This window comes from Lucilia sericata, unplaced genomic scaffold, assembly GCF_015586225.1.
Source record: "Lucilia sericata isolate MDLA Ls3-8-SP2 unplaced genomic scaffold, ASM1558622v1 Contig000792F_arrow, whole genome shotgun sequence".
NCBI classification, from domain to species: Eukaryota; Metazoa; Arthropoda; class Insecta; order Diptera; family Calliphoridae; genus Lucilia; species Lucilia sericata.
The window spans coordinates 1-67,500 of NW_023994785.1; the positions used below are offsets into that span (position 1 = coordinate 1).

At 31.5% G+C, this 67,500-nt stretch overlaps 5 protein-coding genes across 10 annotated transcripts in view; 4 read left to right on the forward strand and 1 right to left on the reverse strand.

Annotated features, from left to right (window-relative positions):
- Window positions 1-9: 9 nt before the first annotated feature.
- Window positions 10-1,202, reverse strand: LOC119608106 (40S ribosomal protein S14a). Its single transcript, XM_037962382.1, has 3 exons — window positions 1,063-1,202; window positions 467-713; window positions 10-394 (listed from the first exon to the last, which is right to left on the reverse strand). Exons 2-3 carry the CDS (start codon window positions 701-703, stop codon window positions 176-178), a joined length of 456 nt encoding a protein of 151 aa, XP_037818310.1. The 5' UTR covers window positions 704-713; window positions 1,063-1,202; the 3' UTR covers window positions 10-175.
- A 3,384-nt stretch (window positions 1,203-4,586) lies between these two features.
- On the forward strand, window positions 4,587-32,510 carry LOC119608104 (zinc finger SWIM domain-containing protein 8). 6 transcript variants are annotated; one of them, XM_037962376.1, is made up of 8 exons: window positions 4,588-5,462; window positions 6,237-7,074; window positions 25,890-26,132; window positions 26,248-26,411; window positions 26,555-31,488; window positions 31,548-31,886; window positions 31,954-32,103; window positions 32,377-32,510. In XM_037962376.1, exons 2-8 carry the CDS (start codon window positions 6,726-6,728, stop codon window positions 32,441-32,443), a joined length of 6,246 nt encoding a protein of 2,081 aa, XP_037818304.1. In that variant the 5' UTR covers window positions 4,588-5,462; window positions 6,237-6,725; the 3' UTR covers window positions 32,444-32,510. The 6 variants fall into 6 exon arrangements, with proteins under 6 accessions (XP_037818307.1, XP_037818304.1, XP_037818303.1 ...); XM_037962375.1 differs by having other exon boundaries at window positions 4,588-4,905; window positions 5,074-7,074; XM_037962377.1 differs by having other exon boundaries at window positions 4,588-4,905.
- Window positions 32,465-34,054, forward strand: LOC119608103 (probable serine/threonine-protein kinase DDB_G0280133). Its single transcript, XM_037962373.1, has one exon. The coding sequence runs from the start codon at window positions 32,465-32,467 to the stop codon at window positions 34,052-34,054; it is 1,590 nt and encodes a 529-aa protein (XP_037818301.1).
- Window positions 34,055-47,301: 13,247 nt separating this feature from the next.
- The window catches only part of LOC119608100 (alanine--glyoxylate aminotransferase 2-like), a 21,758-nt gene continuing 1,559 nt past the window's right edge, over window positions 47,302-67,500 (forward strand). The window contains exons 1-3 of the mRNA XM_037962368.1: window positions 47,302-47,631; window positions 54,036-54,154; window positions 67,322-67,500. The exon at window positions 67,322-67,500 is cut by the window's right edge and continues 56 nt beyond it. Of these exons, the coding sequence (XP_037818296.1) occupies window positions 47,543-47,631; window positions 54,036-54,154; window positions 67,322-67,500 (387 nt within the window). The 5' untranslated portion in view covers window positions 47,302-47,542. The remainder of the gene's footprint in view (window positions 47,632-54,035; window positions 54,155-67,321) is intronic.
- On the forward strand, window positions 60,724-62,582 carry LOC119608099 (catalase-like). Its single transcript, XM_037962367.1, has one exon. It carries the CDS (start codon window positions 60,937-60,939, stop codon window positions 62,461-62,463), a length of 1,527 nt encoding a protein of 508 aa, XP_037818295.1. The 5' UTR covers window positions 60,724-60,936; the 3' UTR covers window positions 62,464-62,582.

Consider the following 67,500-nt stretch of genomic DNA (forward strand, 5'->3'; position numbering starts at 1 on the left):
TTGTTCATCTTTTGTTGTTTTTTTTTAGGATTTATAATTTTATTCACGTTCACTTATTAAAAAAATATTAATAAAACTTGTTTGTCTCCATTGCTCCCAAGAGAACAATATAAAACAAAACACATCCACATTCCATATAAACAAAACTTTTTCGATAAATGAAAAAGTAAAATGTTTACAAACGGCGACCACGACGACCACCCTTTCTGCGGGTAGAATCGGAGGGAATGGGAGTAACATCTTCAATGCGGCCAATCTTCATGGAAGAACGGGCCAAAGCACGGAGAGCAGATTGGGCACCGGGTCCAGGGGTCTTAGTCTTGTTACCACCGGTAGCACGCAATTTGATGTGCAAGGCAGTGATGCCCAAAGTTTTGCACTTTTCAGCAACATCCTAAAAAACAAAAACAAGAGTTAGTAAAATCTTTTTTTTTTTCTAATAATTCATGAAATAAGTCAGACTTACTTGAGCAGCCAACATAGCGGCGTAGGGAGAAGCTTCATCACGATCGGCCTTTACCTTCATGCCACCAGTGACACGGGCAATGGTTTCACGGCCAGACAAATCGGTAACATGGACGAAGGTATCGTTGAAACTGGCATAGATGTGAGCAACACCGAAAACGAATTCACCATCACGTACTTGGGGGCCCAAAGAAACTTGGACTTCTTCTTTTTGAGCTTTAGCCTTTCTGGGAGCCATTGTGTTTTAACTGCAGGGGAGGAACAAAACAACAACAACAATAAATAAACAATCTTTCATTAACACATTTCGCTTGTTTCTTTAAGCATACACATTTTTAATGATTAAATTTGTGAATTTTGTTTCTTTTTATGTTTTGCACACATTTTTTATCTAATGTTTACATCCTCTTGTAAACTTCACAACTTGTCATTTTTTTCCAACACTTTCATATCTTCCTTCGACATCTTTGTTTTTTAGCTTAAATTTTTTACACTTTTTATTTTCTCATTTAGTTTAATCGATTCTTTACACAATTTCATTACACTTTTTTAACAAAATTCACAAATTTTCTATAAAAATTAAAAAAATTTCAAGACCTTTATTAAAATACAATCCAATTGCGTGAACCGGATATTGAAAAAGAAAGTCTAGCAGTTTTCGGCTGTCAAAAGTGTCAAAACTGCTAGAATGTCATTTTTGCAGCACATGTCAAATGTACTTGAATGGCCGTGTTTACACGCTGCTAGTCTGCTGTAATTAGAGCAGAGTTGTATTGTAAGAAACGAATGTTTTCGATTGTACAAGAAAATTATTTAGAAAATTAATTTAATTCAAAAAAGAATTATTATTAATAATAAAAGAGTATAATAAATATTAGTTTAATAATTTAATATATTTAAAATTTGTATTAAAAATAATAAATTAAAATACATAAAAAATAACAAAAAAATTAAATAGTTATAAAATGCTAAAAAATTAATTGTTTTCCTTTTCTGTATTTAGACAACTAACTGCCGGTCCACACTAGGAAACTTTTTTTGAGAAACTTTTGATTTTGCGTGAGAGAGAAAGAGAATGAATATCATTCATCTCTCTCGCGGTACGGAGTTTCCCGTCAGTGTTGCCAACATTGGTCAAGCAAAACGCGAGCAAAAAAATTAAAAAGGAGTAAAAAAGCGTAATTTTCTAACTGAAAATGGGTAAAAAAGCACTAGCGTTTTTTTAGTCAAATATTGTTTATTTTAATAAAAATTGCACATTATTTCGCTCATTTCCTACAAGACTCCAAAATTCGTTTTTTAGAACATTGGGCTACAAAACAAAACATGCGTCATACTGAAGTCTTTCATCTGTGTGAGTTAGATTTTTAGTAACGTAAGAACTAAAACTAATGTTTGACGAATATTAGATAAATAAGATGAGAATTTTTCAAATTCCTTAATTTGTTTAAAAGTTATTTTAAAAATAGTAAAATGTCATTAAACATTCAAACTGACAGGCACACTACCAACTGGCCAACCGATGTACCCACACCCAAATTGTAAAATTGTACAAAACTTATGAAATATATATTTTTTTTTTTGCAAAATCTATATATATTATTTTTAATTTCACTGATAGTGAATAACATAACTTATTTTAACGTATTTTGAATATCTTTTGTTTTTTGTTTTTGAAGAATATTTGCTTTTTAAACTTAACACAAATAAAAAAAACTTTGGAGTACCCGTGTAAAAAAAATTAAAACAGTTTTTAAGAAAAATTTAGTCCTTAGTGTAAACTATTAAACTGATCGTATTCTAATAAACAACAAAAAGTGGTATAAATAGAAAGATCAAAGAATGATCCCTCAGTTTTCTTAACATTATAGAGAAAATGTTTAATATTAATTAAATAAATTACCTCCTGAAATTCACAAATATTTTAAAATATTTTAACAAATAAGAGTGTTATATTCGGCTGTGCCGAATCTTATATACCCACCATCAAATCTTATGCCGTAAAGGGAATGCTCCTCTGTAAACATCAGGGAGATAGGGCTTAATTCAATTATGTACGTGATCTTCGAATTAACAAAATATTAATTTTTAAAAACAATTTTTTAACAATGAACATATATCAGAGGTAGTGTCAATTATGAACTGTTTGTCGTAAAATTTGGTAGAAAGATTTCGTATAACACTTATTCGTTTCGAATTTCATTGCTGTTCTCGAATTTTTAATTCAGTCATAAGCGTAAAAGTTATTATCTAAAGAGGAACTTATATGGGGTTGCGACAATTATATATCGATACCCATAAAATTTTGTACATAGATTTTGTTTTGTTGGTCAGTTATAGACCAATCGTTATAAAATTCTGAATAAAGAATTATAATAAAAATCTTTTTATTGCGAGTACAACGATGAAGGCTTTATATATGAGGGATAGGTTCAATTGTGTAAAAAAATTGTATAAAACTTATTTTTTGTCAATTTTCATCGCTGTACTCATATTTTTAAGGGGACCTTAATAGGGGGTAGGATAGGTTACAGACAAATCCGAATTAAATTCGGTAGGAAGATTACGTTTGTACATAAGTTGTTTATTTCGTATTTCATCGCTATACTCGTATTTTTAAGTCAGTAATGACCGTTTAAATCATTTTCTGAAGGAGACCTTATATGGGGGGTAGGATCAATTATAGACGAATTTCTATAAAATTTAGTAGAGATTTTGGCTTATATAAAACTTACTTATGTTGAATTTCATTGCTATACTCGTATGGGGGGTAGCGTCAATTTTGGACCGATTCCCATAAAATTTGGTACAGAGATTTTGACGCATATAAAACTTATTTATGCCAAATTTTATCGCTATACTCGTTTGTTTAAAACAGTTGTGACTGTTAAAGCTTGTGAAATATTTGTGGAAAAATTTAACTCGCTTGCTCTTTCCGTTCTAACCCTATCGTGCTTTCAACAGACAGACGGATGGACATGGTTAGATCGCCTTAGAATTTAATAAGGACCCAAAATATATATACTTTTGTGGGTCTACGACCAATATTTCGATGTGTTACAAACGGAGTGACAAAATTAATATACCCCACTCATCTTTTTTGATGGTGGGTATAAAAAGCACTAAATGCACTGTCATAAAATTAGAAAGCACCACTGTAGTGCCTTTTTGAAAAAAGGCACCATGAGCAAAATTTTCCGCGTTTGGCACACCAAAAAGCACCGCAAATAGTGCTAAAAGCACTAAGTTGGCAACACTGTTTCCCGTACTCGGAAACTTGTTTTGTTATTCTTCTCCTTCGTACAACAACAAGAGTTTCCTAGTGTGGACCAGGTCTAACCTGCTATTGTAATATTAGTTGATTTTATTCAAAAGTTTTCGAAAATGAAAAAAAAAAAAATTTGTAAATTTATTTAATTGAAAAATAATGCAATTAAAAAAAAAACTTATTAAAAACTTCATAAAAGTTTAAAATATTTTTATATTATTGTATAAAATTTATTTTGTCAATTTAAAACAATTTTGTTTAATATAATAAAATTCTTCATATATTTTTTTCAAAAAAAAAAAAATATATATATTAAAATCATTAGAATTTAAATGTATCCACAATTTTTCCATCCGAAAAGTCTTGCTTTTGCAAATTTCAAATTTAGCGACAAAATTTCTAAAATTTTTAGATAATTGCTATTAATTATCTTTTTATTATTTTCATACATTCTAATTGAAACTTTCTAAAATTCTCCTACAAATGGAAATAGTAACAATATTTTAGTAAATATTTTTAATGTTTTGTCAACACTCTTAAATTTCAGCATCAAGTAACGGGTTAATTTAAAATTTCGCCGTATAGGTAAATACATTTTCATAACACCCGGTAGCAAAAATTTTAAAAAACAAACAATTTTTCATATTAAAAAATAAAAAACCTTATAAAATTAAGTTTTATTACAATACTTTATTAACTTTCATCATTCATTATCTAAACACTAAACAAATTCTTCGAAAAAAAATCATCAAAACAACAACAGGAAAACACAACCCTCCCTCAAAACTAATAACATTATAAAACACCCTGTCATATTTTTATTTTATTCGCTTTCAAGGCGAAAAGACACAAAAGAAGAAAATAATTTTCGCTGATGTGTGAGTGAATAAATCGACAAAGAAAAATTTTTATAAGCTCCCTACGACGCGACGGAAAATTTGCAATTTTTATAGGAAATTTCAAAAATTATTAATTAAAACTATATTAACCATCTACCAGACAATAGTGTTTATTAGAATTGAATGAAATTTAAACGAGAAAATGTGAATTTTAAGAAAATATACAGTTATGAAAAATTTGGTCTTTAAGGTCGTTGAATTTTTTTAACCAAAAACGACCAGGTATAAGAAAAATAATAAAGATCAAATACAAGAATTACAGTAAAAATTAATGTAAATTTCGTTAATTAAGATGTTATATATACAAAATCTCATTTCTTTTAAGAGTTCATATAAATTTTTCATTATTTTGGTGTGAAAAATAGGAAGAAAAATTTTTTCTTTAATACAAAAAAAAAAAAATCAAGTGAAAAAAGAAGAGCAAAAAATATTTTTTTCAAGGCGAATCTAAATTGTCAAGGCGAATTGAAGAGCTGAAAAAAAAATAAAAAAAATTGTAAGGCGAATTTCGCATATTAAAAACAGATGAGAAATAATAACAATAACAACGAAAATCATGAACAAAACGTAACAAAGAAAAATATAAATAAAACCAGAGAAGAAAAGGGAATTCAAGAAAAAACACTTGGTGCGTGCGATTGTGTGTGAAGAATACTTGAAGTTGAAGAAAAGCAGCTGTTCTTTTGAAAGTAAAAAGAAAATCAAACAACTGCTGCTGCTGCTGGCAGAGAAATTTTGTAAAAAAGAAGCTGGTGTTAGAACAGCCATGTTGTAAACTCCCTGCTAAAATTTCTAATAATACTTACTGCTACCGACAGTGTACAAGAGTTGTAAGTGCGTAAAGAAAAAGTAAAGTAATTCGTATTACAAAAACAAAAATGAGCATTTTGTATAATTTTCAACATCTTTGACTTTAATCGTCTGTAAAAACAAAAAGTCATTGCACTATAAAGAACAAAAAGTTAAAACAACACTTGATAAATTTAACTAAACACCGATCGTCTGATTCTAAATAAATGCAAATATTCTTGTAAATTTTTACAAAATTTCCTTTGTTTTTGTTACTGGTGTATATTCATCCAGTATTCTCTATATCTGTGCAAAAAACTAATGTCTTACAAATAAACCATGTTAAAATTTATAAATTTTCGTTTTATTTGCTTCGTTTCGTTTTTCTGTAATTGTTTGTAAACTCAATTTTTTCTTCTCTGACTTTGCCATACGCATTGTTTATTTATAAAAAAGAGCAAAAAAAAAACAAATTCATTCGGTTTGTTGGCTGTCAGCGTTCATTCGCCTTTATGTTGTTGACTTGTTATTTGTATACAAAGAAAGAAAGAAACTTGTATTAAATTTATGACTGTGCAAACTTCAAATACACAACAACAAAAACAACCATAAAAAGTGACAAAATAAAACAGAGAGTGAATTAAATATTGTGTTTTTTTTTGGGAAATGTATTCTCGTTGATTTTTTTTGCTTAAAATTTTGTCTTTTGTTTTAACAACTTTGCTGCTAAAGTCTGCGTCGCTGTAAACGTTAAATTATTTTTGTTTTTCAACGTCTGTTTCTCAATCTTTCATCAAAAAACAATACAAAAACAGCTGTGGGGGGTAACATAACAACAACTGCAAACTATTAAGGAAAGAAGGAGGAAAAAAATAAAAGAAAACTAAAAAAACAAGAACACAAAGTAAAATAAGAAAAAAAGAAGAAGACATTCGATTCCCCCATTTAACAAAAAAAATAAGAAACAGGCACTCACTCCGCTCATTACTTTACATTTATCCGGTTTAAAACAACCTAAAATACAACAACACAAAAAGGACGGTAATATTACAACAACAAGAACAGAAAAAGAATAAAAATAAAATCTTGTAAGTAAAAAAAAAAAAAATCATACAAAAGTAACAAGTCGCGTTGTACGGGAGTGTTAAAAATTTACAACAAATTTTAAAGAATATTAAACAAAGAAAACAAAAATCCCTTCAATGTCCAAAAATAAATAAATAAATTGTATATAATAAAAAAATACCAGACATATTAAAACCCTTACGGTCCTCTGCAACTAAATTACTATCGAACAACATAAAATGGTTAATAATCGTAATAACAACAATAATCAACAACAGGCTGCAGCCGGAGCTGCCGGGGGTGCTGGCGCTGGTGATCATGTACAAAATCGCCGTAATGCCGCAAATCCACCCGATGGTGGTGCAGCCGTTGATTGGGTTCAAGAGGATTTAGAACGTTTTAGTTTCGATGACTCTGATCGTTTTGAAGAGGATTCCTTATGCAGTTGGAGTTCAGAACCTGAATCTTTGTATAATAATTGGCGTGGTTGGAAAAAACCATCAAATTTTGGTCTTGGGAATAATGCTGCGTCGTCAGCTGGTGCATCGGGTGATAATCCCACCGATGCAAGAGGGAATAATGGTTCGGGTAAGTTATTGAATGTTTTTTTTTCTTTGAAATAAGTCAAAATTTTAAGTCATAAGTTCTTCGTCATCAAAAGAAAAGTGTTCTGAAACACTCATCAATTATATGGCACTAATTCCGAAAGGATTATAAAAAACATTGTGCTTTTACTAAAAATTTATTCGATTATAATTTATTTTCTAATTATTGTTGTTGTAACGACTGGCCGATAGTTTGATCCATCTGCCTCTAAGTTAACTAACAATCTTTGCCCGAGTATGACTTCGGTCTTTTCGCAGCGAAGTTCTAATTGTAGCTTTTCGTAATATATAGACTTTTAAAGCAACTTTCAATAAAATTTCTAAGACCATCAACTATCGTAATATCTGGAATTGTAAGCTAAACTTCGCATTAAAGTAGAAATTAAGAGTACATTTTTTAAAATTTCTTACTTTTATTATTGCATGGTGATCTGGTGCCAAAAGTTCATGATATTTGAAAGTATCTAGAGGGGATTTTGCATTTCATTTTGTTCCTGGTAAAGATCAGAAGTTTTTTAGGATTTTGGAAATCAACTTTTGATAAATGGTTTGAAACACATCCTCTTAAGAAAGTTTCAGTTGTCAATTTTTTGAAATTTTTAAGACCGTTAAACTTCCTTATAACAAATTAAAAACCTAGACATTAAGCTGGCACCGAACTATCTTAAGATTTTATATCGTGTTATTGGAGTGTATAAAGAAAATTTGGTATTGCAAAATTCTTTTAAATATATACATCGAAACGTCAATCAGAAGCCGTAGAATGTCCATTAGTGCTTCAGTTAGATCTCGATTGAACATTTTATACTTTAATCAATATAAAGAGATCCAAAAGAATTAAATGAAGGCAACATCAAGTTTGTTTAGTTAGTTTTAAAGAATAATGTATGTCTCCATCGGACCTGTTGTGCGCTCATTTACCAGTGTCTCTTTCATGCAGGTGACAATTTTTATTCATGGTTCCGCCGGTCTATGTACAAGCACTTTGCTCAGATACTCCAGCTATTAAATCTTTCGACATTGCTGCCCCGTTGCACAACTTTCGAGATGAAGAAACATCACACCCGTTTACAACCACGCAGATGGACTGGCCTCTTTTGATTCCGCAATAGCACTTATATATGTAATCGTATTGAAGAAAATACTATAGTGTCATCCGAACCATATACCTTATGTCAACGCAGCATACTTCTCTTTTATCAGAAACATTTAAGAGAAAACATTCGAAACATTCATACGAGTATATGGGTAGGACTAGATTCATTGACTTAACACAAACCCATTTCCAACTTCAGTCTCACAGTCACTCCTCTGTTGGTATCCGAATACTTCATCGTCCACCACCCTTTAACCAGTGCAACCTGAAGAGACATCTCCAATAACCTGGACAAGTCAAAGTCCGATACTCTGCAATGTGGGCTTCCGATTCCCCTCATACCAGATAATATGGCTCTACGGTTTACTCCAGGTCAAGTTAATAAAAGGAAAGGACGGGGATACATTTGACACCACCAGTTTTTAGTCGAGACAGAATTCCATGAAATTTTGGTCGAAATTCCAAATCATCAAAATAGGTTTGAAAGACTTTTTTCAAATGGTTACTCTAACATTCTATTAATTCTTTTGCATACTATTAAAACATAAAATTAAAATTTAAAAAAATTCACATTTAATTGATTTCAAAACAAAAATTAACAATTTACAACAAAAACCATTATATCAACAAAAAGCAAGGTTATATACAGTAGGACATTTCGAAATTATTACAGTAATATGTATAAAAATTCAAACTAACATTTCAACTTTGATGAAATATAAATTTTTCTATAATGCAACTTTCAAAGACATGTTGTACAAAACATTCTTACATTCACTGTAGTAGAACTAAATATATTGCAATGGCATTCTTCAACATGTATTTGTTGTATGATTGCATCGTAAATTATGCATTAAATCTCAAATCAATGTCAATTTACGAATTCATCTTTTGGATACAGAAATGAAATCAAAATGAACAAAATATAAAACAAAAATGAAACAAAATCGTCCGAAAAACAAAACCAATGAAGAGTATTGAATCAAAATGTCTGTTTTTATACTTAAAACTGAAACAACATCAGTAAAAAGAAGACACAAACAGCAACAAAAAAGAACAATAACAGCAGGACAGGACGTTTAAGGCAACATTATACCACTCTACTGCTCTATTATGAAGGCACAAACGAAATGAATTCGAGTGAATTGAACATCAGAGGATTTGCTCTAAAAGATAAATTGTTTTGCAGAACACACATACAACGAGTACAAACAATAGCTGCAACAGGAAAAAGAACACAAGAACATTGGACACTATTTTGTACCCTGTGCAATATTATCTCTACAAATGGGCTTTATTTCAATTCAATCCCAACCCAATTCACTGTAATGTAATGCCATCCCATACAATACTGATGGTTATTCCATGCACTTATGTTGCTGCTTATAACGCTGCTCCTCTATGCTTTACTGTCAATTACCTCAAAATTATAGTCGCTTAAGTTGTTATTTATTCGTGATTTAAAAGTTAAACGCGCGCGACTACACAATCACAAACCAACAAACTAAACGGAATAACAAAAAAAGAGTAATGCTGCCATGATTCTAAATTTAAACTGAATAATTTAAAAATTGTATAAATATAAAAGAAAATATTATAAAAAAATACCATAAAAATTGGAATTGCTATTATTTCTGTTTTTAAGTAATTCATATATGCCAGAATAGTCAGATACATATTTTAAAATAATTATGTATTTATTTCTTAATTAGAATTGAAGAGGGAATTTCAAAGTCATCAAGAAACGGAGAATTCATCAATTGTCACTTTTATATAGTGACACTTACAATTGTCTCTCTTACAGTGACACTTACATTAGCACAACTCTTACAATGTCACTTTGATTAATAGGATTTTTGGCATATAATTCTTAATCGATCCTTTTAGAATTGGTTTGTATTTACAAATTTCTTGAGATGCTTTCTTCGCTGTACAATTTGTTAGTTCTTTGATTTTTGTATATCAACCGACCATCCTATAATGATCTATAGTTTTTTCGATCTCTTCCTACAATACCTTAATCTCATCTAAGGGGGGTGTGATGTTTGTATGTATGTATATAGTTGAAGTTTATGACAAAGTAAATGTTGCAATCTGATCTTGTAGATTGTTATTCTGTTCGTGGTTGCGAGGACAGAACCCGATTTCATGAGAAAAGCTATTTTCCTATTCTTTTTTGTCAAACTGTCGACTATGATCGTCAGATTAGCAAATGGAACACTGATGGGCCTCGATCATTAACTGCCATTCGCAAAGAATAGCCTCTCGCAGTTTAAAAACAGGTAAGAAAGAATAGTCGGGCGTGACCGACCATATGATACCCTACACCAGTTATTAATATTAAATGTGATTTATTTTTCATAATAAAGCATTTATCTTCTATTACCATGTTCCGATACATTTAAGCAATTTATGGATGAAAAACTAATTTTCTGAAAGAGGCTTTATATGGGGGCTAGGGTCAAATATGGACCAAGCCTGATCAAATTTTGTGAATATATTTATATTTACAAAATATTTTATTGTGCTTAATTTCATCGCTATATTTGTGTTTATAAGTTAATTTTGGACATTCAAGTATTTTTCTGAAGGGGACTTTGTATAGGCCCGATCTCTATGAAATTTGGCAAGGTCATCAAGGCTTGTATAAAACATAGTTGTGCCGCTTTTTATCAATATACAGGTATATTTAACATAATTATGAGCTCAGAAGCCCTTTTCGGGGGGTTCTGTTGTATGGGGGCTAGGTGAAATAATGGACCGATAGGCTTTCAATAGGCTTTGTCCTTGGGCCGAAAAAGGAGTGTGTGCCAAATTTAATCCAATTATCTTGAAAATTGCGACCTGTACCTTAATCGACTCAGAAAACGATTCTAAGCCGATTGGTATACTTTAAGGTGGGTATAAGACGATTATTTTTGTATGTTACAAACATCAGCACAAACCAAATATACCCTCCCCACTAAAGTGGTGTAGGGTATAATTAATTGAAATTTTGAAAGGCCTTGAGAATTTGGATTTGAAAAAATAGAATTGACATTTTCTTTAACAATATCATGATCATTAGTTTAATTGCCCAAAAGTTGTGAGATAATCAAATTTGACAATAAAATGGAATTGCCCAGTTACGATTTTCATTTAAATAACACTACTATAGAAACTTAACAACATAAAAACAACATTGCTCTGAAATTACAAGAAAACATAAAACTAAAACAAAAGCTACAAGTAAACAAATACAATTTACACGAAACACTTGAAGTTAATAACAACAAACTGCAATAAATACAATAATGTTCACGACAAGATTGTAGTAAATACTTTTATCTATAGAATGTATGTATGTAAAAAAAAGAGAGTAATTGTACTTAAACAGACATGAAAACATATGAACTTTGCATTTGTAACAATAAACATTACACAAAAAACGACAACAACAACAATAACAAAATATATGTATGTATAATAACAAAAACAAATTGTAAATGCATGAATTAAAAGTAAATGAAGGAGAATTACTACGAAATTGTTGTATGTAGATGTCGTCGTATTTTACGTACATATTTTTTACAATTACAACAATAACATCGCGTATGTATGCTGTTGTTTCGTGGTTGTAACTGATGTTAATTTCATTAAAAAGATATCAACAAAATGGATCCTTGAAGAGGTTCCTTGACACTAACTTTTACAAAAGACAACACAACCACCATTACCACTACTGCAACTCCATCATTTACTCACACAACAAACATAGTAATGTTTTTCGAAATAAATAAGAGGAAAAAACAAAGGAAAAACGAAAACAAAATTTTAAACGAAAGACAAAATAATAAAAAAGAGTAGATATTTTTGGAGAATATAACAAGTAAGAGTGTTATATTCGGCTATGCCGAATCTTATATACCCACCATCAAACCTCGTTTGACTCGAATGAAACTTACTTATGTCGAATTTCATCTATATATTCGTATTATTAGGCCAGTTATAAGCGTTAAAGGAATTTTCTGAAGGGGACCTTATATGGGGGGTAGGGTCAATCATGGACCGATCAACATAAAATTTTTTAGATAGATTTTGACTCGTATGAAAATTACTTATGACGAATTTCATCTATATACTAGAATTTTTAAGCCAGTAATGAGCGTTAAAGTCATTTTCTGAAGGGTACCTTATATGGGGATAGGGTCAATTATGGACCGATCCTCATAAAATTTTGCACAGTGATTTTGGATCACAAGAAACTTACTTATGTCGAATTTCATCGCTATATTCGTATTTTTAAACAAGTTATGGCTGTTAAAGCTGCTTTTCGAGGGCCACTTGTATGGGGGCTATCCGAAAACGTGGACCGATATTGCCCATTTTCAATACCAAACAAACCTTACCTATAAGAAATATTTATGTGAAATTTCAACCCTCTAGCTCTTTTCATTCGGACTCTATCGTGCTTTCAACAGACAGACAGACAGACAGACGGACGGACGGACGGACAGACGGACAGACGGACAGACATGGCTAGATCGTCTTAGAATTTAATGAGGACCCAGAATATATATACTTTTGTGGGTCTATGACCAATATTTCGATGTGTTACAAACGGAATGACAAAATCAATATACCCCCCATCTTTTTTGATGGTGGGTATAAAAATTGTTTACGTTGTAAAATGTTCAGGAATCTGAATAAACAAGGAAAAAAGGGGAAGGAACCAGAAGGAGCACAAAGTCAAATGAAAATGCTTATGGAAAAAATAACAACACCAAACCTTAAAGGGAAATTGATAAAACACACACGAAATGCAAACAAAGGAAAAACAAAACTGTTGGGTAAAACTGACGACAAGACGAATAAAAAAATGTAGAAAATAAAAATCCATATACAGCTGTAACGAATCTTATACTATGCTGATGTTTTTCCAAAGAAAATTGGAAACATGTTTGTGGACACCTTGAAATGTAAAACCTCTTTTTACAGGAATTATTAATAGGAGATTTAAATTTGTTTAATATTTATTTAAGAAATGAATTTCACTTACATAAAAATAAAAAGCTGTAGAGAAAATGTTGACTTGAAGTCTATTTAAAAGAACATTTTGATGTCGACAATGATTTCTTTTTATTCAAATGGATTTGATCAAAATCAAATCTGAAATCCGACCTATAAAAAGGACTTGCCATCAAATGATTTGATTCAATATGTCCAAACTTCTTTTAGGTCTTTTAAGTCAATATTTTATGCGATCAAGTCAAAGAATTGATTATAACATTCACAAAATTGGATTAATCTGCATGATGGAACTGATACTAACAGCTTTAGGTTACAACAATAAATAGAATATGTACAGTTGTTTTCATAATTGGACAGCGAATAATCGCATAAACCAGGTCCAAAGGGGCATATGGACAACTCTATTATGTTAGGAATTTCCAATACTCACGAAATTCAAGTTGAATTCACAAGCTGCGTAAAATATCGGATGTTTGAACGCATGCGAATCATGGAATTCAGCTCATAATGATCTCAAGTCCTCATAAAAACAGCTGGAAATTATATATAAATAATCTGCACGATCCTTTCTTTAGCAAAGTCATTTGCCTGATATAAGAAATTATATGCCAGAAAAAACTCTCCGAAAACTGGGTATTCAGAATAGTAATTCTAAACAAAACATTTAAAGTTTATTTAATTTCGAAAATTGAACTGACAATTATAGTTGGATATCGGAGTCCCAGCAAAAAAAGTGTGGAAAAAGATGTAGAATTTTCATCACAACTAGTAACCCGAAGTGCTTCAAATTCGGGTGTAAAACCTATGAATTTTACATTAGCGTGTCATTGGAGGGATGTTGTTCATTTTTTTCAACTTTGAACTACATCTGATCTTATTTTTAGAAGCAGTAAAAATCCGATATTTGGATTTCAAAAATAAAACACATTCTCTTAATGACACGCTTATGTAAATTTCACTACTCTTTCACCAAATTTTGATGTACTTCAAATATGTTATTTGTAATGACTTTTCCACATCTCTTTCCTCACTTTTAACTGGGTTTCATTTGTAAGGAAATATTTGGTTTATAAAAGTGAAAAATATGTAATCGCATTTTAAGATGTGATTAAGATCTAGTTTGTAAAGTATGACATCAATTATTTTTTGCTGGGGTGTTTATTTCATTTTCCAGAACGAGTTTGATTCCTCAACTTTGGGAACACATTTATCATCACAACTGATGCAATTATTCAATTGATAACTGTACCGCATTTATCGTATAAACTTTGGGTTCAGAAAGTTTCTGCGATCTATAACTACTTTCCTATCCAAATGTCCGTTTGATGTGATCTTAAGATTCTATTGATGGTAAATTTCGAAGTTTTCTGTATGAATTGGTCATTATCAAGCCTTATGATCTTGAATAATGGGGTCGATACAACTGAAGTTCTCTACAACTGTGAAAATTCGAGATGGACACTTAGCCACATAGTCCAAATATTTCTGTCTTTGCTGAACTATCTATATATTGATATTTCAATATTTTATAAAAGCGGGATTCATTAAAAAATACAGATATATATTATTCTGTGTTATTAACTTGTATATTAGGGTCGGGTAAACCGGACAAATGATGTATTCAGAATATCTGTGCGATTGAGATCTTCACTGAACAACATAGTCCATGAATAACTGTCGTCGACCAGCAACACTTACTAGCATTCTACATGATTGATTGTTTTCTCTTCTAAACTATACATTAAGATTCTATGCAAGAGTAAGTCTTTCTTTTTTGGATAATAACGTTGACCAATAGGTTGATGAACCGCATTCATCACCCCAAAACATCGGTTGCTTAGATCTCTATGATTATGCGAATGTCAAGGGCTAGAAGGCCCAAATATTACTGTTGAGAACAAAAATCAGTGATCAATATTAATTTACGTTCGAAATTCCTCATAATATACTCTCAATACCGTCGAATAGCGTACCACAACTCAACGTTGTTAATTTTCGACATTGGTAAAAATAAATCTTTACTTTACACTGACTGCCTCTCTACCATCACCACTATATTTGTCAGTGCATCATGGATTACATGCAGCAACTGAACTGAAAATAACAAGTACAAAAACTACAATAACATCGACAAAAAAAACAATTAAACGCATTACAAAACAACAATCATGATTTTTAAATACAGATAAAAAAGTTGAGCATCGACTCAAGACCACGACGGTCATGATGACGATGAAGACTACAAATCGAGGAGACTGAGTTAGCCAGCCACAAGCGTATAATATTAAAAAACAAAAATTATTGTTGTAGCAGTACACATTTATTAATCATTATTTTATTATTATATTTAATCATTATTTTATTATTTAAAACTATTTTTGAATCTAACGTTTAATTTAAAATACAATTCAGTATACATTATTGTTTGAACACGACTCTGTATTAATTTATATCCATATTTGAATTTAACGTAATGCTTAAAATGCACCTCTGTATGAGGACATATCATATTTGAATTTAACGCATTGATCGAAGTGCACCTCTGTATGAAAACATATTGATATTTGAACTTAACGTTTATTTCCACATACAACACTATGATTATTTTGTATACTATTTTAAAACAACTCTGTGCATTGATATTATTATTCTGAATACCATTACAACAACCATGCTTGAAAATGGTATAAAAGCAGCGACATTGCTGTGTAGAAGTTAAGTAGCATTCTGACTTTCAACAAGCAAAGAACATTGTCCAGACTTTATTGTACCGGACGTGTGCTTTCAATTGAAAAAAGATAAAACCTACTAGTTTATTTTTAAAGTGAATAAATATCGTTTTATTTTAAATCCGATTTGTGTTTTTTTGATGACAACATACAATCTTCGGAATAAGATTGTCTCATTGGCGCCCAACTTAGTGGCCTCGAAGACTTTAGCCGAGGAAGAAAAGAAGAAGGCCAACGCCGTGGCCGATAGCACCAACGCAGCGTCATCTACAGTAGCTGGAAGTGACTGCAAACTAGTTTTCGTAGAAAACGAAGCTAGTAACATAACAGCTGACGTCGAGACGGTTAGCAACAGAGAAGCGGTTTTCGGTGAAAACGAAGCCGGCAGAAGATCGTCTAGAAGTGGCAGTGAAGCGGTTTGCGTAATAAACGAAGCCGAAGACGACCATACAACAGGTGAAAACGTAAACGCAGTCAGCATGGCAACATTTTCTGCAGAACAATTTCAGCAAATACTAGCAGCTATGGGTGGTAACAGCAGAGGCGGTTCGTTTACCCAGTGTACAGCGCGCTATAAGGGGCAGCGAGACCCCGCTGCTGTAGAGGAATTTTTGGCTGCCATCAGCGTCTACAAGGACATTGAGAAAATTTCTGATAATGATGCAGTACGAGGAATGCCCCTACTGCTTGAAGATTATGCAGCTACATGGTGGATTGGTGTCAAGGACACCGTAGTCAACTTTGAGGATGCGAAGGCTCTCATCCGTACCACATTTTCGCCACCAATTCCAGACTGGCGTATTTTCACCGATATATTCGAGTTGAAACAGCAGAAAAAGGAGCCAACAGACAGCTTCATTTGTAAAAAGAGGCTACTGTTGTCACAACTCAAAGTGCCTATATCCGAGGAAGTGCAGCTGAATATGGTTTATGGTCTTCTTAATATTACAATCCGGGACCGTGTTCGCCGCGAAACCATAAGAACATTTAGCGAACTTATTTCTGCAAGCAGAGAGGCGGAAATGTTCGTGGCAGAATCTCGGCCAACAACAACCAATGCAGACATTAAGCAGGAAAATGTCCCTAGCAACCGCTGTGGGTTTTGCCGCCTAAAGGGCCACAGTATTGAACATTGCTTTAAGAAAAATAAACGTGATGAACAACAAGCCAAGCAACAAACATATGAACAACAAGCCATGCAAGAAGTAGAGGAGCAGCAACAAATAGAGCGACAAAGACAAGTAAGTCAACCGAACAACACTTTGCTAAGAAAACCAACGTTTTCTTGTTATGGATGTGGTGCTCCTGGAGTGTATCGGGCCAATTGTCCTACGTGCAGCAACCACTCAAAGGAAAGCCCACAATACTTGGCATTTAATTTGCTGTCATCTACCATTATTGGTCACGCATTGCCAACAACTCATATAGAAATTTTTGGTTTAAAAGGGGAAGCAGTTTTCGATTCTGGAGCAAAAACGAGCATAGCCAGCCTCAACCTAAAGAAGATCTTAACTAAAAACGGTTGTGTGTTCCAGGACGTTCGTGCGGAGGTTACGTTAGCCAACGGTTCCAGTACCACAGGAAAGGTTATGCACACCATTTGTGACGTGGTAATTGGCGATAGAATTCGTAAAATACGACTTGTCTATCTTCCAAACTCCGATAAAAGCCGAACCTTGCTTGGAGCGGACTTTTTGGAACAGGCTGGAATAGTCCTGAATATGGCGCAAAGATGCTGGTACTTTGAGGATGATCCAAAAGCCAAATTTTTGTTTAAAAATCCTATGGAAGTTGGTATTTTTAGCATGGACCTCAAGAGTGACGAGTGTTCTCCATGCAGTAAAGCTATGAACGAGGTTTCGAAGTTCATCAGTTTTGTTGAGGACAAGAAGAAAATTTCACCCTTATCGAACACACCTAAATGTTCGAATGATTATTCACCACACTCTATCCAGAGTATATTTCGGGACGCAATACCTGTTGGAGAGAGAACTCCAGGTGAGATATCTTCACTATTTGGTCCCCCAATTAAAGTCAGGAAATCCGAACAAGATGCATACTTGGCTGAAGTCTTTTTGCCCTTATACTCATTGGATATCCGCCTTTTAAAAGATTCCGATGATATAGGGCTGACAGACAAGAAACACGAGGACTTAGACAAACTTCTGATGTCCCACATTCCCAGTTGTAACGCTCTTGGGACAGTTTTGCTCCAGGGGGAGGGTACAGAGGATCACCAACATGTTTCACACCCACTGGAAATTGATTCCAAAGTTTTGGCTGCAAACTATGGGTTTAGCAACTACAAATACGTGCCAAAAATAGATAGTCCTTACATCGTAATGGACAGAATAGGAGCAACTACATCTATAATTACTCATGGAGACGACATAACTATACTATTGGATACTTATCACGCATCAGATGAAGCCATAACGCCAGTACAGATGAATAGACGAAGAGGACGCCCACCAAGAATCTAGCTGCTGCCTCACCGGGACGTTATCGGCATCAGAGGGGGAGTCTGTAGCAGTACACATTTATTAATCATTATTTTATTATTATATTTAATCATTATTTTATTATTTAAAACTATTTTTGAATCTAACGTTTAATTTAAAATACAATTCAGTATACATTATTGTTTGAACACGACTCTGTATTAATTTATATCCATATTTGAATTTAACGTAATGCTTAAAATGCACCTCTGTATGAGGACATATCATATTTGAATTTAACGCATTGATCGAAGTGCACCTCTGTATGAAAACATATTGATATTTGAACTTAACGTTTATTTCCACATACAACACTATGATTATTTTGTATACTATTTTAAAACAACTCTGTGCATTGATATTATTATTCTGAATACCATTACAACAACCATGCTTGAAAATGGTATAAAAGCAGCGACATTGCTGTGTAGAAGTTAAGTAGCATTCTGACTTTCAACAAGCAAAGAACATTGTCCAGACTTTATTGTACCGGACGTGTGCTTTCAATTGAAAAAAGATAAAACCTACTAGTTTATTTTTAAAGTGAATAAATATCGTTTTATTTTAAATCCGATTTGTGTTTTTTTGATGACAACATACAATCTTCGGAATAAGATTGTCTCATTGTAAGAAAAAAAATTACTGGAATTGTTGATTTTTAATCTTTAAAATTATTGACAATTTAAATGATTATCTCTAACTTTAAAAAACTATAAATTGATACAAAATTTTGAATTTAATGAAATAAAAAAAATTTAAGAAATTAATTGGTATGTCAGAAGCAAGGGCCACAGAATTTTGGATTCAACCGAGATATTCGTTCACCATTGAACAAGCTTTATGATATCGATATCGATCGTATTTCTTCACAGTTTAATAGTATAATTTCATGACAGAATAGAAATCTGCAAATGACTCTCAAATCAAAACATTTAGTACGATCAAACAATTCTCTAAAGGCGGACCAAATTAAAACTTAATAAAAATTTACATAATTCTACTTTCAAAATCTTATTTTACTGGTTCCTTATAATTAACAATAATAATTAACAATTCTCATTCCAAATGGAAATGAAGAAATATTTGATATTTCGGTATGCTTTACCATTTTCGATTTCACATACATATATAGTTTTAACGTATAACCGTTTTAATTATTAATTGACAACATCATTATTTGAGGCCAGCGCAATTTATTGTTCACCACTTTAATTTTTGTATGTTTTTTGTCAATTTTAATAAAAACTTTAATAAAGTTTTTTTTTAATATTATTCTGCATATATTTGCAAACAGTAAATTTAAGAGTGTGAGTGAATAAAAGCAAAAATTGAAAGAAGAAAAAATAGTAGAAAATAAAGAAAATAATAATGATATATTGTATTGGACAACAGGCACTTTATAAATGAATAAACATACTTCCGCATAATCATCATAAGTACTTTTGACTACCACTATATACGAGGCTTAGTCGGTGGGGTCGTTTGAAAACAAAATTTTAAATTTGTAAACAAATCTATAAAGATAGCATTCTAAACTTGAATAAAAACTTCCACAAAGGAACTAAAAGGTTCCGACTTCTTTATAGAATGATCAAAAACTCACAAAACAGATTGATGACATTTATTGGCTTTCCAACTACTATTGAGCCAGAAACCGAAGAAACTTCTGAAAACCTATAAAACATCGTTATCTTATTCTTGCTAATATGATTATTTTCAGTTTCGCAACTCATTTGAAATATATCTAATTATATTTTGATTTATTATGCCACTTAATTCTGGGTCCACATGGCTTCTTGTCTTAAAATGAACAACACCTCCGAACAAGATACTGAAATATGGATTAGTTGAAATATTATGGATACCTGAACGATCTCCTGAGTTAGTTGCTTTGCGAAATGATTTTGATATGTTTTGTTGACAACCGTACATTTTACACAAACTTACCCAAGGCTGTTTTAAAATCGGAATTTTAACATGAAGGAAATCGCTAAAAAACGGTGGTCTGGTAGCATACAACTAATCATGGCACTGGTTCTATGGTTTGAAAATTGCTACAGTTTATTAGACTAGTTCATTTAAATCAATTTATTCTCGAAGTGCCGAGACATTCCATAGTCACAGTAGTTTACGACTTGGTTTGTCATTCAGATTCATGCAATTATAGATTAAGACTGACAGAGACAAGGACAATCAGTGATTGCAGTAATGGGGAAGCATATAAATAATTCAAGTTTTCTTGACCCCAAAAAAGAAGCTCTTAAGAATAAGAAGTTCTCAATAATAAGAAGATGTTTAGAATAAGAAGTTCTTAATACTCTGGCCATCGAATTACAGAGACGCTCGTTAGTCGAGTCACATTAATTAATATTCTTGTTATTAATTGTATTATTTTTCGAATAACACTCATAGATTTTGTTAAAAGAGAGTTTGTTTGTTCCGAAGTTTCCTTCATCAGGATATTGATATTTCGGAAAAATGATTCCCCTAGAATACACCAATTCAAGTAAAAGGAAGAATAACTTTGTTTTTACAATTTTAGAGGGCTATCAAAACTAAATCCATAATGGAGAAGTTATTAACACAAAACTTGTCCTTAATTTATTCTTGGGTATGGAGAACCGCTAAAGGCTTTATGTATATGAAGGAAACTTCTAGCCGCTTCTTGATTGGAGACATGCCCATTAAAACTAAAATTTTGCAAGTACTTTTGAAGCTGGACTCCTATCTCTCACCATACATATACCAATCAACCAAACACTTGCAAATTTTGCTGGCAACAGTAACAGCAACATCAACCATCAACTACAAAATAAGTGTATCACACACTCTTCCACACACACATACTTTTATACAAGTGACCCTTTTCAGTTGATTGCAATCATTGTTGTTAGCAGTAGTTGTTGTTTTTTTGTTGCTGATATTGTATTGCAATTTGCATTGTTGTCATTATTTATCAAACAGGTAGTAAGTAGTAGAGTAAGTAGTGTGTGCGTGTTTCTTTTTTTTGTGTGTTGGTGTATATTAAAAATGTATGAATGGTTGAATGACAACAACATGAGGTTTATTGTTGTCGTTGGCTTTTTTCTTTTGTTGTATAAAAATTAGCGAAACATGCATATCGGACGAACATGGAATACAGAAATCTATAGGAGAAACACACGCATTCTCTATATATGCCGATAAACCCTTTATTAAAAAAAAAAAATTAAAAGAAGAAGAATAATGATGATATCAATATTAATATCATGTGGTATCATACAAGTATCTTTTGCTGTCATTGTTGTTGTTCATAACCCACATATTTAGAAAATGTGTGTCTATTTGTATTTTTTTTAATTCAGAATATCAGTTTTACCCTGTTTAATTTCGCATTTATTTTAGAGTACTAAAATTATATTTGGAATATTTGAAACAAACTTTAAGGTATTTACCAATGTGACCAATAAGAGTCTGTTTCTATATGTTTTTTGAAAAATATAAGAAAGATCTCGAGAATAAGTTCCATTATGCAAGATTAGTGATCAATGGCTTAGGTGATCTAAAATAACTACTCTAACTAAGGTTTCAGGTCGAATTTGTATAGTGTTAAGAAGTTCCCTTCGTATGTTAGTAATCTGACTTGGATGATCTAAAAGATCATTGCTAAAGTTCAAATTGAGTGGACTTACATTTTAACTTTATGATGTTCCAATACGTGATTCATTGATCTGTATTCGAATATCATAAATATTATTTTGACAGGTCAGGACAGAACATTTTGATAGGCGATCCATTGAGTCATTCTGAGGTGAAATAATGATCATAATTCTATTGAGAAGTTTCCTTGAGTTATGTTAGAGGTCTAAAAGATCACTACAGGTGAAATGAAGCCGACTTTTACTTTTAATTGATGACGACCAATATATAATAAATTAAGACCTTTGAAACATTCTGTGGTTTCAGAACGATTTTATTAAAGACGACGTAAATGGATGAAGACTTGCTCTAACGTTAGGTTATCACTTAGAGGATCTAAAAAATTGCGAATTGTAAAATGAATGAGAATATTTACTAAATATGATGATAAATCATCGCCTTTAATGCATTCTGAGTTTTTAAAACGATTTTTTTTAAATATCCTAAATTGTTTAAGATAATCTCTCATGTTAGGTCATGACAAGAGAATCACTACGTCAGGACACTTTCATAACACCAAGACACTTGTTCTGAGTTATAATTTATTTTGTACATCTGAGGACAGATAAATCACACAAACCTCAAAACGTTATAACTCCGTCAGATTGGGTAGAGCCTCCGATAACATCACAGGAGGAACTGCTTTACAAACATAATGATGTTTTAGTCAATCGTAAGTATCGATGTCTCGATGTTTTGGTTGAAATCACTGGTTAATAACTCCATGAAATTATTTAATTTGTTGCATCATTTGGACAGTTCATAAGACCACTTCATTTAAATCAATTTAAATCTCTCAGACAGATGTTGTTACACTTTGAAAACAAAGTGAAATATTAAAAACTTCCATCATTGTTGTTTCAAACTAAAATATCATTGACCGTTTTCTTCTACAAAGTTCATTTTGAGGGCAATAGTTCGGTGTCATCATCATTGTCTTCGTCATTATTATTATGACTGTCTGCATTATCTTTTTAAACCCCACCGCTCACCTCCCTTCCCTACAATTAAACGTATGACGTTAAACAAAGAACTTTTCATATCCTTTTTTGTGGATTTTTCGCAAAAATTCCTCTAGTTGTACGTTACTACAAAATCTCTTTTTCTATTTTGTTTGTTTTTGTGTTTGTATTAACGTGTCATTGTTAACGTATACTAGTATCTTAAGGTATTGTTGCTGCTGCTATTAATGCCACTGCTGTTATAGTTGTTACTTTATAGTGTTGATGATGTTTTCTTTGTTGCTGATAAAGATGGTGATGATGATAATAATGATTGCTTACTTGCTTTTGCCGCTGTATGTTTGAGTTACTGTGATGTGTGGAGATTTTTGTATGTGTAATCTGTTTAAAGTTGTTTGTGTAAACGAAATGAATAAACGACAACATCGTTGGGAAATTACTATAACAAAGTTAACGACATTTAGCAAAACACCCTGTTAAATATACAACCGTTTATTTAGTCATACGTTCATTTATTCGACCAAAATTTTGCACCAGTCAGCCATTTGTTTACTTATACATTCATATACATACATATGTGTGTATGTATGTATGTATGCATGTATTTAGTCAAGACCTATACAAACTAAAGGTATGAATATTAGATTGCTTCAGAAAAAGATATTTGTGAATTTTTGATTTTCTAGAGTTACTCTTCTGGGTTGTACATTTTTCGGACAATTCAAACTTTTGGATCAATTTAAAAATTACATAAACTAAAAAATTTTTAAACGAGGGAACAAAGGATAGAGATACTCTGAGCCTGAACCTGACCTTATAATATCGCGACGAAGGGATAAGATATAACAGATATTATCACATATTGGTCTTTCAGACGACATAACAAACTTTATAAATAAAAGTATTTTCGCGCTGTTATAACCTCTCAAATATCTCGAAAACCTGATGTTCTAAAAGATCACTGCAACTAATCTGAAAGATCACTGCATCTGATCCTTTGAAGAAAGACACTAATTTAATGTAAAAGGTTTAGATCATACGGGCAATATATAGAAACAACTTTTTAGAAATATAAATTAGATGGATTTTCACTAAAAATTGGATTTTTCACCAAAATTTTGATTTATCTTTAAAAATTAAATTTTTTGATAAAAATTCGATTTTCAGTAAAATTCGAAAATTTCTGCAAAAAATCAACTTTTCGCAAATAATTCGATTTTTCATTGAAAATTCGCTTTTTCACTAAAAATTTGAATTTTTACTAAAAATTAGATTTTCCACTAAAATTTTAATTTTTACAAAAATCAGATTTTTCCCTAAAATTCGATATTTCACCTGATAAATAATTAATCTATAGAATTTTTATATTTCACCAAAAACTCAATATTTCACTAAAAATTAGAAAAAAATAATTTTTACTAAAAATCCTTTTTTCTATTTTTATAAAAAAATTCGATAAAAATCTAACATTTGCCTAAAAATTCTAGTTTTTGAAAAAATCTATATTTTCAATAAATTTATAATTTTCACAAAATTTTTAACTGTTTAACTAAGAATTCGATTTTTGTCCAAAAATTCGAACAAAAAGATTTTTTATAAAAATATTAAAAACAAATTTTTAAAATTTTATATTTGGAAAATTTTTCTTTCGATAGCAGTTTGAGGCCATTAACATTTTTTATTTCTTGGAATTAAAATTTTTTCGAAGCAGTCTAATGACTGAATATGTATGTATGTATGTGAAGTTAATTTGTAGAAATATGTTCACGAATCTGAGAATTTTTTTGTTATTAAAAAGTATGAGTAAGTCGAGTGAGACAATAAATAACGGTGCCAGTATGTCTGGGTTTTTTTGTCCCTTCTTCTTGCACTTACTTACTTTACATTCCCCTTTTTCTCTGGCTTTCTACAAATAAAATCCCAGCAAGTGCATTTAACAGCATACATGTATGTGTGTGTGATTTTAAATGATACCTGCAGTTCGGAATGGTTATTCTGATCTTGTGATTTTGCCTGACATTTATGGTATATAGTATAATATAGAATTACTTATACAAGGAAGTCAGTTACTGACCCTTTACTAGTTAAATTCACGCTTCACATTGCATATAACTGTTTTCTGAAGTAGAGTGCAGAAAAAAACCGTGTATAATGTCACAACTATTGATTACTAGGGATATTAAAGTGGCGATTGACTGGCCACTAGATGTGAAGTGATCAAAAATTATATAAAATCTACTCTACCAAGTAGTTAGAAATTTTTGTAAAATACTATTTTAAAGGTAGGTATATTACGCTTCCACTTTAAAACTGCTGGAATTGATCTGTTTGTTGTTTCAAAAATCTGCATACAATGAACAAAATTGTTTGTGTGCATTTTGTCTGTGGTTTTTTGCATGTTTTTACTTAATAACCTTTTAAAAACAATAACAGAAACACTTTCTTTTCATACCATCACCATAATCACAACCACCGTCACTATTAATAAAAACAAGTCTTGAAAAGAAATATCCTTTTTATTTGGCAATTTGTGTTTGTCATTGCGACGACTACTTCCTTTCATACATCCCTTGCTAATTTGTTTGTGGGTTTTTAAATAATTTTAATTTTATAGTTATTAGATAATTGTGAGTTTTTTGGAACAAAATTTCTTTGTTTTAAAATTTCTGTTTTAGCGAATATTAAGGATTGAAAATTTATGGAATTTTTAATGAATCTTTTAAAGAGGCAGAGGGTAATGCCATAGATTAACGTTTCAATAAGAAAATTTTGAATTTAAAACAAAACCTTTAATTTAAAATTTTTCTTCCTTTTTCTTTCAGAAGTCTCAACACTCACAGAATTGGCAGCAAAATGTGTGGCCTCCTTTATACCCTTCGAATTAGTGGAACATGTTTATCCACCTGTACCGGAACAATTGCAATTACGTATTGCATTTTGGAGTTTTCCGGATAATGAAGAAGACATACGTTTATATTCATGTCTTGCAAATAGTTCATCAGATGAATTTAATCGTGGTGATCAATTATTCAAAACAGGAGCCGTTAAGGAACCCCTACAAATAGGTAATATTCACGAATACATTACCATATATTAACCCCCTTTTTATAAACATAAGAATAGTTTTATTTATCTAAATTTAATTATTTTCAACTTAACCATAATGAAAATTCATTGCAGGTTTTCATTTATCCGCTACGGTAGTGTGTCAAACACCAAGTCAGAATTTTAATGTGGCCGTTACATTTGATCGTCGACGCATATCGTCATGTAATTGTACATGCAATTCATCGGCATACTGGTGTTCACACGTTGTGGCCGTTTGTTTACATCGAATACATTGTGTAAGTTTTGAACATTTGCATTAGTGTCCATAATTTTGTTTCCCTCAGGCTTGCGTGCCTTTTTTAAGTTTAATTAATTATAATTAATGGTTTTTCTTTTTTTTTCTCTTTTTCTATTATGTTATAATAATTATTAACTTTAGCCCTTAGAGGTATGTCTAAGGGCTCCTGTTTCTGAATCATTGACTCGTTTACAACGCGATCAATTGCAAAAGTTCGCTCAGTATTTAATTAGCGAACTGCCACAGCAAATTCTGCCCACAGCTCAGCGTTTGCTGGATGAGTTGTTGAGTGAGCAGCCAACTGCCATAAATACAGTTTGCGGCGCTCCCGATCCCACAGCAGGTGCATCTATAAATGATCAAACTAATTGGTATTTGGATGAGAAAACATTGCATGAGAATATTAAGCGAATATTAATAAAATTCGTTATGCCGGCACCCATGGTTTACAGTGATGTAAATTACTTAACAAATTCCGCCCCACCGGCTGCCACAGAATGGAGTTCTCTGTTAAGACCGTTGCGTGGTCGAGAACCCGAGGGTATGTGGAATTTACTCTCCATAGTACGGGAAATGTATCGTCGTTGTGATCGTAATGCTGTCAGGCTTTTGGAGATCATAACCGAACAATGTATGGCTTGTGATCAGCTTTTGTTATGGTGGTATCAGACCAAACTCTCTCTAATGATGGGTTCTCATGGTCATAGTGGCGGTAAACATTCTAGTACACACACCAATTCAAAAGCAATAGAACATGCTTGTTCCTCGCTATTTGATGAAATTGTGGTACTTTGGCGTTTGGCTGCTTTAAATCCTGGTTTGGCTCCTGACGAACGTGACATGCTGCATGCCCAGTTTACCGCCTGGCATTTGAAAATCTTGGATCGTGTGGTTAAATGTCGCATAATGCCCTCCTCTTATAATAATAAACATCAGCAGAATATGCGTTCGGATGCTGAGATGTTTGTGGGTTTTAAGCCAGCCATTGAGGCCTGTTATTTAGATTGGGAAGAATATCCCATAGCGGGCATTACACATACCCATGAAACGAATCCCATTTACTATTCACCTTTCACTTGTTTTAAACATGCGGAAAACAAGTGTGAAACCACTAATGGTGGTCAGCTGAATGCCACGCAGGCGTTAATGGCCAATAATAAACATTATAATTTCATCAGCACATCGTCAGATCAACATGGTGGCTTTAAGCAACGTTTGGAGAGACCCTTTCGTGAGCGTTTCTATATATCATCTAGTAATAATTCCAGCAATTCTTCTAGTGACAGTGTGCATGCTCGTTTACATCAGGGTCTTGAAGTGCCGTCGGCTGCGGCTTCGAACTCGGGAAATCCGGGAGTTGCAGGTTTACAAAATGTAGCCGCTAGTTTAGACCATAAATCGAATACTGCTGCAGGTAGTGTTAGTAATTCAATGGCTCTCGAAAATCGCCCCTCAACTTCAGCTCAGGCACAAGCCGCCTCCTCCTCGTCTGTGGTAACGGTACAAGATTTACCACGAGTACCTCTAGCTAGTCTGGTTAGTGTATCAACTGCTGGGGGTGGTGGTAATGATGGCAATCGATCTAGTGCCAGTAGTGAAGGATTTTGTGAAAACGACGATTTTGGTGGCGATAGCAGTAGCAATAATTTATGCGCCTCTGATACCGATGGTCGCAGTATAAATCCAGCCAAGTTCGTTAATAATAAACCCACAATATCCACCTTATCGCAATCGGATTCTCAACAATCATTCGATGTCTCTTCACCGGATGGTTTGGAAGATGCAACTGGTAAAATAGGCTTCTCTTTACCCACTACCCCGACAAACAAGGCAACGATAGTGGCTACTTTATCTTCACAATCTTCTTCGGATTCAACCTCTTCTTCTTCCTCGGCCTCATCGAATTCTTCATCCTCTTCTTTGTTAATAGCAGCTGGATCGGAGACACCGGCCTTAGAAATGGTTAAATCTAACGATGCCAGACGTTTATCAAAAGATGAATCGTTTTCCTCTTCAAGTGATGAGTTTGTATCACAAGATATTAATAACCGTCGTTCTAATGAGGATTTAACACCTGTGCCAAGTACATCAGCAGCAGCTAGAGCTGCTTTAATGAAGGCCAGTAGTAATAGCAACAAAACAACGGTCACAAATGAAACCCCTGCTGCCAGTAGCAGTAATATAGGTAGCGCCAATGGTGCCAATAATGGTAGTAAATCTGCACCGTTGTCAGCAGCCATACAATCTGCTGTTTACTCAGGCCCCTCGACTTCAGCCCAAGCCAATGCAGCATCGACCTCAACGAATGCGGAAAAACCTCACATTTTCTCCAATGTTCGACCCTCAGACGATGCTTGGGATATTTTACTGGCTCGCGCAGAGGGTCTACATGCTCATGGTCATGGTAGAGAAGCCTGCACCTTGGCGGTGCGTTTGGCCGAGGAAATGCTTGAAAATCCACCCAATTTGATGATGGAAATGCCACCGGCTCCCAAGAGAAAAGGCAAGAATAAGAATATCAATCCAATATCGCATCATTTGACGGTCTTGGCTTCAGCTACTCTAACAAAATGTGCTTTTCTCTGTACGGTTTTGTCAGAAAATTCGGAACACTATCATATAGGTTTTCGCATTTGTATATTTGCATTGGAAATGCCAAGACCTCCGGCTTCAACGAAACCATTAGAAGTTAAATTAGCCAACCAGGAAGCGGATATTTTGGCGCTCCTCAAGAAAATACCCATAGATGAACCGGAACTTGAGGTTATTAGAGACAGAGCGGAAAGGTTGAGAAATGGAACTTTCAAATCGCGGGGAGAAGCTCTGTTGCCCATCAATTTGGCTTCGTACATATTCGATGCTTTGGTAATGCCTTCGGTGTCAATGAAAGATCAACGCATACGTTCAATGAGTATTTATAGACCGGTAACCGATGAGAATCTAGGTTTTGAGGCAGCCGTAGCAGCTTTGGGTTTAAAGGCGAACGTTTCCGAGGCGGAGCATCCCTTATTGTGTGAGGGTACACGCCGACAACGCGGCGAATTGGCTTTGACTTTGTTATACTTTTACAAAGATGAGCCTCACAAGATTGCCAAGATTATGGAGAAATTATTGGATCGAGAAATACATACGCTGCTAAAGACTCCATTACTGCCGGCGTATTATTCAAACAATCCTCCGGTAAGAACACCAGCCAATTCCACTAATCGACAGGGAGAGGATTATAATAGTAGACACGGTAATGCATTGCATGGTACGGCCCACAATGCAGCTGGTAATATGGAAATGTTTCCACCCGATTATGCTTCTGTTGGAGGCAATAGTAGACCCACCAGTTCCACCAGTGCCGAATTGGAGGTTAATATGGCAGGCATGAACATTTCCTCGCCGGCCAATCCCGCACACTTGGCTCAATCGCAAAATAATCAAGGTATATCTACGAATGTGACCATGGGATCACAACAGACCACCGCTACTCGGGTTAAGGATTTAAGATATAAGGGAAAACGAGCCTATCCCTCAATACCCAATCAACCTTCGGAAGCCAGTGCTCACTTTATGTTTGAACTAGCCAAAACGGTGCTGGTTAAGGCGGGAGGAAATAGTTCCACTTCTTTATTCACTCAAGCTACTGCCAATCACAACCACCATGGGCCACATCGTGGCTTGCACATGTGCGCCTTTCAATTGGGCCTCTACGCACTCGGTTTACACAATTGCGTCAGTCCCAATTGGTTGTCACGTACTTATTCTTCTCATGTTTCCTGGATTATTGGTCAGGCCATGGAAATCGGTGCACCGGCCATTAGTTTCTTAATAGACACCTGGGAAGGACATTTAACACCACCCGAAGCTGCCAATATGGCCGATAGAGCATCACGAGGCTGGGATAGTAATTATCCAGCTGCAGAGTTGGCTCTATCGGTGCTACCACATGCTGCCGCTTTAAATCCCAATGAGATACAGAGAGCCATTTTGCAGTGTAAAGAACAAAGTGACTATATGCTGGAAAGAGCGTGCATTACAGTGGAAAATGCCGCCAAGGGTGGTGGAGTCTATCCGGAAGTACTCTTTCAGGTGGCTCGCTACTGGTACGAATTGTATTCGCGCAACACACCCAATAGTAGTGAACACGAGCATGATGATCATTTGGATCATTCGGCAGCAGTTAGTTTATCAGCTCTAATAGAATCGCATCAACATCATGAAATGCAAATGCAACAGGCGGCTGCCCAGCAACAGGCCGCTGCAAATCAACAAGCAATGGTGGGACCACCATTACAAGGACCGCCTGGAGGCCCGGGAGGACCGCAACAGCCGGGCCAGGTAGTAGTGACAACAGCGCCGCCGGCATTTCAACAGCAAGTACCCACCTTGGCTCCAGTGGGTTTATCGCCTTACAATCCTTATGGTTTTTGTCAAGGTATTTATCACCACAATCTACAGTATCCGACCAATCAAATACCCATGTATTTGCCACAAGGACCACCGCCTGGGCCACCTCCACCACAAGCATATCCTGGTTATCCACCACCACCCCAACAAGCACCCGGAGGACCCAACAACCAAGCGCCCAATGGTGCCAACGCGCCTCCCCAGGCCTACGTACATCCGGCTCAACAAGGCGGATCATTTCCCCAAATGCCACCTCAGGCTGCCTACCAGGCGGCCGCCATGCAATGTGGACCACCACCAACAGCATTTGTGCCACCACCACCCCAGGGTCCTCCCGTCCCACCAACTGGACCACCACAAATGCCACAGCCACCCAGCATGCAAGCAGCCGCCGCGGCAGTTTATTATGGACAACAAGGACCACCGCCGTCGGCACAACATCCGGCTGCCCAGCAAGCTGCCATGGCTGCTATGGCTCATCAACAAATGCGTGCCAATCAGCAGCAACAACAGCAAGTCTATCCATTTGTGCAAGTTCAACAGCAACAACCCCAACAGCAATCTCAACATCAGCCACCACCACACAATATGGGTCATGCTGGTCAGCATCATCAACAGTTGCAGCCGCCAACACAACAGCAGCAACAAGCAAATCGTCAAAGACATCCTCATCAATTTACGTGAGTTTCCTTTTTTAAATTTTATTGTTATACGGAAATCAAATTTGTTCTTCTTATAGACCCGCTCAATTACGTTATTTATTGGCCGCCTACAATGTTGGCATGTTAGCCATGGAAACTTTGGCACGTCGTGTTCACGATGATCGTCCGCAAGCAAAATATGCTCGCAATCCACCCTATGGGGAAGATGTTAAATGGCTTTTAAGAATTTCGAAAAAATTGGGTTCACAATATCTTCACCAATTCTGTGTTTGCGCTGTAAATTCAATAGTTAGTCCTTTCGTGTTGCACGATGTGGCTATTGAATCAGCTCACTATTTGGGCAGGAATAATCATCAGTTGGTCATGCAACATTTAAGATCGGCTCTAACGCCGCTAGTGCAAAAATGTCAACAAATGTAAGTTGAGACTTTGGAAGGTTTTTTCTTCTCAATAAACATATAATGGACACCTTTGTTCTTCCAGGTATATTCAATGTATCCATCAGAAATTATATCATTTAACACCAGCTGATTATGAGGACTTTGCTAGTATTATTGTAGCGGCTCGTGCTGCATTCCAAATAACACCCGAGGGAAGTGCTCAATTTAAAGATTGGTTGCAGTCCATTAAAAGGTAAAAGGATGATGAAATTTTGAATTATTTATAGATATAAAAGACGTAACTAAAAAAATAAAAGACAGATTCAAAATATGGAGTGTAGATTTGTCTCATTGCTGATGCTTCGAATGTTCAGGGGGGGGGAAGAAGGGTAACATTGTCAACCTCCTCAAAAGATAGCTTTTCAATTTTCCGCTTTCTATTAAACTATTTAATACACTTTATCTAGGATTTAACTAAACTTGTAGTTTTTTAATTTTTTTATAAAATTGTTCACAAAACTTTCAGATCGAAATCTTGCAAAAAAGAGTTATGGACACAAATAAATGCCGCCCTGCAAAGCAATGCTAAATGACAAAGACTTGATTCACATAGTATGACCACAGTAGCAGCATCAGTAGTTGGCACAGCAGCTGCAGCAACCACAACAACATCCGCAACAGCAGTAGCAGCAAGTTCTTCTTCAACATCATCATCAGCAGCAGCAGTAGGATCTGTATTAGCAATTAATGCCGTTGCAGCAGTACCAAATGCAGCAGCAGCAACAAGTACAAGCAATATTGTAGCTGGACCAACGACAACATCTTCATCATCCGCAACAGCATCATTAACAAATCCTGCCACCACCAACAACAATAGCAACAATGTAAACAACGCAAGCAATCCGTCAAATGTTCTTTTCGAAGGGCCATCTTGTAGTAAAAATACGGCAACAGAGGCAACACAACGTAATTTAACGTCACCACTTTCAACCACTTCGGTTTCATCGGCCATTTCAGCCACACCGACCACAACATCGGCAGCCTCCTCATTGACATCATCCACAGGTTCGTTTTCATACGGCTATGGAAGTCAGCAACATATGGACGCAACATCAGCAGCAGGAGCAGCAACTTCGTCTGCATCTTCATCTTCAGCAGCAACTTTGCAAGCTCCCAACGCCTGTAGTGCTAATGGCGGAAATAAAAATGAAACAAATTCTACAGCATCGGCGGTTTTGGCAACAGCTGCCACCTCTAACATGTTGTCGGATGCATATCATCATCAGCAAATGCAATTACAATTGCAGCAACAATTCGAACAACATTATCAAATACAAAATTACTACCATCAAGCTCAACAGCAGCAGCAGCAACAAATACAACAATATCAAGATTTCTATGACCAACAATTGTATTTACAACAGCAGCAGCAGCATCAACAAAATCAATTGCTGTATACTAATGAACAGCTACAACAGCGCCATCTATATAATGTGGCCGCTGTTGCAGCCGCAGCTGCTGCCTCAGTACGACCACAACCGCCGCCTCCTCCACCACCAATGCCCACAGCAGCTCCGCTACCAACACAACAAGCGTTGGTCTTAATGTCGGGCAGTGCAACAAATGTCTCAAATGCAGCTGGTACTGCAACAACCACAAGCGCCAATAATAATAACAACAACAATAATAACAATACAACAACATTTACAACACAACCGCTAAATTTTGTTAATGCCCCCAATGGCGGCCCAATAGCAATGGATTTTCCAAATTATCATCACCACCATCATCATCATCCACATCCTCCTCATCAACATCATACACCACAAATGCATACAAGCGTTACAACAAATAATACAAATATTGCTGCTGGTACAGCTTCTTCATCATCGACATCATCCACATCAGGCTCGTCTTCATCACCATCCTCAGCATCATCGGTATCAATAAATCTACAACAACCATCGTTTGTTGCTACTCCCCCCACAGTTGCTGTTGTCCATCCTTCTGCATTGCAAAATGTAAATCAACATCATCATCATAATCAACATCAGTTACAGCAGCCGCAACAACAGCAGCAACAACATCATCATCAACAGCCGCCGCATCAGCACCACCATCATCATCATCACCATCCACAACAACAACAGCAACATCAATATCATCATTTGTCTCAACTCAGCCACTATCATCAGCAACTTTAACAACGTTTTTATTACATGCTCTTTGAATTGTAAGAATTATTTCAATTACACTAAATTTCTCTTAATTTCCCTTCTCTGGTTTATTTCCCTAATTGTCGTCATTTATGTGCTTTGTAAACATAGTTTTTTCTAAATTTCAATTTTCATTAATTTCATTCATATTTTTGTGAAATTTTAGAAATAATAGATAAATTTGTTTAAAAGATTTAATTAAGTTTCTTTAAATCTTAAAATATTTTCTAAAATATTTTGAAAATTTTTAATTTAGTTGTGAAGTTTTAGCGAAATTATATTTCTTTTTAGTTTTCAAATATAAAATTGAAAAATATTAGAAATAATTATAATTGAAAAATATAATATTTTAAGTTTTGCATATTAAAATTTTTATATTTTATAATTTTGTTAGTTCGTTGATAATTTCAAGATTCGTTTGTTTGAATATCTTTGAAAAAAAGTTGATTTGGACAGTGAAATTGAATTGTTAAAATTTTGAAAATATTTCTTTTCATTGCTGATTTTCCGAGTAATTTTCATATTAAAAACTGACATTCTCTAATTTTGTCCTTGAAAATTTCCATTAACATTTGATATTTTGAACTATTCCAAAAACACTTTTATTACATTTCTGTTTGAAGATTGCACAGGCTAACTAAAATTTAAAAAAACTCGGATTCGAATTTATTATACAATTATTTTCGTTAAGGTAATACGAGGGAAAACATTCTTTTAACACAAAATTTTCGTAGAGATTTTACTTAAATTCGGATCTATTGTTCTCTTTTCAACCAAAATCTAAACTTTTTTGACAGATTCTTAACCTTAATTTTTTATCAGCTTATTCTTAATTAAATAAACCACAATAATGAATTAATATGAAAAAATTTTAAAAATTAGTTCTTTTTCGAAGAGGTTATAATTTATAATCTCGACTATATCTTAACTTTAGTGTCAGCTATAGCCTTGTTTATAGCGTCGACTATTGTCTCACCAATAGATTGGAGTGAAGTATTGCTAATTATAATCTTTACAATGGTATTGATTATAGTCTTAACTCTATAAGGTGGACTCAACTCTATAGGGTCTTGAGTATAGTGACGTTTATGGTCTAGACGATAATCGACTATAGTCTTGACTGTTGTGACGTTTATCGTTTCGACTATAGTTTCGTCTACTCTGTTGACTGTAGTCTCGACTATAGTAGAAACTATAGTCGAAACAGTCAACAAGGCTATGGTCTTGACTATAGTCTCGACAAAAGCCTGGACTATAGTCTCGACAAAAACCTGGACTATAGTCTCGACTATAGCCTGGGTTATAGTCTTGCCTATAATCTTGACTATAGTGGTCACGACTTTAGTGACGATTATAGTTTCGACTACAGTCTCGACTGCTCTGTTGACTATTTTCTCGGCTATAGTATACACTAAAGTCTTGAGTATAGACTTAACTATAGTCTTGACTATAGACTTGATTATATACTACTTGACTGCTATATTATTGACTTTTGTTTTTACTATATTCTTGACTATATCCTAGACTGTAGTCTGGACTATTTCGACTCTGTTGACTATATTGTAGGCTATAGAAGACACTATAGTCTTGACTATTAACTTGACTATAGTATTGACTATAATCTTAACTATAGACTTGACTACAGTCTTGATTAAAGACTTGACTATAGACTCGACTGTAGTCTTGACTATAGGCTTGATTAAACTCTTTACTATAGACTTGACTATAGTCTTTACTATAGTCTTGACTATAGTCTTGTCTATAGACTTGACTATAGTATTGTCTATAGACTTGACTATAGTCTTGAATATAGTCTTGACTATAGTCTTGACTTTAGACTTGACTATAGTCTTGACTTATGACTAGACTATAGTCTTGACTATAGACTTGACTATAGTCTTGATTGTAGACTTAAATATAGTCTTGAATATAAAATAGACTATAGACTTGACTATAATCTTGATTATAGTCCTTTGTCTTCGCAATGGTCTCGACTGTAGTCGAACTATGGTTTGGACTATAGTCTATATACTTAACTATAGATTTGACTATAGTCTTGACTATAGACTCAACTATAGTCTTGACTATAGACTTGACTATAGTTTTGATTATAGACTTAGATATGGTCTTGACTATAGAATTGACTATAGTCTTGACTATAGACTTGACTATAATCTTGATTATAGTTTTTTGTCTTTTCGACTGTAGTCGAACTATGGTTTGGACTATAGTCTTAACTATATTCTGACTATTTGCCACAATATGTACATATTGTTGTAAAAAACGATAACTAATCACTGAGTAACTATGATTAATTTAAAAATTAATTATTTGTTTATAAAAAAAAACAAACTGTAACATAATATTTAATATTAACAAGATCTTAAATAAAAATAAAATGACTTTTATTAATAAATATAAATTATAATTAACACCACCGTTTAATATATATTTAAATATTTTATTTTCGTTTTAAAAAAACTAATAATTTAGACAAAACAACATATAAACAAAACAAAATCCAAACACAGACTGACAACTTTATGTTTTTCTATTTATTTTCTTTAAATAATTAATTAAATAATAAATCTGCTAAACAAAAAATATTGACTGTTCATTTTAAAAACTAGTTTTTTTGTTGGTAATTCTTTCTAAAGAATTATATATAAAACTAGCTTTTAAATATTGAATTATATAATTTACTTTATTTAAGAACATTTTTATTAATAATAATTTTTTTAACATAAGAAGACAACAAATTTAATAAGCAACAAGAAAAAAAGTAATAAAAAATTTTGAAAAAAAGTTTTTTTTTTGTAAATTTAAAAAGAATTTTTTTTGTTTTAATTTTTATATTTAAAACCCATTTTTTTAATTTCAGAATGTGTTCATCATTTTTAAAATATTTTATTAATAAATTTAACATATTTTGTTTATTTTTTTTACCTAAATGAAATCATCTATTTTTATTTACAAGTTTACATATATTTTTTTATTAATTATTATTATAAATATTTTATTTTTAAATATACATATTACATATATTTTTATATAAATAATTTTTTTTATTTAATTTAGTTTATTTTTTATTTCAGCTTATGTTTAAGCTTAAACATTTATATTATTTTCTATATAAAAAAAACAATTTAATCTATTTTATTGTAATTTCTTTTATTTGATTTTTTTATTTGCAGTTTTGAATAAATATGATTTTTTGGATTTATTTCAAAACTCACTACAAAAAAAAAAAAAAAAAAAAACACTTTTAATGGGCATTTTTTATTTTAAACAACTATATAAAACTAATAAATCTCTTCAAATTGAAGAATGTATAAAAAAATATTGAAAATTTTAATTAATAAAAAAAGAAACATAAAACCGTAAATTAAATATTCTATTGTAAATTAAAAAACAAATTTAATAAAATTATATCAAACCAAATCAAACCCTTTAACAGCACTAAAACAGTAATATTAATAAAATAAAAAAACAACAAAACTAATTGCTTTATACAAATACTGCCAAATTTAAGTTTCTTTCCTTTTTTCAAAATTTTCATAAAACATAACTTTATTAAAAATACAAGCAATAAATCTTTTTAATTTTCTCAAATTTTTTTAGCCTAAAACACAGAAATATTTTTATAAAATCCCGGAACAGAAACTATACGCTCTATTGGAAATTAAAATCAATTAATTTGCTGCTCTCTCGCAGTCTCTCAAAATACATCTCCTAACCTCCAATTATAAATTTGCAAAAATCTCTTTAGTTGTTTCCCTATTTAGTTTATTGTATAAAACTGTATATAAAAAAAAACGAAATCTTCAATAAAATATTGCGTCTAGAGATTCAAAATCTTGAGATTTTGAAACAATTTGAAATAAAAAAAATATTAAAATTTATTAAAAAACCAACACGTAGTGATTCAAATCATACGCACATCATTTTCATTATAAAATTACAGTTTACGAAAACTAAAACCAAAAATTTTTACCTCATTTTCGAACGACAAACACATCGCAAAACAATTTTTAATTTATAAAAAAAATCGTGACATAAATTTTCTTTAGAATAAAAACATTAATCTTGGAAAGAAACACCATTTTTTCCTCAAGAAAATGAATGTCCCAAAAATATCAATAATAATTGTTTCCTGAAAATCAATTCCCAACAACTTGGAACAACAATTTTCGAAAGAAAATCACGTTTATAAGAAAAAGAAAATCAATGTCCCAAGAGTTGGGACAAATATTTTGTAAAAAAAATCAATGTCCCAACTGTAGAGACCCTTATTTTCTATAGAATATCTGTCTCAAAAACTTTGGGACAGTCATATTCTATATAAAATTTGAGTCCTAAACTTTGTGACAGTAATTTTCTAAAGAAAATCAGTGTCCCAAACATTGGGACAGTCATTTTCTATAGAAAATCTGTGTCCCAGCCATTTTCTACAGAAAATTTGTGTCCCAATTATTAGGACATTCATTTTCTATAGAAAATCTATTTCCCAAACATGGGGGCAGTCATTTTCTAAAGAAAATCAGTGTCCCAAACATTGGAACAGTTACTTTCTACAGAAAATCTATGTCCCAAACATTGGGTCAGTCATTTTCTATAGAAAATCTGTGCCCCAAACATTGGGTCAGTAATTTTCTATAGAAAATCTGTGTCTCAAACATTGGGACAGTAATTTTCTATAGAAAACCTGTGTCCCAAACATTGGGACAGTCATTTTCTATAGAATGTCTGTGTCCCAAACATTGGGACTGTGATTTTCTATAGCATGTCTGTGGTCCAAACATTGGGACAATCATTGTCTATAGAAAATCTATGTCCCAAACATTGGGACAGTCATTTTCTAAAGAAAATCAGTGTCCCAAACATTGGGACAGTAATTTTTTAAAGAAAATCTGTGTCCCAAACATTGGGACTGTAATTTACTATAGAAAATCTGTGTCCCAAACATTGGGACAGTCATTTTCTATAGAAAATCAGTGTTCCAAACATTGGGACAGTCATTTTCTATAGAAAATCAGTGTTCCAAACATTGGGACAGTCATTTTCTATAGAAAATCTGTGTTCCAAACATTGGGACAGTCATTTTCTATAGAAAATCAGTGTTCCAAACATTGGGGCAGTCATTTTCTATAGAAAATCAATGTCCCAAACATTGGGACAGTAATTTTCTACAGAAAATCTGTGTCCCAAACATTGGGACAGTAATTTTCTATAGAAAATCTGTTTTTCAAACATTGGGGCAGTAATTTTCTATAGAAAATCTGAGTCCCAAACATTGGGACTGTAATATTCTATGGAAAATCTGTGTCCCAAACATTGGGACAGTAATTTACTATAGAAAATCTGTGTCCCAAACATTGGGACAGTAATTTATTATAGAAAATTTGTGTCCCAAACATTAGGACAGTTATTTTCTATAGAAAATCTGTCCCAAACATTGGGACAGTAATTTTCTATAGAAAATCTGTGTCCCAAACATTGGGTCAGTAATTTACTATAGAAAATCTGTGTCCCAAACATTGGGACAGTAATTTACTATAGAAAATCTGTATCCCAAACATTGGGACTGTAATTTTCTATAGAAACTCTGAGTCCCAAACATTGGGACTGTAATTTACTATAGAAAATCTGTGTCCCAAACATTGGGACTGTAATTTACTATAGAAAATCTGTGTCCCAAACATTGGGACAGTAATTTACTATAGAAAATCTGTGTCCCAAACATTGGGACTGTAATTTACTATAGAAAATCTGTGTCCCAAACATTGGGACTGTAATTTACTATAGAAAATCTGTGTCCCAAACATTGGGATAGTAATTTTTTAGAGAAAATCTGTGTCCCAAACATTGGGACAGTTATTTTCTAAAGAAAATCTGTGTCCCAAACATTGGGTCAGTAATTTACTATAGAAAATCTGTGTCCCAAACATTGGGTCAGTAACTTTTGGACAGTTATTTTCTATAGAGAATCTGTGTTCAGTAATTTCTGTATAATATACAGAATCATTTTAAATAGCAATCTGTGTCCCAAAAGCTGAGACAGCATTTTCTATAGAAAATTTGTGTTCCAAAGTCCACACCTTTGAAAGATTTGATTAGAGCTTGTTATGTTTCCATAATTTTAAACGTTTTTTTTATTTAAATAAAAGCCCTAAAGTATGCTTAAGTTTTTTTGTTGTTGTCTACTCACAAGCCGTTAAATTACTCATTCTCACATGATAAATTACAAGAAATAATTTCAAAAACAAAAAAAAATTAAAATAAAAAAAAAAATTAAATTTTAATAAACATAAAATATAATAAAAATATATATATAGAGTATACATAAAAACATATAAACTACATACATATTAATATAAAATAAATATATAAAATATTTATATATAAAAAATAAATTTACATTTAAGTAAAGATTTTAAAACAAGAGAAAAAGTGTTCTTTTAAAAAACAAAGCGAAAATCCAATTTTAAATAACATAAATAAAATATAACTAAAACTACACACTTAAATACATAAATATTAAGAAAAAGTATTGTAAATTAAAAAAAAAGAATTGCAAATAGTAGTTGTTAAAAACATTTTACATTTTCAATATGAAAAAGAAAGAATACTTAAACGAAAATACAATTTTAAACCAAAATATAAGAGAAAAAAAACTTGTAAAATTTTCCAGCACTTTAAAATATCTTTATAAAATATTAATTAAATTAAATAAAAAAATAATTAAAAAAATTAACAAAAAAAGTAACATAACATATAAAAAATAAACAAGTATTAGTAGTTTATTGTATTGTTTAATGCTGTTTTTAACGTTTTTATTCGTCTAAATATAAAAAAATAATAATTTATAAATAAAAAAAAAAATAAATTATAAATATTTCGCTTCTATTTACATTTAAAAAATTAAACAAAAGCAGCAATATACATATATTTATATACACATTAGTTTATAAAATTTAAATATATATAATATACATAAATAAATACATAAAATACATATACATATATATTTAGTATATACAATATTACCACATTAATATTTAAATATAAAATATTTAAATATAAATAAATCATTTAATTATTAAGCAAATTATGCAAACACAATTTGAAAGAAATTTTAAAACACACAAACTTCTTTTACTCCCTCTAATACATTCAAACACTTAATACAAATTTTCAAAAAATAAAATAATTAATTGAGTTTTTCATAACCTGCCTATGACTACATATCCCTACCTATTCCCTTCCCTATGAAATCCTGAATCATGACTAAACAGAAAAACAATGCACTACGATATTTTAAAAACTATTTCCAAAGAAGTTCTATATAGAAAACAACTATCCCAGCTGTTGGTACACAAATTTTGAACTGAACCAACTGTTGGCACACAAATTTTCTATAGAAAATAACTGTCCCAATTGTTCGGGCACAAATTTTATATAGAAAATAACTGTCCCAATTGTTGGGACACAAATTTTTTATAGAAAATGACAGTCCTAATTGTTGGTATACAAATTTTCTATAGAATATAACTGTCCCAATTGTGGGGACACAAATTTCATATAGAACATAACTGTCCTAATTGTTGGTACACAAATTTTCTATAGAAAATAACTGTCCCAATTGTTGGTACACAAATTTTCTATAGAAAATAACTGTCCCAATTGTTGGGACACAAATTTTCTATAGAAAATAACTGTCCCAATTGTTGGGACACAAATTTTCTATAGAAAATAACTGTCCCAATTGTTGGGACACAAATTTTCTATAGAAAATAACTGTTCCAATTGTTGGTACACAATTTTTCTATAGAAAATATCTGTCCCAATTGTGGGGACACAAATTTTTTATAGAAAATGACAGTCTCAATTTTGGGGACACAAATTTTCTATAGAATATAACTGTCCCAATTGTGGGGACACAAATTTCATATAGAACATAACTGTCCCAACTGTTATGACACAAATTTTCTATAGAAAATAACTGTCCCAACTGTTGGGACACAAATTTTCTATAGAAAGTAAATGTCCCAACTGTTGAAACACAAATTTTCTATAGAAAATAACTGTCCCAATTGTGGGAACAAAAGTTTTCTATAGAGAATAACTATCCCAATTGTGGGGACACAAGTTTTTTATAGAGAATAACTGTCCCAATTGTTGGGACACAAATTTTCTATAGAAAATTACTGTTCCAATTGTTGGGACACAAAATTTCTATAGAAAATAACTGTCCCAATTGTTGGTACACAAAATTTCTATAGAAAATAACTGTCCTCTTTTGTTGGGACACAAATTTTTTATAGAAAATGACAGTTCCAATTGTTGGTACACAAATTTTCTATAGAAAATAACTGTCCCAATTGTGGGGACAAAAATTTTCTATAGAAAATAACTGTCCCAATTGTTGGGACACAAATTTTCTATAGAAAATTACTGTTCCAATTGTGGGGACAAAAATTTTCTATAGAAAATAATTGTCCCAATTGTAGGGACTCAAATTTTCTATAGAAAATAACTGTCCTCTTTTGTTGGGACACAAATTTTTTATAGAAAATGACAGTTCCAATTGTTGGTACACAAATTTTCTATAGAAAATAACTGTCCCAATTGTGGGGACAAAAATTTTCTATAGAAAATAACTGTCCCCTTTTGTTGGAACACAAATTTTTTTATAGAAAATAACTGTCCCAATTGTGGGGACAAAAATTTTCTATAGAAAATAATTGTCCCAATTGTAGGGACACAAATTTTCTATAGAAAATAACTGTCCCAATTGTTGGGACACAAATTTTCTATAAAAATAATTGTCCAAACTGTTGGGACACAAATTTTTTATAGAAAATAACTGTCCCAACTGTTGGGACACAAATTTTCTATAGAAAATTACTGTCCCAATTGTTGGGACACAAATTTTCTATAGAAAATTACTGTCCCAATTGTTGGGATACAAATTTTCTATAGAAAATTACTGTCCCAATTGTTGGGATACAAATTTTCTATAGAAAATTACTGTCCCAATTGTTGGGACACAAATTTTCTATAGAAAATTACTGTCCCAATTGTCGGGACACAAATTTTCTATAGAAAATAACTGTCCCAACTGTTGGGACACAAATTTTCTATAGAAAATAACTGTCCCAACTGTTGGGACACAAATTTTCTATAGAAAATAACTATCCCAACTGTTGAATCACAAATTTTCTATAGAAAATAACTGTCCCAACTGTTGGGACACAAATTTTCTATAGAAAGTAAATGTCCCAACTGTTGGAACACAAATTTTCTATAGAAAATAACTGTCCCAATTGTTGGGACACAAATTTTTTATAGAAAATGACAGTCCCAATTGTTGGTACACAAATTCTATATAGAATATAACTGTCCCTATTGTGGGGACACAAATTTTCTAAAGAAAATAACTGTCCCAACTGTTGAAACACAAATTTTTTATATAGAAAATAACTGTCCTAATTGTAGGGACGCAAATTTTATATAGAAAATAACTGTCCCAATTGTTGGGACACAAATTTTCTATCGAATATAACTGTCACAATTGTAGGGACACAAATTTTCTATAGAAAATTACTCTCCCAATTGTGGGGACACAAATTTTCTATAGAAAATTACTGTCCGAATTGTTGGGACACAAATTTTCTATAGAAAATTACTGTCCGAATTGTTGGGACACAAATTTTCTATAGAAAATTACTGTCCCAACTGTCTTTAGAAAATCTTTGTTCCAATGGTTAAAAGACATTGTTTAGACATTTCCCTGTGAAATACATTAATTTTCCTTAGAAAATTTTTATCCCAAATATTCAGGCTTGGAGAGATAAGTTATCTTCTTAGGAATTTCTCTTCTTTGTAGTGCATTGCCAATAAACAGACAGACATACAAACATATATATTAACTACAAAATAATGGTTTTTCTTTAACGATTTTATTAAGAATATAATATATATTAATAAAAAGCAAATAAATACATAAATTAACAGATAAAGAAATAATAGTTTTTAAACAAATTATACATATAAAAATACGTATATTATATACAGACATATAAATTATACAGAAAAAAATTAAAATACTATAAATATACATATTAATGAAAAAATATTAATTTAAATATTGAATAAAATATAAAATTACATAAAAAAACTATTTAAATAAATATATATTTCAAGTGAATAAAGAAAGTAAAAAATATAACAAACTTAAAAAAAAGAAAACCTAAATAAAAAAATAAAAACAACTTCAAAAAATACAAGTGTTTTACTGATGATAGATGATATTTAAATTGAAATTATCGGTTTAACTCTAGCAGTAAAATTTATACAGGATATGACTGAGATAAGATTGAAATACCTATTAAAGGTAAGTGTATAACAATTATATTTTTATATTTGAAATGGCAAAGGCTTCTTAACAACATAAATACATTTCACAATTTACAAATGGTAATGGAAAATTTTGAAAGACTTATTTATATTTGGTTAGGCTGCAATATTGTGGGTATAATGATAGCTGGATGGAAATTTCCTCAAACGTCTAGAAATCAACCCTTAAATATTTTATAAATTCAACTCAAATGAGAGTTACTTTTATAAGATGCTACTTTTATCTTACAAACACAAACAAATTTTGGGAATGCGTAGCACACACACAAATACACCAGTGATTCTCAAACACTAAAAGAATTTACATTTAAAGGACAGATTGACCCGTTAGTTGATAGAAATTATTTAGATATTTTCTAGATTAAAAATCTGTTTCCTAATATTTGACCTACTTTTCTCAATAGTAATTTGCACACCAATATTTGGGAAAGACATTTTCTATAGAAAATTTGTGTCCCAACAGGGACAGTGACAGTTATTTTCTATAGAAAATGTTTATCCCAACAGTTGGGACAGTTATTTGTATAGAAAATGTTTGTCCAAACAGTTGGGGCAGTTATTTATATAGAAAATTTGTATCCCAAAAGTTGGGAATGTTATTTTCTATAAAAAAATGTGTGTCCCAACAATTGGGACAGTTATTTTCTATTGAAATTTTTACAGCTGGACAGTTTTTTTCTATAGAAAACTTGTGTCCCAACACTTGGGTCAGTTATTTTCTATAGAAAACTTGTGTCCCAACAATTGGGACAGTTATTTTTTATAGAAATTGTATGTCCCAACAGTTGGGACAGTTATTTTCGATAGAAAATTTTTATCCCAACAATTGGGACAGTTATTTTCTATAGGAAATTTGTGTCCCAATTATTGGGGCAATTATTTTCGATAGAAAATTTGTATCCCAACAATTGGGACAGTTATTTTCTAGAGAAAATTTGTGTCCAAAAAGTTGGGACAGTTATTTTCTATAGAAAATTTGTGTCCCAACAGTTGGAAATGTTAGTTTCTATAGAAAATTTGTGTCCCAACAATTGGGACAGACATTTTCTATAGAAAATTTGTGTCCCAACAGTTAGGACTGTTATTTTCTATAGAAAATTTGTGTCCCAACAATTTGGACAGTTTTTTTCTTTAGAAAATTTGTATCCCAATAATTGGGATAGTAATTTTCTATAGAAAATTTGTGTCCCAGCAGGTGAGATAGTTATTTTCTATAGAAAATTTGTTTCCCAACAGTTGAGACTGTTATTTTCTATAGAAAATTTGTGTCCCAACAGTTGGGACAGTTATTTTCGATAGAAAATTTTTATCCCAACAATTGGGACAGTTATTTTCTATAGAAAATTTGTATCCCAACAATTGGGACAGTTATTTTCTATAGAGAGTTTGTGTCGCAATAGTTGGGGCAGTTATTTTCTATAGAAAATTTGTGTCCAATAGTTGGGACAGTTATTTTCTATAGAAAATTTGTTTCCCAATAGTTGGGACAGTTATTTTCTATAGAAAATTTGTGTCCCAATAGTTGGGACAGTTATTTTCTATAGAAAATTTGTGTCCCAATAGTTGGGACAGTTATTTTCTATAGAAAATTTATGTCCCAATAGTTGGGACAGTTATTTTCTATAGAAAATTTGTGTCCCAACAATTGGGACAGTTATTTTCTATAGAAAATTTGTAACCCAACAAATTTTCTTTTCTATAGAAAATTCGTATCCCAACTGTTTGGGCAGTTATTTTCTATAGAAAATTTGTGTCCCAACAGTTGGGACAGTTATTTTCTATAGAAAATTTGTGTCCCAATAGTTGGGACAGTTATTTTCTATAGAAAATTTGTGTCCTAACAGTTTTTAAAGTTTTTTGCTATAGAAAATTTGTGTCCCAATTATTGTTTGTTATAGGTAGAGGAAAAATGTCTATAATATTAAAACGCACCAATCTAACCGATCACGTTTTTCTTATCGTACCTAGGACTTTAAACTATATTTAAATTTAGTCCATCACCTCATTTAAAAGTAGTCAACAAAAAATATCTTATATCTTTGACAAAAGAAACAACTCATACATACAAGTGCAATAGCAAAAAAAAAAGTGCGGAAATTTTTAATCAAATACTTAAACAAAAGACGCACTAAAATAGACGAATATATAAAAACATCTTATCTCAACAACTTCAGCATACGTATACTGCATTTAACACTACAACAGATTAGGAACCTCTGTATTCTACGACGAACCGAGATACACTCTATATTAAAGGTCTCAGATTATTTCAATTGGAAAACCAAACAAAATGCTTTATCGAAAAAAAGCCAAAACATGTTCTTGCATAGAACTCTACAGCTGTTTGTTAGGGGAACCTCATGGCTAAGATTTTCAAAAAGTATGATGACCGCGCATATTCATACGAAAAAAAACCAAAACAAATAGATTTGTACAAATCTACAACCCAACAATGACTGACTATTTGGTTGTATCAGTCCGTCAGTCGTACAGTTTAGTTGTCGATGTTTTCAGCGTGTAGTCGTCACAATCAGTCATAACAATCGAGAGTAATGAAAAGCATATACGAGGGCTCTGAGACCGCTAGTAAAATCTATACACAGACACGCAAACGGTATGAGTATGAATGAAAAAAAAAGAACGCAGGCAATAGTTGTTAATGGTATTGGACTGGGTGGAGAGGTTCGGAAGGCATTCTATTTGATTTGATTTCGTTTCATTTTGTTGCTGTTGCTACTGTTGTTGCTGTTAATATTGCTATTGCTGCTGCTGTTGTTGTTTTTCTTAGTGGTTGTATATGAGTGTATTATAAAAACATACAACACATTCGTTAAATTTGTCATTCGTCTGACAATTTGCAAACGTTCAAATAGAAAACGGTCAAATACAAAAAAAGAACAAGCTTTTCAGTCGTTGTTTTTCTAAACTGTTGTAAACAACTACGAGATTTGTTCTTATTAATTTTTGGTTGTTTTTAATAAATTAATTTAAACGTTAAAATTTTTAAAGTTTTTTTTGAAAAGTGTTACATTTTTTTAAATAAATAATTCTATCAAAATGCCTTTTGCACGGGAACAACTTGAATCGGTCATCAATGAGAAATTATGCAAATCCGAAACTATTAAATTGAGAAATAAACATATTGGGTGAGTTTTATTTTTAATTTTAATTAAAATAAAATGTTATTGAAAAATTGGGACCGATATTTTTGATAGAAAATTTGTGTCTCAACAATTGGGAGAGATATTTTCTATAGAAAATCATTGTCCCAACAATAGAGACAGATATTTTCTATAGAAAATCTGTGTCCCAAAAATTTAGCTGACACTTTCTATAGTGTTCCAACAATTAGGACATTCAAATTGGGACAGTTATTTTCTATAGAAAATCTGTGTAACAAAAAATTTGGACAGGCAAATGCTACAGAAAATCTGTTATTCTAGAATTAGAACAGACATTTTTCTATAAGAAAACTAAGTACCAACAATTGGGACAATCTATTTCTAAAGAAAATGAATGTCCCAAAATTGTAAATACTATCTCCATTTAAAAATACCTCCTTTGTTTTGCTCATTGCGTCGCTTTCGTTTTGTCTCTTAATCAAGAGCTGAAGGATTTATGTATCCTTGAAGGTTATTTGCCACTTTTTCAAAAACACATTTTCCTTTCTTTGTCAAGGTCACGAATCTTGTTGCCAACTAGAGAATTATTTCATGAACTTATTTTTTTTGGTTGCGTTTTTTATTTTGCTACAGTAAATAATGACTTTTTTCTGCTCAAGATGAGTTCGTTGGATTTTTTAGTTCGTGAGATATTATTTGTACCTGCGTACTAATTCGCATCTATTTGTTGTTCTCTTTGTTTAGATATTCGAAATATTTGTTTATAACAAAAAAAATCTATTTTGTTTATAAACAACCTGTTTATTTGAGATAAAAAGTATACAAATAAATTTTGTTTACTTTGTGTAGTTAAGAGGAAATAGAAATATCTAAGGAAAAACACTTTCTATCTGAAAGTCGCAAAAATTGTGACAAATTGTTCTATAAGCTACTTTATATTACTTAAATTTTTAATATAATTTAATAAAAGCCAAAATTACATTTCCTTTTAAGAATCAGGCTATACTATATACCGTGCTATAGACTAGACTATATTTCAGACTAGACTATAGACTAGACTATAGACTAGACTATAGACTAGACTATAGACTAGACTATAGACCTAGACTATAGACTAGACTATAGAACTAGACTATAGACTAGACTATAGACTAGACTATAGACTAGACTATAGACTAAGACTATAGACTAACTATAGACTAGACTATAGACTAGACTATAGACTAGACTATAGACTAGACTATAGACTAGACTATAGACTAGACTATAGACTAGACTATAGACTAGACTATAGACTAGACTATAGACTAGACTATAGACCTAGACATAGACTAGACTATAGACTAGACTATAGACTAGACTATAGACTAGACTATAGACTAGACTATAGACTAGACTATAGACTAGACTATTGACTAGACTATAGACTAGACTATAGACTAGACTATAGACTAGACTATAGCCTAGACTATAGACTAGACTATAGACTAGACTATAGCCTAGACTATAGACTAGACTATAGACTGACTATAGCCTAGACTATAGACTAGACTATAGACTAGACTATAGACTAGACTATAGACTAGACTATAGACTAGACTATAGACTAGAACTATGGAAGACTAGACTATAGACTAGACTATAGACTAGACTATAGACTAGACTATAGACTAGACTATAGACTAGACTATAGACTAGACTATAGACTAGACTATAGACTAGACTATAGACTAGACTATAGACTAGACTATAGACTAGACTATAGACTAGACTATAGACTAGACTATAGACTAGACTATAGACTAGACTATAGACTAGACTATAGACTAGACTATAGACTAGACTATAGACCTAGACTATAGACCTAGACTATAGACTAGACTATAGACTAGACTATAGACTAGACTATAGACTAGACTATAGACTAGACTATAGACTAGACTATAGACTAGACTATAGACTAGACTATAGACTAGACTATAGACTAGACTATAGACTAGACTATAGACTAGACTATAGACTAGACTATAGACTAGACTATAGACTAGACTATAGACTAGACTATAGACTAGACTATAGACTAGACTATAGACTAGACTATAGACTAGACTATAGACTAGACTATAGACTAGACTATAGACTAGACTATAGACTAGACTATAGACTAGACTATAGACTAGACTATAGACTAGACTATAGACTAGACTATAGACTAGACTATAGACTAGACTATAGACTAGACTATAGACTAGACTATAGACTAGAATATAGACTAGACTATAGACTAGACTATAGACTAGACTATAGACTAGACTATAGGACTAGACTATAGACTAGACTATAGACTAGACTATAGACTAGACTATAGACTAGACTATAGACTAGACTATAGACTAGACTATAGACTAGACTATAGACTAGACTATAGACTAGACTATAGACTAGACTATAGACTAGACTATAGACTAGACTATAGACTAGACATAGACTAGACTATAGACTAGACTATAGACTAGACTATAGACTAGACTATAGACTAGACTATAGACTAGACTATAGACTAGACTATAGACTAGACTATAGACTAGACTATAGACTAGACTATAGACTAACTATAGACTAGACTATAGACTAGACTATAGACTAGACTATAGACTAGACTATAGACTAGACTATAGACTAGACTATAGACTAGACTATAGACTAGACTATAGACTGACATAGACTATAGACTAGACTATAGACTAGACTATAGACTAGACTATAGACTAGACTATAGACTAGACTATAGACTAGACTATAGACTAGACTATAGACTAGACTATAGACTAGACTATAGACTAGACTATAGACTAGACTATAGACTAGACTATAGACTAGACTATAGACTAGACTATAGACTAGACTATAGACTAGACTATAGACTAGACTATAGACTAGACTATAGACTAGACTATAGACTAGACTATAGACTAGACTATAGACTAGACTATAGACTAGACTATAGACTAGACTATAGACTAGACTATAGCCTAGACTATAGACTAGACTATAGACTAGACTATAGCCTAGACTATAGACTAGACTATAGACTAGACTATAGACTAGACTATAGACTAGACTATAGACTAGACTATAGACTAGACTATAGACTAGACTATAGACTAGACTATAGACTAGACTATAGACTAGACTATAGACTAGACTATAGACTAGAGATAGACTAGACTATAGACTAGACTAGACTAGACTAGACTATAGACTAGACTATAGACTAGACTATAGACTAGACTATAGACTAGACTATAGACTAGACTATAGACTAGACTATAGACTAGACTATAGACTAGACTATAGACTAGACTATAGACTAGACTATAGACTAGACTATAGACTAGACTATAGACTAGACTATAGACTAGACTATAGACTAGACTATAGACTAGACTATAGACTAGACTATAGACTAGACTATAGACTAGACTATAGACTAGACTATAGACTAGACTATAGACTAGACTATAGACTAGACTATAGACTAGACTATAGACTAGACTATAGACTAGACTAGACTAGACTATAGACTAGACTATAGACTAGACTATAGACTAGACTATAGACTAGACTATAGACTAGACTATAGACTAGACTATAGACTAGACTATAGACTAGACTATAGACTAGACTATAGACTAGACTATAGACTAGACTATAGACTAGACTATAGACTAGACTATAGACTAGACTATAGACTAGACTATAGACTAGACTATAGACTAGACTATAGACTAGACTATAGACTAGACTATAGACTAGACTATAGACTAGACTATAGACTAGACTATAGCCTAGACTATAGACTAGACTATAGACTAGACTATAGCCTAGACTATAGACTAGACTATAGACTAGACTATAGACTAGACTATAGACTAGACTATAGACTAGACTATAGACTAGACTATAGACTAGACTATAGACTAGACTATAGACTAGACTATAGACTAGACTATAGACTAGACTAGACTAGACTATAGACTAGACTAGACTATAGACTAGACTAGACTATAGACTAGACTATAGACTAGACTATAGACTAGACTATAGACTAGACTATAGACTAGACTATAGACTAGACTATAGACTAGACTATAGACTAGACTATAGACTAGACTATAGACTAGACTATAGACTAGACTATAGACTAGACTATAGACTAGACTATAGACTAGACTATAGACTAACTAGAACAGATATAGACTAGACTATAGACTAGACTATAGACTAGACTATAGACTAGACTATAGACATAGACTATAGACTAGACTATAGACTAGACTATAGACTAGACTATAGACTAGACTATAGACTAGACTATAGACTAGACTATAGACTAGACTATAGACTAGACTACCTAGACTATGACTATAGACTAGACATAACTAAGACTAGACTATAGGACTAGACTATAGACTAGACCTAGCTAGACTAGACTAAGACTATACAGACTATAGACTAGACTATAGACTAGACTATAGACTAGACTATGACTAGACTATAGACTAGACTATAGACTAGGACTATAGGACTAGACTATAGACTAGACTATAGACTAGACTTATAGGACTAGACTATAGACTAGACTTATGGAACTAGACTATAGACTAGGACTATAGACTAGACTATAGACTAGACTCTAGACTAGACTATAGACTAGACTATAGACTAGACTATAGACTAGACTATAGGACTAGACTATAGACTCTAGAATCGACTATAGACTAGACTATAGACTAGCATAGACTGACTCGACTATAGACTAGACTATAGACTAGGACTATACTACTAGACTATAGACTAGACTATAGACTAGACTATAGACTAGACTATAGACTAGACTATAGACTAGACTATAGACTAGACTATAGACTAGACTATAGACTAGACTATAGACTAGACTATAGACTAGACTATAGACTAGACTATAGACTAGACTATAGACTAGACTATAGACTAGACTATAGACTAGACTATAGACTAGACTATAGACTAGACTATAGACTAGACTATAGACTAGACTATAGACTAGACTATAGACTAGACTATAGACTAGACTATAGACTAGACTATAGACTAGACTATAGACTAGACTATAGACTAGACTATAGACTAGACTATAGGACTAGACTATAGACTAGACTATAGACTAGACTATAGACTAGACTATAGACTAGACTATAGACTAGACTATAGACTAGACTATAGACTAGACTATAGACTAGACTATAGACTAGACTATAGACTAGACTATAGACTAGACTATAGACTAGACTATAGACTAGACTATAGACTAGACTATAGACTAGACTATAGACTAGACTATAGACTAGACTATAGACTAGACTATAGACTAGACTATAGACTAGACTATAGACTAGACTATAGACTAGACTATAGACTAGACTATAGACTAGACTATAGACTAGACTATAGACTAGACTATAGACTAGACTATAGACTAGACTATAGACTAGACTATAGACTAGACTATAGACTAGACTATAGACTAGACTATAGACTAGACTATAGACTAGACTATAGACTAGACTATAGACTAGACTATAGACTAGACTATAGACTAGACTATAGACTAGACTATAGACTAGACTATAGACTAGACTATAGACTAGACTATAGACTAGACTAGACTAGACTATAGACTAGACTATAGACTAGACTATAGACTAGACTATAGACTAGACTATAGACTAGACTATAGACTAGACTATAGACTAGACTATAGACTAGACTATAGACTAGACTATAGACTAGACTATAGACTAGACTATAGACTAGACTATAGACTAGACTATAGACTAGACTATAGACCTAGACTAGACTATAGACTAGACTAGACTAGACTAGACTACTAGACTAGACTATAGACTAGACTATAGACTAGACTATAGACTAGACTATAGACTAGACTAAGATAGACTAGACTAGACTATAGACTAGACTATAGACTAGACTATAGACTAGACTATAGACTAGACTATAGACTAGACTATAGACTAGACTATAGACTAGACTATAGACTAGACTATAGACTAGACTATAGACTAGACTATAGACTAGACTATAGACTAGACTATAGACTAGACTATAGACTAGACTATAGACTAGACTATAGACTAGACTATAGACTAGACTATAGACTAGACTATAGACTAGACTATAGACTAGACTGTAGACTAGACTATAGACTAGACTATAGACTAGACTATGGACTAGACTATGGACTAGACTATGGACTAGATTTAAAAGCTAGTTACGGTTCTAGCTATCTGCTAGTTACCTTTCTTCCAGGCTTATTCTAGTTAAAAATAAGCTTTAATTAAAAATTCTTCATTCTTTCCTACTTCCAGACAAGCTTGTCAATTATTTTATCGCTCGGATCCCTTAAAAATTGTACGAGGTCAGGGTCAATACATGTATGATGAACAAGGCACACGCTATTTGGATTGTATCAATAATGTAGCTCATGGTAAGTGTTACAAATTTTTATCACTAATAGAAAAATTCCTTAAAAAAAAGATTAAATCTAATTACGCATTTTTTCGCAAACAAATTAAAACAAATTGCCCCCTCAGAATTAAAAATAATCTTAAATAAAAGTTCAAAAAAAGATCATTAAGTACTTTAATATCATTAAATAATCATTCAAGTACTTGTACTTGTATAGAGAGGAAAGCCGTCATAAACTTATTTTTTTACACATACAAAATGTTAATAAACTTTTGGTGCTGCCGTTATCAAAATTCTTTTTTTTTGTTTAATAACAAAAATTATCTCATATTATAAATTGGGCTATTGTTAAAACAACAACTTCTAACAAGTACTTGAAAATATATATATTTTATATAAACAAAGGCCTTAGCAATAATGTTTTTTTTTATATTTAAATGATTTGCTAAAATATTATTATGAAAGTAAAAAATTTATTGAGATTTTTATCTGCATTAGGCAGGTGAAAGTACTTGATACGTTTTAATTTCTATTTTGAGTTTATTTTTTAATGATTTAAAGATTATCTGCAAATCATATTATGAAGTCATTTTTAAAGGTTTTTGTTTATTTGTTTTTAAAAAAAATTTACAATCAATTAATTAATGCCAAGTGTATGAAATTAATGTTAAGGAAATTATAGAATGAAAACACTTTAAAATTTTTAAAATAGAGCTGAATTTTAAATTTTTATTATTTCATTGGAGTCTATCATTAGACCCTTGATTAGTATTAGTCGTGGAACCAGCTCTAGAAGTCAGTTTTAATAGATAAATACTTACAAATTTGTGCGTTTTTGGTCTCCTAGATCTAGAAAACAATTAGTTTAAGTTTTAGATTTTTAGTTTGAAATTATTTACTTAAGAGTTTAAGTTTTGTTTCATTGTTTACCTATTACATACATTATTTACATGGTGTAACCTATGGTGAATTTGTTGTATTTTCAAGTACAAGTTTTATTTTGCTTTAAATAGTTAATAAAACATTCTTTAGACATTTTTTACATAATATTTACATGGTGTAAACAATTCAAAAACATCGAGAAATCAATTAATAAATGTTAATATTTGATAGGAAATGTTGAAATATTCATAATTTTTAAAATTTATATGAATTATACATTGTTTACATGTTGTCATCTATAGTAAATAGTAGCGTTTCTTTAACTATAATGTTTATTTTACATTATTTTACTAGTTAAACGCTGTTTATACATTATTTACCTATTATTGACATTAGGTAAATAATTCAAAAATAATCTGAAATCCACTAACAAAATACTTTAATTAGCAAATTACACATTCTTTACGTGGTGTTGACATTTTACATATTAATAATATTCATATTTTACACAAATTATACATTATTTACATGGTGTAAACTATATCATTATTTTTTCATTTCTTTACTAAAACGTTTATTTGTTATTATTTACTTAATAATGTCGAATATACATATTATTTACTTATTGTTTACATTAAGCATCCATAAATTTCATACTTTACACGACTTATACTACATTTACAATGTGTAAACTATTCAAAACTTTTGTATTTTTTCAACTGCAACATTTATTATTCATTATTTACCTATTTATACAATATTTACATATTGTTTACCTATTGTTTACATTGTGTAAAGAATTCAAAAATAGCCAAAAAGCGATTTAAAATGTTATTAAATGATAAAAAATGCTATTATAACCATAAATTTCATGTTATACATGACTTATACATTATTTACACTGTGTAAACTATTGAAAAATTTTGTATTTTTCCAACTGCAACATTTATTATTCATTATTTACCTAATTATGCAATATTTACATATTGTTTACGCCATGTAAAGAATTCAAAAATAGCTAAAAATTTATTTAAAATGTTATTAAATGATAAAAAATGCTATTATAACCGTAAATTTCATGTTATACATGATTTATACATTATTTACACTGTGTAAACTATTGAAAATTGTTTTATTTTTCTAACTAAAGCATTTATTCTTCCCTATTTACCTAATTAAGCACTATTTACACATTATTTGCCTATTGTTTACGTCGTGTAAAGAATTCAAAAATAGCTGAAAATCGATTTAAAATGTTATTAATTAATAAAAATGGTAATATAACCATAAATTTCATGTTCTACATGTTATTTACACTGTGTAAACTATTGAAAAATTTTGTTGGTTTCTAACTACAATATTTATTATTCCTTATTTACCTAATTATACACTGTTTACACATTATTTACCTATTTTTTACATCGTGTAAAGAATTCAAAACTTGCAACAAATTACAAATTATAACCATAAATTTCATGTTCTACACAACTTATACATTATTTACACTGTGTAAACTATCGAAAAATGTTGTTGTTTTTTAAATACAATATTTATTATTCCTTATTTACATAATTATACACTATTTACACATTATTTACCTATTGTTTACATTGTGTAAATAATTCGAAAATAGCCAAAAAGCAATTTAAAATGTTATTAAATTATAAAAAATGCTATTATAACTATAAATTTCATGTTATACATGACTCATACATTATTTACACTGTGTAAACTATTGAAAAACTTAGTATTTTTCTAATTACAACATTTATTTTTCCTTATTTAACAAATTATAAACTATTTACACATTATTTACCTAATGTTTACATTATATAAAGAATATCAATGATATACACATAAATTTCATATTTTACACAAATTATACATTATTTACATGGTGTAAACTTTGACATTTATTATTCATTATTTCCCTAATAATAAACTATTTTTTATTATTACTTACCTATTGTATACTTGATGTAAACAATTCCAAATTCAACAGAAATCAACTAAAAATTTTGCTTTTTAATAGAAAATGTTTTAAATTAACATAATTTTCATAAATTACATAATGTTTACACAAGGTAAACTTATAAAAATAGCTTTTAAAATTACTTTTGAATTGTAAATGACAGGTTTTATTGCAAATTTTTATTATTATTATTCTACATGGGCTTCAAACATTTTGCAATGTTCTTTGTTTTTTTTTATTAAAATTGACATAAAAATCTCAAGTTCTCAGTTCTAATTTTTTGCTCAAAAAAGTATATTAAGTAATGTGTTTGTCTGATTTAGCTTTAAACATCTTTTAAGCTAAATTTACATTTATTTAACTAGAGAGAAAAAAATTCCATTCATTGATACATATTTATTTAACGTTTTTGTTTATATAAATATGCAAATAGATATCTAAACATATGCCAGCTATCATCTACAATTCACGTGTGATTTTTTTTGTATTTTTTTTCCTATAATTGTTTTCAAAGTTATCAATTATTTGTTATAAATAAATATATACAGCTGATTATTTTACTTCTATAACAATATACACAATATTATTTGTTTACAATTTTACAAACGTGCAGCGTAAAAAGGGCACTTAGTTAAGGCGTTATAGCACGTTTTCATCAATAGCAAGTTACGTATTCAATAAGAATGGAATTGTATTCATATTGTAAAATAACTGCGAAGAAAGTAAATTAATGAAAATATTCCATTACATATGTAAAAGGAGGGTGTGTACGTTGTTAATAAAATGATAAGTGTTTTTAAAACAAACAACTAAAAAGTTCAATTGCACTTAAATTAATCTAGGCAAATAAGAACAGAATTAGAATGTGTAATTTTAAAAAATTTATATAAATTAAAATTTATTAACCTGAAAACATAAATAGCTAAAAATTTATTCAAAAACAAGTTGTTTATGAACAAAAAATTTTTTAATAAAATATTAACCAATAAAAAAACTAAATTTATTTTAGTTTCCCAAAAACAAGCTCAACTGCTTGGCAGTCAACCAGCCACACAATCTCGTGAACTACACGTGATTGTCTAGTATACAAAAGTCTAAAATAATATAAGAGAAAAAAACTAAACTCTAGTGAACTAATTTTTTTCCTCAACACTTGTTCAAATTGCTTATCTTGTTCACTTTAATATTTGGCCCCCAAAAAATCAATTATCAACTAAATTAATACAATTTAGTAGAAAACATTTGTGAAGTATAAACACTTGTTAAACTTGTATAGTATAGTTCACGTGAACTTATATATACATATTTTTTTTTTTTTTCAAATAAAATTTATTATGTCATTTAAATTTATTGTCGTTTATTATAAAATAATCAAATAGAAACGTGTGTATATGCTGCTGCTAGGTATGTGTTATGAAATCATTTTTTGTTTATAGATTTTTAAAAAAAAGAATTGAAAAAAGAACTAAATTTTAAAATAAATTTAATTAGTTCAAAAAAGAGTTAAATACTGTATTATACAGTTAATAAAGTTAAATTAACATTTAACTCATTGTTTACCTATTGTTGACATCACGTAAACAAATAAAAATTTAACTGAAATCTTAAAAGTTATTATTAATTGATAGTAAATGCTATTATATCAACAAGTTACATAGTTTACACTTATTATACATTGTTTACATGGAGTAAAATATTGACAAATCAATATGTAATCTCATAATATACTAATATGTTAAAATGAAAATGTTAAAATCGTTATAATTGTTATAGTTTACACTAATAATACATTGTTTACATGGAGTAAAATATTGACAAATCAAAATGTGATTTCATTATATATTATTAATTGAAAGAAAATACTAAAAACTTTATAATAGTTATATTTTACACTTATTATACATTGTTTACATGAAATAAACTATTGAAAAAATGTTTGTGTCTTTTAGCCAAAACTTTTATTTAAAGTATTTGCCTGGTAATGCGTAATTTGAAGGTTCTTTACACAAATTATTCATTATTTACATGGTGTAAACTATAAAATAGTTTTATATATTTCCAGCTACAATGTTTGCCATGTTAATATCTTTATTTTTTACATGGAGAAAAATATTCACAGATCTAAATGTATTTTGTTAAGATATTACTACTTTATGTACATTGTTTACATGGAGTAAAATATTCAAAAATGCTTCTAATTGATTGGTAGCTAATATCTCTAGAATAGTCTTAGTTTGCACTTATTATACATTGTTTACATGGAGTAAAAATTAAATACTTGTGTATTTTTCCAGCTTCCATTATCATAGTTTACACTAATTATACATTGTTTACATGAAAAAAAATATTCACATAACAAAATACAATTTGATAAGATATTACTACTTTACTACTTATTGTTTACATGGAGTAAAATATTGAAAAATGCTTGTAGCTTTTAATTGATTGGTAGCAAACGCTAATATCTCTACAATTGTCTTAGTTTACACTTATTATATATTGTTTACATTGAGTAAACTATTGGAAAATTTTTACATCTTTTAACTAAAACGTTTATTTAAATTATTTTCCTGGTATTACAATTATGCATTATTTACATGGTGTAAACAATTAAATACTTTTGTATTTTTTCAGCTACAACTTTTATTTACATTATTTAGCTTGTGAAACATTGTTTACACACCTATTGTTTACATTTTGTATTTACCTTACAGTGGTTCATTATATGTATATTATTAACATTTAGTTTACATCATGCAAACAATTGAAATATTTATATTTTTTGGGGAAATGTCTCATAATTTATATATATTTTACATTGTTTACACTGTGTAAACTTTAAAAAATTGTTGTATTTTTCAACTATAATCTTTATTTACATAATAATTTAGCTAATAATACGCTATTGACAGATTATCTATTTATTGTTTACATTATGTTAAAGAATTCATTATTAACATGTAAACAATTAAAATGCATATTTTAATGTCATATTTTACATGAATTATACTTTTTAACACAGTGTAAACTATATTTTACATGAATTATACATTATTAACACAGTGTAAACTATTGAATTTTTACCTATTGTTTAGACAATGTAAACAATTAAAAGTTTTCATTTAAACAAATTAAAATATCACTGTTTAGTCAGGAAATTTACCATATGTTACTCTATTATACATTGTTTACATACCCTTTGTAAACAACATGTAATTTAGAAGTAACTTATGACATGTAAACAATGTATTTATGGTATAAAATCGTGTAAATATAATGATAATTGTGTAATTTTCTTATTTGTTTACATATTTTACCTCGTGTCAACATTAAATCACATTATGAAATATAATAAAAAATCGGTTTTAGATTCGTTTTGAATTCTTTTAGATCTACCGGAAAAAAGTCAACCGAATTGTAATCTTGTAAAAGTTTAAAATATTGTCAGAATTATTCGTTTTAATTAAAAACGTCACGTGTTCCGAAATACTCACATTATTTGGAATATTTTATTTCTACTTGACACTTGAACTTGTAAACAATATTTTACTGATAAAGAGTATTGTAAAACGTGAGTATTCTTGTTCAATTGTAAACATTTTGATTCATTAAAAAATATACAAAAATATTTTATTATTTACTTTATGTAAATACAAATTCTTTATGAAATTTGTAGATTCCTTATCATAAAAAAAATTCCTTCTTTCAACACAGAACCACAAAAATATCGAACTGATACCTGAACTTTTGAAATAATACTTCCTGCTCTGGTATATAAAACTGAAAGAAACTTCATTATTTTCTTTACATTGACTGTTAAACAAATATTTTTGAAATATTTAGAAATTTAAAAAAAATATTTAAATATTTTAAACTAAATATTAAACAGATTTTATTAAAACTTTCGAAAAACTTCAATTTCTTAAAGAAGAAAATATTCCGAAAAAATGTTTCGCGATAGTGCCTCCAATCAAATGATTGACTTCAAGAACAATATGACTACCCCGGTGGGTACCATAACCACGGGTAGTGGAAATCCTATAGGCACCAAAGATGCCTCCCTAAGCGTAGGAGCCAAGGGACCTTTACTACTGCAAGATTCAATATTTCTCGATGAAATGGAACATTTCGCCAGAGAACGTATACCAGAGCGTGTGGTATATGCCAAAGGAGCCGGGGCTTTTGGTTATTTCGAGGTCACGCATGATATAACCAAATATTGTGCCATTAAGATGTTTGAAAGAATCAAGAAACGTACTCCCATAGCTTGTCGTTTCTCCACCTATAGTGGGGAATTGGGTTCGGCAGATACGGTGCGTGAACCCAGAGGTTTTGCAGTGAAATTTTACACCGAAGATGGTATATGGGATTTGGTGGGTCAAAATTGTCCAGTATTTTTTATACGTGATCCAATATTATTTCCCAGTTTAGTGCATTCGCAAAAGCGTAATCCTCAAACTAATATAAAAGATGCCGACATGTTTTGGGATTTTGCCACCTTAAGACCAGAGTGTCTTCATCAATTATGTTTTATGTTTGGTGATCGTGGCATACCGGATGGTTATAGGCATATGCATGGTTATGGTGTCCATACCTATAAACTGATAAATGCCAAAGGCGAGCCTATCTATGCCAAATTTCATTTTCGTACCGATCAGGGAGTGCAAAATTTAGATGCTAAAAAAGCAAGTGATTTGCAAGCCCATGAACCGGATTATTCTTCAAGAGATTTATACAATTCCATTAGAAATGGTAACTATCCCAGTTGGTCCGTATACTTGCAAATGATGACTTTTGATCAGGCCAAGAAATTTAAATATAATCCTTTTGATGTTACCAAGATCTGGAGTTATACAGATTACCCTTTAATACCGGTGGGTAAAATAGTATTGGATCGTAATCCAGGCAATTATTTTGCTGAAATAGAACAATTGGCTTTTAGCCCAGCCAATATGGTGCCCGGTATAGAACCTTCTCCAGATAAAATATTGCAAGCTCGCCTATTTGCCTATGCAGATTCTCAAAGACATCGTTTGGGTGCTAATTTTTCACAAATCCCGGTAAACTGTCCTTATCGTGTGGCGGTTAAAAATTACCAACGTGATGGTTTTATGTGTGTAACCGATAATCAGGGTGGTGCCCCCAATTATTATCCTAATTCCTTTTCGGGACCTGAAATCTGCTCCCGTACTAAAGCTTTACAAACTTGTTGTCCTGTTGCGGGAGATGTTTTTCGCTTTAGTAGTGCTGATACGGAGGATAATTTTAGTCAAGTTACCGATTTTTGGGTTTTGGTTTTAGACGATTGTGCCCGCAAACGTTTGGTCAATAATATAGCCGTTCATTTGTGTTGTGCTAGTGTTTTTATACAGGAGCGTGCTGTCAAGAATTTTACTATGGTTCATGCTGATTTTGGTCGCTTGCTAACGGAAGCTTTAAATATGGCGAAAATGGGAGAGTTGTGTGTGGGTTAATAAGAGTTTTTTTGTATTTTTTTTTGATATTTTTATAAAATATACTTTGTAATTAAATGTATTTTCAAGCTAAATTCTTGAAAAGATTGATTTCTCTCCAATTATTTAGAATTTATGTGAAATTGTAGTAAAAATTTCCAAAAGGTGAAAGTTTGAAACAATTTTTAAACAAAATTAAATTAGAACTAGAACTGAACTAGAACTGAACTAGAACTGAACTAGAACTGAACTAGAACTGAACTAGAACTGAACTAGAACTGAACTAGAACTGAACTAGAACTGAACTAGAACTGAACTAGAACTGAACTAGAACTGAACTAGAACTGAACTAGAACTGAACTAGAACTGAACTAGAACTGAACTAGAACTGAACTAGAAATGAACTAGAAATGAACTAGAAATGAACTAGAATGAACTAGAACTGAACTAGAACTGAACTAGAGCTGAACTAGAACTGAACTAGAACTGAACTAGAACTGAACTAGAACTGAACTAGAACTGAACTAGAACTGAACTAGAACTGAACTAGAACTGAACTAGAACTGAACTAGAACTGAACTAGAACTGAACTAGAACTGAACTAGAACTGAACTAGAACTGAACTAGAACTGAACTAGAACTGAACTAGAACTGAACTAGAACTGAACTAGAACTGAACTAGAACTGAACTAGAACTGAACTAGAACTGAACTAGAACTGAACTAGAACTGAACTAGAACTGAACTAGAACTGAACTAGAACTGAACTAGAACTGAACTAGAACTGAACTAGAACTGAACTAGAACTGAACTAGAACTGAACTAGAACTGAACTAGAACTGAACTAGAACTGAACTAGAACTGAACTAGAACTGAACTAGAACTGAACTAGAACTGAACTAGAACTGAACTAGAACTGAACTAGAACTGAACTAGAACTGAACTAGAACTGAACTAGAACTGAACTAGAACTGAACTAGAACTGAACTAGAACTGAACTAGAACTGAACTAGAACTGAACTAGAACTGAACTAGAACTGAACTAGAACTGAACTAGACTGAACTAGAACTGAACTAGAACTGAACTAGAACTGAACTAGAACTAGAACTGAACTAGAACTGAACTAGAACTGAACTAGAACTGAACTAGAACTGAACTAGAACTGAACTAGAACTGAACTAGAACTGAACTAGAACTGAACTAGAACTGAACTAGAACTGAACTAGAACTGAACTAGAACTGAACTAGAACTGAACTAGAACTGAACTAGAACTGAACTAGAACTGAACTAGAACTGAACTAGAACTGAACTAGAACTGAACTAGAACTGAACTAGAACTGAACTAGAACTGAACTAGAACTGAACTAGAACTGAACTAGAACTGAACTAGAACTGAACTAGAACTGAACTAGAACTGAACTAGAACTGAACTAGAACTGAACTAGAACTGAACTAGAACTGAACTAGAACTGAACTAGAACTGAACTAGAACTGAACTAGAACTGAACTAGAACTGAACTAGAACTGAACTAGAACTGAACTAGAACTGAACTAGAACTGAACTAGAACTGAACTAGAACTGAACTAGAACTGAACTAGAACTGAACTAGAACTGAACTAGAACTGAACTAGAACTGAACTAGAACTGAACTAGAACTGAACTAGAACTGAACTAGAACTGAACTGAACTAGAACTGAACTAGAACTGAACTAGAACTGAACTAGAACTGAACTAGAACTGAACTAGAACTGAACTAGAACTGAACTAGAACTGAACTAGAACTGAACTAGAACTGAACTAGAACTGAACTAGAACTGAACTAGAACTGAACTAGAACTGAACTAGAACTGAACTAGAACTGAACTAGAACTGAACTAGAACTGAACTAGAACGACTAGAACTGAACTATAACTGAACTAGAACTGAACTAGAACTGAAACTAGAACTGAACTAGAACTGAACTAGAACTGAACTAGAACTGAACTAGAACTGAACTAGAACTGAACTAGAACTGAACTAGAACTGAACTAGAACTGAACTAGAACTGAACTAGAACTGAACTAGAACTGAACTAGAACTGAACTAGAACTGAACTAGAACTGAACTAGAACTGAACTAAATGAACTAGAACTGAACTAGAACTGAATAGACTAGAACTGAACTAGAACTGAACTAGAACTGAACTAGAACTGAACTAGACTGAACTAGAACTGAACTAGAACTGAACTAGAACTGAACTAGAACTGAACTAGAACTGAACTAGAACTGAACTAGAACTGAACTAGAACTGAACTAGAACTGAACTAGAACTGAACTAGAACTGAACTAGAACTGAACTAGAACTGAACTAGAACTGAACTAGAACTGAACTAGAACTGAACTAGAACTGAACTAGAACTGAACTAGAACTGAACTAGAACTGAACTAGAACTGAACTAAAACTGAACTAAAACTGAACTAGAACTGAACTGAACTAGAACTGAACTAGAACTGAACTAGAACTGAACTAGAACTGAACTAGAACTGAACTAGAACTGAACTAGAACTGAACTAGAACTGAACTAGAACTGAACTAGAACTGAACTAGAACTGAACTAGAACTGAACTAGAACTGAACTAGAACTGAACTAGAACTGAACTAGAACTGAACTAGAACTGAACTAGAACTGAACTAGAACTGAACTAGAACCGTAGAAATATTACCATTTCCCTCTGTAAAAGTTCCCCTAAGAATCCGGAATTAGTATGCCCATAATCATAACCAACTCATTTCCGTTATGCTAATTTAAATTCCCCATAGATAGTGAAATAATGGGTCAAAAACTTTACTCATTCTAGCCACGATTTTCTACATAATAAAATGCGTTCTTTATGCATTCAAATGATCATTGTCTCGCATATGTTCCTAATAAATTGACATACATTTGATAAAAAAAAACGCAGTCTTTGTTTAGAAAGAACTGCTTACTGATCACGTGTAGATCAACTGCATTTTGCACAGTTTATTTAATTTTAAAGGCGTAAAAATGAAACTAAGCCACACAATACTTTATTATGGAAATAAAACATTATCACTTTTTTTATTATAAAAACTAATAATAACAAACAAACATTATAAAAAAAGATTTGCGAAAATCTAAATGATTTATGAAGTCAAAATACAAAACAGACTGTAAATAGAAAAACAAATATAACATGATTTTTTAACTCACAACTTTGTTAGAGATTATTAAATAAATATTAAATAATAAAAAATTCAACTTTTTTAAACAGTTGATGGATCAATATTTACTTTTGTATTAGAAATGCTTGTTAGGTGCGTAAAAATAGAGCAGCATTCAATAACTTTAATATTTATTTAATGCTTTGAAAAAAAATTATATTAGTAGTCTGACTAAAGAACAAATATTGTCGTTTATTATCACATAAGTACATTTCCACACGAGACATGAGACGTTCACATGTTTCTAAAGAAAAACAAATGATAAGCGCAAAGGCTTTGCGATCATGTTGTGCCTCTTTTTCAAAAGTACAGCACGCGATCATAGAAATTTACTTTTTTTTTTTTAAATGCACTCGCATTATGATGAAATAAAATTGAGGTTTTTTATTGATTATTTAAGTATGAAGAATATAGACATTGGAAAATTTCTTAGAAGATAAGAGAGTGTGTAATGACTTGGACTACTTTAAATTATTGGAAATACAAAGTCATTCTTTAATGATTGCAAAATTATGATTTGTTATTAAAAGCCAATGTGTCTGGAGATAAATTTTGAATAAAGATAGAGTTTAAAAACTATTACTTGATTAAGTAAGTTACTGAGATTGTCTGAACAATTGGAGTTTGACTTGGCCATATGAATGATCGAAGCTTTGGCTTAAGGAAAATTTAATAATGATCTAAGTGGTAGAAAGTTAAGATCAATAATTGGAACTTTATTGAGATTTAATAAACCCATATTCAAGAATAATAATTAGTTAAGTATATTGAAGCTTACTTATGAAAAATTATTAAGCTTAAAAGCATTTACTTAGAGATCTACAATTAACTAAACTTGTAACGGCATTTAAACTCAAAGTAAGTTAGAATCAGTGGGGAAAGTTTAAGACCAATTGATGCTTAACTTTGACCAATAAGTAAGTACCTTGGATTAAATAAATTCCAAGTCCAATTGAATCTAAAATACGATTATATAATGATCTACGAATTAATCTATACATAGAGTAGATATAATCGTTCCTGTAGACTTAACTTAGACTACATAAAGGTCAACGGTTAAAGCTTAATTTTTTCTGCGATTCAAACTAACATTTACTTCATTAATATCTATGACGAAAGTTGAAATTGGACTATATATAGATCAATGATTAGAGCTTAACTAAGGCAACGATTTATGCTTAATTTGGACGAAATAAAGATCAACGATTAAAGCTTAACTAAGGCAATGATTAAATCTAAACATAGACTAAATAAAGATCTGCAATGTAAGTTTGGATCATATAAAGATATATGGGTATATAGTAATCTATGAATAAAGCTAAACTTTTAAAAAGATCTCCAATCGAAGTTTTACATAGACTACGATTGAGGCTTAACTTGGACACTGAAGCAAAACTTTCTCTTCATAATGATTTACGATTGGTATTATGAGTTTAGGAAGTCTAAGGTTAAACTCATACAATCCAAACTAAAGCTATGTACCAGGAACTAGAAATGAACTACAGTTGTTGTTTGTATCAGAAAAATATTCTATAAACCCCTCCAAAATTCTTGAAATTAAGGAAATATTCCAAAGATCTTTACCGATTTTTATTTAAAAAGTTATAAAATTTTCAATTTAATCAAATTTTTCCAATTTTCTTTATCATTACAGTTGGTCATTGCCATCCCAAAGTTGTAAGTGCTGGTTGCTTACAAATGGCTACAATTTCCACCAACAATCGTTTCTTACACGATGAATTGGTGCAATGTGCCAAGACATTGACTAGCAAGATGCCCTCTCCCTTGACGGTATGTTTCTTTGTGAATTCGGGTTCAGAGGCCAATGATTTG

Bases quoted from the DNA above. Each gene is read 5' to 3' on its own strand.
- LOC119608103 (XM_037962373.1), top strand. From the start codon at position 32,465: ATGACCACAGTAGCAGCATCAGTAGTTGGCACAGCAGCTGCAGCAACC.
- LOC119608099 (XM_037962367.1), top strand. From the start codon at position 60,937: ATGTTTCGCGATAGTGCCTCCAATCAAATGATTGACTTCAAGAACAAT.
- LOC119608104 (XM_037962374.1), top strand. From the start codon at position 6,726: ATGGTTAATAATCGTAATAACAACAATAATCAACAACAGGCTGCAGCC. The intron at 7,075-25,889 runs GTAAGTTATTGA...TTTTTCTTTCAG, and splicing joins AAGAGGGAATAATGGTTCGG to AAGTCTCAACACTCACAGAA. The intron at 31,489-31,547 runs GTGAGTTTCCTT...TTCTTCTTATAG, and splicing joins AGACATCCTCATCAATTTAC to ACCCGCTCAATTACGTTATT.
- LOC119608106 (XM_037962382.1), bottom strand. From the start codon at position 703: ATGGCTCCCAGAAAGGCTAAAGCTCAAAAAGAAGAAGTCCAAGTTTCT. The intron at 395-466 runs GTAAGTCTGACT...TTTGTTTTTTAG, and splicing joins CCGCTATGTTGGCTGCTCAA to GATGTTGCTGAAAAGTGCAA.